Source organism: Sapajus apella, unplaced genomic scaffold (genome assembly GCF_009761245.1).
Source record: "Sapajus apella isolate SASKATOON/1434 unplaced genomic scaffold, GSC_monkey_1.0 scaffold80, whole genome shotgun sequence".
Taxonomy (NCBI): domain Eukaryota; kingdom Metazoa; phylum Chordata; class Mammalia; order Primates; family Cebidae; genus Sapajus; species Sapajus apella.
The window spans coordinates 6,532,224-6,604,312 of NW_022437020.1; the positions used below are offsets into that span (position 1 = coordinate 6,532,224).

Below are 72,089 nucleotides of genomic sequence, written 5' to 3' on the forward strand. Positions count from 1 at the left end.
AAGAGTGACAGAAAATAGATCAGTGGTTGCCTCTGAGGTGCTGATTGCCTGGAAAGGGACACGAGGAACTATCTGGAGGAATGGAAATGTGATCATTCTTAATTTGTGTGGGGGCTGCACTTGTGTCCACATGTAAAAATTCAATGGAGCTGTACCTTTAGATTGGCAAGACTAGTTGAGCTTCTACTGTCCACAAGGGCAAGATTTCAAACCATTCTGACTTTCTGCTCTTATATCCATTTGAAAGATTTCTTTTAGCAAGTTTTTTTCTCTATTGTGAAGAATATGGCCTATTTCTGCATCTGTCTCTCCTGTCCATTGTTGTGTTTTGTTTTATTTGGAAAATGTTGCTAAAGACTTCATTAGCTTTTTTAAATGTTTATGCTTCCAACTAATGAATTGTCCAAATCCTCATCATAAGACTTCAATTTCACTCATTAGAACCTTAATTGTCAAGCAGCGGAAATGATTCTTATTGTTTATCCTAATTACTATTAGGAAGGAGTACCGGAATTATTTGTAATTTATTAGTCACATAAAAACAATGAGGGATAAATAAAGTTATTTTCCCTGAAGTTATTTTCAAGGTACAGATGCAAGGAGGGGTATGTTTAAGCAAGGCCACTCCAGGCTTCTCTGGGAGGGAGGAGAAGTCTGTCTCTGGGAATCTCTACTTGCCGTGCTAATCCTCAGAATCACTCTTTTCTACCTCCTCCAAGTACCTGGGGAGTTGAACAGTGATTCTGAGGATAAGCACGGCAAGTAGAGATTCTCAGATCCCTGGGGTCTTGAGGGGCTGCTTCCTGTTGCCCCCATCAGAACCCCCTCTTGGAAAAGATCTTGTGCTGGTCATTTCACCTCCTTCTCAATGGGACACACACTTGTTACTTGTCCTTCCAGGTGCCAGGGACCCAAGCACTGGAAAGATGGAGTTGCCATATTCCGGGACCAGGAGCCAGGAATTGGAGGACATGATCAATGACTTCTGATCAGCTATGGTGTGCAAGGGGTGCCCTGAACAAGACACCTGGCTGAAGGGACATAGGGGGGCCAACCCCAAAGCCACAGACCCTAGAGTCTAGGCTGGGTGCCATTTCCTTCACCTAGAAGGAGAGCCTTTTCCTTTTGCCTGTCACGTACATCCATCACAAATACACCAACTATTTGTAATTTGCGCAATTCACCACTGAGGTTGACAGCAGCCCTAAATTTATCTTCTAGAAGACCAAATTGCCATTATGATCAATGCACCTATTTTCACACCCAGTTATGAAGAATACAGAGAGGATGTGGACCTCCCACAAAGAATTTACATGCTATCCAAGGGGTGGAAAATGATGCCAGGAAGCTAGATCTCCTCCCCCATCCTACCCTCTTCACTTAGCTCATCCCTGTTTGGTCTTTCCTCCCCTCTTTGATTCTCTTAATTTGAGTTGAGTGTCACAGCAAGGTGCTACAGGGTATCAGCACTTATATCAATCTTCATCATCATTCCAGTGGTGTCAGAGGTGGGGTGCAGTAGCTCACACCTGTAATTCCAGCACTTTGGGAGGCCAAGGTGAGTGGATTGCTTGAACTCAGGAGTTTGAGACCAGCCTGGGCAATGTGGTGAAACCCCATCTCTACAAAAACTACAAAAATCAGCTGGGCATGGTGGTGCATGCCTGTGGTCCCAGCTACTTGGGAAGCTGGGGTAGGAGGATTATCTGAGCCCAAAGAGGTCAACTGCAGTGAGCCATGCTTGTGTCACTCCAGCCTGGGTGACACAGCGAGACCCTGTCTCAAAAAAAAATGGTGCCAGAATTTATACACACGCATTTATATTGCATGTTTAAAAATATATAATGTATGTATGTTATATATCACATACATATAAAATCACAATAACCTACTAAGGTCATAGCCTGTTTCCTTGTCTATATAATGAGGATAACAAAGGTCCCTACTAAAGATTAAACAGAAAAATGCACTCTTCATTTGTTTAATGCCCCTGCAATATCCTACTGATAACTGAGGAACTGAGGCAGGACTTCCACAGGTGCACACTAATAACTGGGAAGCCCTAGAAAGAAAGAGAAGCACCCAGATGTCAGGCCAGTCACCAGCGTATCTTCATTACTATCTTCATTACTATCTTCTTTCCCAACAATAGAACCCATTTTAGTTGGGGTGGTATTGTTTCTAGGACTATTTCCTGGACTAGCTTTTAGCTAGGTACGTCCATGAAACTAAGTTCTGACTAATGAGATATAAGCTGACATTATTGGAGAGGGTTATGAGAAATCTCTTTAAAGCGTAGAAAAATGGCTATGCAAACTCCAGATCACTTCTTAATTTTCCTGTCTGGATCATGGATATAATAGCTTAGGCTCTGGCAGCTCTCTTGGACCATGAGGCAATCTTAAGGATGAAAGCCAAGTGATAAGAATGCAGAGCAGCAAGACAGAGGAAGCCTGGTTTTCCAATGAGCCTGTGGATCCCTCATACCAGCTCTGACATACTTTCCTCTAGACTGTGATATGTGAAAAAAACATCCTTTCACCACATTCTGTTTAGTCTCTGCTCTTAGTAGTCAAACACAATGTCTAACTGACATAGCAAAGAAGACCAAGATACCCTCACCTTTACAGAGTTTAAAATCTCATTGAACTAACACAATATGAGAAATTTGGGATACTGGATTACAGGAGGCATAAATCCAGAAAACCTGGAAGATTCAGGAAAATTTCTCCAGAGAAGTCAAACCTAGGACTGGCATTAAGGACTGGTCAAGTTTAGCCCCATAGAGAAGGGAGAGAAGTGTGCTCCCAGGAAATGGCACTCACAAGGGCCCAGAGGCAGCATAGGAAGCACAGCCTGCCTATGTTAATGAATACGAATTTGGTTACAAGAGTTATAGAGACTACCAAAGGCTCTTATGAAAAAAAAAAAAAAAAAAAAAAAGTCATAATAAAAAAAATCCCAGCGCCGGGCATGGTGGCTCACTCTTGTAATTCTAGCACTGTGTGAAGCTGAGATGGAAGGATTACTTAAGGCCAGGGTTTCAAAAACAGCCTGGGCAACATAATGAGACCCTGTCTTTACCAAAAAAAAAATAAAGTGAATTAGCTGGACATGATGGCACACACCTATAGTCCCAGCTACTGGGGAGGCTGAGGCAGAAGGAGCACTTGAGCCCAGGAGTTCAGGCTGAAGTGAGCTACAATCACACTACTGCACTCCAGCCTGGGAAACAGAACAAGACCCTTCCATTTACCAAAAAAAAAAAAAAAAAAAAATCATTCTCACTTCTATGCAGAAAAGTGACTAAAAAGGCAAGTCTGAAAGCAGGAGACAGGTGGAGGCTCATGAAGAAATCCAGGTGAGATACCAATGCACCTAGAACTGGCAGGGTGCTAGCATGGGAGGAGAGAATGGGATGGATTTGAGTGATACTTGACAAATAGAATTGGCAGTACTTGGAAAGTAAGGGGATATATTAAGAGAGAGTCTCAGTGTGAGTGTGCTGGCTTGAACCATTTCAAAACAAGAGAATCAGCTCAGCCTGCCACATTGCACCCAACACCACTGCTGAAAATTCCTGTTTTGTAGCAAAAGATTGGCTCTCTAACATTCCTTGCGGGTATGTCCATGGGTCAGCCCCAGCCCAGCCATTCATTACTACTGAAAATATGTAAGAAAAACCTTTTCATCTACAAAGTAACATTATATATAAGGTTAAAACTTGATGGGTATCAACTTGCAGACAAATATTTCAAGGTTTCGTGTGAATGTAAAAAGTGGTAGGTAGGTTCTTATAAAGATAAGTGCATGACGATTAGCTTACAGAAAAATGATCCCCACTATTATAAATTCTATGGTTCTTTTACAGCAATGTCATCAGTTTCAACTCTCATACATGATTTGGGGGAGGGCTCTGAGATTTAGTATACAAAAATGTGGGGCATCAAGAAGGAACGTCCTAGGAATAAAGAGAAAGCCACCTCACTTCAAAGAGAGCAGTCTCTCATTGACTTGCCCAGTACAGTTCCCACTACCAACACTAACAGGGTAAAAGTAACCATGCAAGTGCAGTTAAAGTGGCTGCCATCGGAGGGCAGACTAACACGATTCCTGCAGGAATCCAGGCTGCTCAAGGCTGAGAGGTACGGCTTGCCTAGGGCTTCAATACGACCAACACAATCCCACTTAGAGAATTCCCTCGTTTCAGAAATAGCGCAAAAAATGGGGTTGAGGAACACATCCTTAAGAAGAGTGATTTCAATATAAAAGGTAAGAGAGGAAAACTGGAAGCAACCTGAATATCTAACAAGAAAGAAATGGCCAAGGAAATTATGATATATGCAGAATATCATGCTTTTTTCATCAAAAATGATAAGGAATGAAACAATAATGTTGCATTTTCAATGCAAGACACAATGTGCTAGATATGAACATGAAATGTATTTAAATATACAATTTAAAACTAAATTACCATGAGAAATATGGGCAGAAAAAGGTAAATGTTATAATAAACCTTGATAATATTTTAAGAAGACTTAATCATCAAACAAAAAGTGCAATTCAGAAAAGATGCATATATTGGAAAGGAAAAAGTCAGCCATCTAGAAAATTCTAAACTGTCTCTTAATTCTTGTTTTTGTTTTAGTTTTTTTTTTAAGCTGAACAGCAAGAAAAATGTGTTTTTTAGATTCATGGCATTAAAAACCTACATAATTAAATGAGAAAAAATTAATGAGTTAAACATCCACTTCAAAATGTTAAGTAAAACAAATGTAAAATAAACTCACATAATACATGGAAGAGGATAATCAAGGTGAAGACAGAAATGAAAGAAATACAAAACAGAAATTGACCCCAGAAGAGGGAGAAAACATAAATAAAACATAAAACAAGAAAAGTGAAAAAAATAAAAATGATATAGTAAATAACAGTAACATTCATGAATAGAGTTATTTCCATACAGTACAAAACATTGTCATTTATTAAAAGGATAAAGGTGCTTAGAATAAGCTGATATTAAGGTAATTTTTTTCAAAAGGAAAATGCAAGATTTAGCATATAGTGTACTGCGACCTCTTTGTGAAATATTTATTTATTTTTTGAGACAGAGTTTTTGCTCTTTGCCCAGGCTGGAGTGCAATGGCATGATCTCGGCTCACTGCTACTTCCACTTCCCAGGTTCAAGTGATTCTCCTGCCTCAGCCTCCTAAGTAGCTGGGATTACAGGCACCTGCCACCATGCCCAGCTAATTTTTATATTTTTAGTAGAGACAAGGTTTCCCCATGTTGGCAAGGCTGGTCTTAAACTCTTGACCTCTGGTGATCCACCCTCCTCTGCCTCACAAAGTGCTAGGATTACAGAAGTGAGCCACCATGCCCGGCCCCTTGTGTAATATTTCAAGACCCATATAGACTTATGATATTAGATAAGTTTATGATATTAAAGTCCTATTGTCATTGGGCAGCATGGCGCACTAGGTAATACTGAGACTCAGGAGCCAGGTTCTCTGGATTTGAATGCCGGCTTCACCAATTTCTAGCTGTGTGATTATCAGCAGTCTCCTTAGCTTCTCTGTGCCTTAGCTTCTTCATCAGTGAAATGGTAACAACAATAGACCCTAACTCATAGAACTATGGGAATTAAATGAGCTAATTCTTACAAAGTACTTTAGAACAGTATCTGATAGTCATGCAATAAATGCCTAATAAATATTAGTAGTGGTGATTATATAGATATATATATATACACATACATGTGTATACATATATATATATACACACACACGTATATATATATATATAACCTTATATATGTATATATATAAAACCTTATATGTGTGTGTGTACATATATATGTATGTATATATATATATATGTGTGTGTATATATATATATATATATATATACATATATGCACCCTTTTCACTCCTTAAAAGCATTAATAGCAACTGTCCTTGGTAAATTGGGTGGAGGGTGCTTAGAGGCAAAATTAGCAAAGCCTCCATTTTTCTTTATTCCATCCTGAACTGCTTGCATTTCCTAGGCTTCCACATGATTACTTAGGACTGTGTGGACACTGGAATTATGGAACACTTTGGTTTTCTTCTTCATCCTTTTCTGTATTTATTATATGTATACATACATATGCACACACACACATATATATACACTTATCTGTGTTTAAATATATATATATATGTATATATATATATATTGAGACGGAGTCTTGCTCTTGTTGCCCAGGCTGGAGTGCAATGGCGCAATCTCGGCTCACCACAACCTCCACCTCCCAGGTTCAAGCTATTTTCCAGCCTCAGCCTCCCAAGTAGCTGAGATTACAGGCATGTGCCACCACGCCCGGCTAATTTTTGTATTTTTAGGAGAGATGGAGTTTCTCTATGTTGGTCATGCTGATCTCAAACTCTTGACGTCAGGTGATCCGCCCGCCTCAGCCTCCCAAAGTGCTGGGATTAAAGGCATGAGCCACCGCATCCTGCCCTTATAATATTTTTGAATGTTGTGTTCTTACTTAGCACAACTATGTAAAATAGAAACAAATGGAAAAATATTAAAAGGCAAATCTTAAAAATGATAGGACTTTTGCTAGTATAAGGACATTCAGAATCTTATTTCCCCCTTCATTTTAAACAAGTATTTTACATTTATTTTTAAATATATTGGCTTCAGCTATATATTCTTATAAAATATTTCAATGTAAAGCAAGAACACTTCCTGGCCTTTTCCATGCCTAGCCCCTCCAGGCTAAGCATCTTCTCTGTATTAATGTAGACGCATATACAGTTATAGTCATGTGTTCTTGTGGTGTTTTTAGCAATATAAATACTGTCACACTTCATCTATTGTTCTGCAACTTGCTTTTTTCAATTAAAAATATGTCTTGGAAAAAGGAATTTCTATGCCAATACACAAATATCTACCTATTTAACAGCTGCATAGATTTCTATGATGTATTTGTGGCAACAGTTTCTGTTACTGTTTCTCTGTTGATGGGTATTTAGTTTGTTCACAAATTTTACCTCTTGCCATCAGTATTGCAACACACATACTTCTGCACATCTAGTTCTCTATGATTTTTTTTCTATTTTGTTTACTTTTATGACATATTGCTTTTATAATTTTCAAACTAATAAGAGTATGGAATAGAAGAACATTAGCTGGCTTTCCAAACCCAAGAATGTTCAGTGTGATCCCATTTTTTTTTTTTTTTTTTTTTTTTTTTTTTTGAGACAGAGTTTCACTCTGTCATCCAGGCTGGAATGCAATGGCAAGATCTCCGCTCACTGCAACCTCCGCCTCCCAGGTTCAAGAGATTCTCCTGCCTCAGCCTCCTGAGTAGCTGGGACTACAGGCGCCCGCCACCATAAGCAGCTAATTTCTGTATTTTTAGTAGAGACAGGGTTCACCATGTTGGCCAGGCTGGTCTCGAACTCCTGACCTCAGGTGATCTGCCAGCCTTGGCCTCCCAAACTGCTAGGATTACAGATGTGAGTCACCATGTCCGGCCTAAGTGTGATCCATTTCTTAAAGTATAGCATACCAGGGAGAATCAGAACATCTATTAGTGCATAGTAAAGCCAGACAAAACCCCACAAACAATAAAAATGCATCATTTTCCTCAGAAGGTTGTAGAAAGTACAAACATAAATCTGCAGTTTAGTAAATGCATGGACATCACAGCATTAATTGTCCAGTGGGATGTTTAGGGGTAAACTACTTTTAATGGAAATATCATGAAGAAAAATCACGTCCCTTGGTGCAAGTGCCAATGACAGTATACTGGACTAGACGGATCAAGAGCCAGCCAGGTGTGATCAATCTTATGCCCTTATGATCACTATTACCAACCAATGACAAGACTTTGCAAAGATCTTCCCTAATTTATTATCTTGTCTCTTTTCTAATAGGTTTACTGTTTCATGAGAAAAGTCCCACAAATCAATTAAGTAAAGCTGATTATTTTGGATAAGGAAAGTGAAATATCCTTTTTCTACTTCCCATTTTTCTTTCTCTGAATTTGTATGTAAGGCTCACAAGCTTATGTCGTTTATCACAGCCAAGACCCAATGCAGCAAGAGAAATGGCTGGAAATGGAAAAAATGTGACAGACCCTCTGGAGACCTCTCAATGAGGGAAAAGTGCTCCGCGGTAAGCTCTCATGTCGGCAAAGCAGAGAGACAGTGAGGTTGAGATTCGCCCTGTTAAATATCAGAGCAGAACGTGTTCTTTTGTTTAATGGAACCACAGTGTGATCGTCTTCTGAAGAGACAGTTTGATTTAGGAGAAAAAAGAAAGAAAGAAAGCAATTTGGCCAGTCTTGTTCAAATTGACACACTCACTGAAGAAGAAAATAAAATAATGTGTTCTGTTTAACCCCATGGTTGCAGGGTAAAAATCTCAATATGAATATTTGGGAAAGAAAAAAAGTACAAGCACAGATTCAAAAAGAAAAGTTTATGAACTTTTATATAAGACTATTTGGGAGAGTGTTAAGACCAAAAGGAAAGGGTCAACTGAATTTTGAATCATTACTCCATTTGGTCTGAGTTTTCAGGTGGTCTGAAAAAGAAACAATAATATTGCATTGCTCTGGCAGGTTAATTTTAAAATCACATTGTGACCCTTTTATCAAAATCCCATGCGATTCCACTGCTCACATCAGCAGGTTTTAAATTTCTTTCTGCCTTCAAAGTTCTCTCTCCCTGCCTGGTACCTTTCTACATAGTATAAATGAATCGCTCATTAGTGCCTTTCTTTTTTTCATATTCTCATCAGATTTCTGTGCCTTCTCTTGCCACATTCCTTTTGTTGAATTCATTCTGTGTGCCATTAAAAATTAAAGCAAAAGATGATAAGAATGCATGATGATTTAAGAAGCTGTTACTTGAAAAGCAGTTGCCAAATTAAAGCCTAATTTATGGTTTTACATCACACTAAAGCAAGTGTCTTTCTAAAGTGTTAGTCTTTGTTCCTCCTGCACTAGAAGACCTTATAATGAAGAGTTCCTGCTTGAACATAGCAAGCATGGTCAAGTCCTTCCTCAAGCACCCAGCATGGTGTAAGTCTTTGGCAGATGGCAGATTCCAAATCCAATCCAATCTCCTTTACTTTTCCATTTACTACGACAGTGTCTGGAAAAATAAAAATCAACTCCCCTACAGCTGCTACAGATAGGTATTTGCATGTGACTCAGTTCTGACCTATGAGGTGTAAAGGAATGATGCAGGACTCTTCAGAACTCTGTTTCTATCTGCCTGGAATGCAGAGAAAGGCTGGCTGAGCAGCCACCGTCTTGTGACCAAGTAGGCAATACCAAGACAATTTTGGAGAGTTAGCCTAGGCACTGGTGAGCTGCAGAACCAATGACCTCGGCTGCCTTCTTACCAAAGCTTCTTATGTTGTAAGGGAAGCAAACTCCCCAGTAAAGTTACCTTAAGGCAGATTTCTGGCAGTTACTTACAGGCAAGTGCATCCCTAGACTAGATGATATGGGCTGTAAAGAGGACAGTCTAGATACAAAGAGTTGATAACATCTTAAGAGAGACAGGTATCCAGCTAATTAACTAAAACATCAAACAATATGAAAATCAATAAGTTGAAGTAAGCAAAGTTCCATGACATGAAAGCAAGAAGAGAACTTTTTTATTATACTTTAAGTTCTGTGGTACATGTGCAGAATGTGCAGGTTTGTTACATAGGAATACACATGCCATGGTATTCTCCTGCATCCATCACCCGTCATCTACATTAGGTATTTCTTTTAATGCTATCCTTCCCCTAACCCTCACCCCCTGCTATCCCTCCCCACCTCCCAACAGACCCCGGCATGTGATGTTCCCCTCCCTGTGTCCATGTGTTCTCATTGTTCAACACCCACTTTGTTACTATTGGGACATGAGAAGCCCTCAAAGAAAAGATGAAGAAGACATTGGAGCCGAGCTTTGCAAAATGAGATTCTCCTAGCCACATTAAGGATATAGCAAGAAGAAAGGAATGATGGCCAAAGACATCCGTGATTAATGAACTGTGCTTAGTGAGAGTAAAGCTGTTGGTTTCATACCTGATCTTGATGCAGTACAGAACAGCTTTCTCAGCCTTACCTTCTCCGAAACCATCTCCAACTCTCGTCCTTTCTGTGCTCAGTGTCAGTTTCCATCACATGTATTTTTACAACAATAAACTAGGTACAAATGACTGGCTGCTATCCTGCAAAAAAAGAAAAAAAGAGAGAAAAGAAAAGAAAACATTAGTTTCCAACAGTTGATAATAAGAAAATCTAATGATTCCTTTTATACAAGTTGTTCTCAACCAAAAGTGATCTTCCCGGGGGGCATTTGGCAATTTCTAAAGGCACTTTGGATTTTTACAATCGCAGGGGAGGGTTGCCACTGGAATCTGGTAGGTAGAGGCCAGGGATGCTCCTAAACATCCCACAGTGCGTATATGGTACAGCCAGCCCCCCACAACGAAGAAGTATCTGGTCAAAAGTGGCAATAGTGCTGAGCTTGAGAAACCCTGCTTTTTCATTATTTGATGTGGGCCAGTGACTTCGTACGTGTGGCTTCATATCACCAGACAAACTCACCAGTAAATGCCAGCATTGTCTTAAGGAAAGACCAGTGAGTCATCATGCGATGTGCTATTGTGTTTTCTTTTTAATACTGAGCAAAACTACATTGACTGAAGCAACATCATAATGTCATTTAATACTTTTAGATTCTCTTATACGTGGAAATCCCTTAACAGAATGCTTGGTAATAAACATTTGTTTACTAGATGAATGAAGAGACAAAGGCCCAACACATAGGGTTCAATATATACTTCTTTGACAGTGAAGTTTTCTGGGAGGGTGCTAGAACAAGGCTCTAGTTTATTAGTTGTTCAGAATGTTAAGCCTTTGCATTAAATCATTAGAACAGTTGTAATAGCCATATTTACTATTCCATTCAAAAGATACTCCATGCCAAGAATAATAGTGTGTCACAAAAGTAGTCTTCTTAGAAAAACTTTTTTAAAAATCATATTGAACTACAATGGGATTCAGCCTTTGCTAAGAACCGTGTTCAGATCACAGATGGAATATTGAGAACTATGCTAAATCACAGATGGTATATTTTTTCCTATATTTCACAAAATAGGCCATTTCTATCACTTTTTTTTCTTTTACATTTTGCTCTTGGTAATCCTGTAGATTGAAAAAAAAACTAAACTAAAAAGAAACATGGAAATATTTACTTTTAGTGCTGTTTATAATCTTACTCTTTAGTGGGTGGATACATCACTGAATATTCTGTGGCGTAATTTACTCAAAAAAAACTTAGAGTGTAATTCATTTTAGGTGAGCAATTTGTTTTATGAGCCATGTATGTTTATTTGGGGTTGTGTTGTTCTTTTATTGAGTGCAATAAAGATACTTCTTATCAATTGATTTGTTGTATCAGCAATGGGCTTCTTTCCAGATTGAAACATGGCAGCGTTTCTGAGGACATTATCCAGTATATAATTTCACCACAGATAGGAATCTGGGTTCATTAGGGCCCACTTGCACTGCCTGTTATGACCTAATTTCTAGGATTCCTGCTTGATGCTGGCATTATCATTCTCTGCACACAGTGCATAACATGGTTGTCAAATGGGTTCTTCCTCTTTGATGGTTCATCACATACACAACTTTTAATTTTGCCAACTTTTATACCAACTGATAAAATCAGAAGTTCAAAAGTTCACTTCCAATTCCATATGACATAGAAACTTTAAGTATTATAAAGCTTACACCTCTCCTGAATAATTAATTGCAATGCAGCGCAGGAACTAGAGGTATTAGATTACTATTTTGATGGTGCCAATTCACTACCAGGAAGCAATTCTTAATCCAGATGTGGATAAGCACATTTCAGTGGTACATGATGCAAGCCACCACCCTTCTATCAAAGCCTGGCTACGATGAACACTGTCCTTTTGGGTGCCATTGACTTACCATGATACTCAGACGATGGGACACTTTGTAAGACCTGTTACTAGTGCTCTCATGTTGACACACGATCACATTTATTTGCACCTTTCCAAAGTGAGGAAATCATGCCTAGAGAACAAAATTATGCTGATGCAGAACTCACACAAGTACATATCACAATGTCCTGGGGAACACTCCTTTGTACTTCAGTAATGTCACACATGAAGCAGATCATAAGTGATATACACCCATAGAAAGTAGAGCCAAGAGATTTAACAGCTGCGCAAATGGGCTTGAGGACGTAAAATCAGGAAGCTATGTCTTTAGAAAAGCACTTTTTTTAATCCCCAAATATCACATCTGGTTGCATTAAGTTGTCATTATGACATAGTATTTAAGATGATTTAATGGGTTATTGCAGAATAAGAATCTTGGAGTTTATTTAACTACTGTGCATTAACAGAATGTAGCTATTTAAATGATGTTCTGACAAAGCAGATGAAAAGCTGTTCTTGATGTTGAATGGTTTTATTATATACTTTTTTACTGTAGTCAGTATAAATATAGATATTCAAACATAAGCAGAATATATAGAAATACAAGAGTGGAAGTGGGGCTTTGTGACAGAAATTCAAAACAATCAGTGCATACCAAAATGTAGGCAACTATTCACCCTAGATTTATGAGGTGCATTGGCCATGTGCACAAGTATGGGGGTGTCACGATACAAATGTATCACTCCTTGACTGTCCCTTCTTTGCCAATCCCCTGACTGGGCATCTGCTAGTAAACAGGCCAGTCCTCAAATTGATGACTGGGTATCTCGGATATGGAAGCCTCCTGACCTGTTCTCACTCATGTCCTCACTATCTTCCACCTTTCTGTGTTGACTTGAACTTCTTACCACTTCTTGTCAGACATATACATCATTTTTAATAGAAAACTGAGGTTCTATGTAGTTAGAGCAATTTCAAATAACTTATTAGGGTCTAAACTAAAATCTGGCTTCCCAGTTTCCCAATGTGTCACTGTCTGTCATATAATCTCAGCCTTGCTGCCAGTTATGGGACATCAACACTGCATCTTTTTCCAATCTGGCAAAGTACACAAAGTATTTCTCTTGCTTCTCTATCCCTAAAGTGAATGCATTTGGTCTTGGCATTCTACTAATCTGCTAAGAATTTCTAACTAGGAGAATTAAATAAACAAAGCATTATAGTGAACAGCAAACTTCCAGTAGATTGCAATGGCTACATAACGTCATAAACAAACAGAAGTTTAGTCAGGGGCTAGGACAGAGCACTGCTCAATAATATTTTCAAGGACATAAGCTCCTCCAGCCCACTGTTTTATCATTCTCAGGACAGGTTCATGTTCCAGGCAGCAGAATTCAAAACAAGACCAGAGGAAGAGCAGCAAACAGCTTATACCAATTGCCTCCTAAGAATGATTTGCAAAAATTGCCACACAACACTACAATTTACATCCCACTGCCCAAAACTTATACTTTGCAGCCATATCCAGACACACACACACACACACACACACACAAAAAAAAAAAAAAAAAAAAGGACAAAAAAGTTGTTTTACTGTGAGAAACCATGTGCCCAGGCAAAATTTCACCATTATGAAAGAAGAAGAGAACAATATGGTTCCTGATGGTGATATGTGCATTTGCCCATGGACATTAAACCATTTATAGGACTTTTTTTTACACACTGTTTCATTCATCAATCCAAGATTCTAGCGCCATAGTAGCATATAGGTTTTAAAGTCAACACTGATTAATTGGCAATCACTGCTTGAGAAGGCCATGTAAGACAAAATATGGTCTCAGGGGCAATGATCTCAACAATCTATTAGTGATGTCTGTAATGGATACAGGAAAAGAGAGTGGGTTGAAGATGTTTTCTTTTATATTTCTATTCTCACACTCTCATTTGACATTGACTTTCAAATTAAAGTAATGGCTCTACAAGTCCAGCAGCATAATAATAATGAATGCTGCTAACACTTCTATAACACATTACCCAAAACAGTTTATGCGTGCAGGCATTAATTCCATCCTGAAAGCTCTAACATGAGATAATAAAGTATTTTTATAATCCCTAATCTGGAGATGAAGAAGTTAAGTTTTAAGTAGAGCAATGAGTTTCGACTAAGGTTACCTAATCATAAGTGACAGATCCAGAATTTGAATCTAGCTCTTTCAGCAACATCAGATGTTCTTTCCACCCCACGTACAATAATGCTATTTCTAAAAAAAATAAAGAAATAATTAAATTGCTCTCCTGCTAGATTTTCTTGGATCTTTAAACTATTTTGGTGCAATATATTAAAAGTGGGAAGAAGGCAGAGTAATTGTATATTATCTACTGATACTATCCCTTAAAGTTTTCGGTCTTCTCTACTAATGAATTTCCCATGGTACTCAACAAGATCAACTGAAATAGTCATTCAACAAACACAAAATTCAAACAAAAACCTTACTGAAACAAAGCCCATTAGGAACTGGGCAAGAGATACTCATGAGAAATTAGTTTCTAATGGCCTTTAGCCCACAGACGTGCAAACAATTAAATGAACTGCAGCGTGCTAAGAACTGTAATAAAGGTGAGCACAAGGACCCATGGTGGCACAAAAGAGCCAATTGCTGCAATTCCAGGTGTGAACAAGCAAGGGGTATGTCAGGGCCACTTCACAGAAGGAGAGATGGGTGGGTCCCAAAGGATGGGTGAATAATCACCAAGCACACACAGGGAGCAGCCAACCACACAGGGAGGAGCAGATGCCAGGACTGGATGTGCAGAATAGCATGGTCACTTCAGAAAGGCATGGCCAGTTTAGAAAAGCTAAGCACAGTATGTGCATGGCTGGAATACCCAGAATGAAGTGGGGACCAGCAGGGGAGGTGGTCAAGAGGATAGCCTTGAGAGGATAGGGGCAACTGGAGGAGGCTGTGCTTTATGGATTTTAGCATGTAAGCCCAGAAAAGCCACTGAAAGATTTTTAAGCAGGGGAGCAAAACAATCACATTGATCTTGAGAAAGATCACTAGAGAAGTTGGGCTGCCGTTACCAAAGCCACGGGCAGTGAAATCAAGTAAGAAACAAGCAGAGCTGAAACTAAAAGTACTTTCCCTGAAACCCACACTTTTTGAAGGGTTTATGAAAGGCCTGGAATGATATGACCCAAATGTAGGACTACGCGTTTCTCTGAGGAAAAGCTCTGTGCCTTTTCCCAGGTGCTCAATGAAGCCCACAAGAAGAAGGGCAATAAGAACCTAATGGTGAAAAATGTCTGACTTAAGCTCAGGCCACTGCAATGGAATAAAAGAAAAATAGTTATATCAAAGTAGTATATAAAATAAATAGAAATTGAAATGCATGAATTTGCATTTAATTTTTAAAAACAAAAGAGGAAAATTCTTCACAATGGGCCAACTATTTTTGGTTCATATTTCATATACACAAAGTTAAAGAATTCAGGTGTATATACAGCTGAATTCTTTAACTTGCCTTGCTATGGACATCCCAGGAAGAACCATGTTGTCAATATCCCATTTCCTACACCTTGTTGATCTTACAGGTGCTCATTTACCTGTTGGACCATATATCCAAAAGTTTGGTTTGAAAAGTAAATTCTCTATAAAAATCAAGTTCCTGAGAAGGTGATCATACTTTTAATAGCTTTTGCAGGGAGAGGGCAGTGTGGAGAGGCATCAAATCTCAAAGTTCTTGCTACAAAAACTTAAGCAGAAAATGACAAAGGGCTGATATCCAGAATTTACAAAGAACTAAAACAGATCTACAAGAAAAAAACAAACAAGCCAATTCAAAAGTGGGCGAAGGATATGAACAGACACTTTACAAAAGAAGACATACATGAGGCCAACAAACATATGAAAAAATGCTCATCGTCACTGGTCATTAGAGAAACGCAAATCAAAACTACATTGAGATACCATCTCATGCCAGTTTGAATGGCGATCATTAAAAAATCTGGAGACAACAGATGCTGGAGAGGATGTGGAGAAATAGGAACACTTTTACACTGTTGGTGGGAGTGTAAATTAGTTCAACCATTGTGGAAGACAGTGTGGCAATTCCTCAAGGACCTAGAAATAGAAATTCCATTTGATCCAGCAATCCTGTTACTGGGTATATATCCAAAGGATTATAAATCGTTCTACTATAAGAACACATGCACACGAATGTTCATTGCAGCACTGTTTACAATAGCAAATACCTGGAATCAACCCAAATGCCCATCGATGATAGACTGGACAGGGAAAATGTGGTACATATATGCCATGGAATATTATGCAGCCGACAAAAATGAGTTCATGTCCATTGTAAGGACATAGATGAACCTGGAAACCATCATTCTCAGCAAACTGACACAAGAGCAGAAAATCAAACACCACATGTTCTCACTCATAGGTGGGTGTTGAACAATGAGAACACATGGACACAGGGAGGGGAGCACTACACACTGGGGACTGTTGGGGGGAAATGGGGGAGGGACGGGGGGGTGGGGAGGTGTGGAGAGATAGCACGGGGAGAAATGCCAGATATAGGTGAAGGGGAGGAAGGCAGAAAATCACACTGCCATGTGTGTACCTATGCAACAATCTTGCATGTTCTTCACATGTACCCCAAAACCTAAAATAGAATAAAAAAAAAGATAACCAGAAAAAAAAAGGGAAATCTTGCAATATGCAATAATATGGATGAATCTTGAGTAGATTATGCTAAGCTAAATAAGTCAGTCACAGGGGACAAATACTACATGATTCCACTTATATGAAATATCTAAAATAGTCAAACTCATGGAAGCAAAGAACAGAATGGTGACTGTCAGGGGCTGAGAAGAAGGGGAAATGGGGAGTTGCTAATCAATCAACAGGAATAAAATTTCAGATATGCAAAAAAAAAAAAAAAAGAAAAAAGAAAGAAAATGAAGCCATTCCCAGGCAACAAAGTAATTATGGGGGAAAATCTAGATCAGTTGTTCCTAACCATTTTGGGTGTCACAGCACCTTTGAGAAGTTGCTGAGCTATATAAATCTTCTAAAAAAAAAATTCATAAACGTATCTTCTTAGAAAATTGAACGTAAATTTCCAGAGGTTTGCAAAACCCTCAGAGTCCAAAAGCATTGAGATGACACTGGATGTTACCTTAAGAACTTTTAATTTAGAAAACTCTCCTTTCGCTCAACGAAAATTATAGATTTTCATCTAAATTAGCCTCACTAATGTTTTCTTTATCTCATTTTCATTAATCCTATTTGCTCTGCAATTAATTTCACCTTTCTTGCATGCATATAGTGTCTATCAGTGGTAAAATCACAAAGTCTAAAAAAAGGAGAGATTCCAGTTTTCACTAAATTAAACTATTGCCCAAACAACAAACTCCCAAGTGTATTTGTAAATCTGGAATAGAAAACATTGTGCTATGCTTTCACTCCACAAAAATGCCTTCCCCTCTCAGTGCTAGTATCTGGTCTTAAAACCAGATATTTGGATCCTGGTCTACTATCTTACTGCATATATATTCTTTAACATTCAATCTACTACAAATATCAATACATTTATTTGTAAATTATATTAACTTTCTTTCAGAATAAATAGAAACCAAGGAATGGTCTTGTTTTCCAAATGGACTAGAGAGCAGAATCATTTTAAGGGAAAAAATGATCACAAATTCTAAAGTACTCTTCCTGTCTCCCACATTGCAGTTACTGCAAACCTTTGATTAGCCTCCCTAAAAGAGACCACACATTCCATAATTTGAAGCAAAAGGTTAATGGTGTTGTTACAACTATTATCCCTTTTAAAATCATTATCCTTTTGTTTTTTATGGCTATATTACCTTCACCTTTCCATGAACCCACTTTACCAGCTGTTTCCCTCTGTCATAAACTTTGCTGAACATCATCATAGAAATAGGATAAATGCCATGTTTTATCAGTCAAGCCTAAGGGAATTTGAGGCTTCTTATAACTACAACTGTAAAGGGAGTTTATTGCAAGTTTCTGTTTTGATTTGTAAATTGTCTTTAAGTAAAAAATACACCTGATGCCAACGTCTAGCATATTAAAATGCAAGAGAGTATACTACAGAAATCCACATCATAAAATTTGCTAGGTTGACAGATGAGAAAGCTTGAAAACTATTGAGAAACACATGCAGGTGTGTTTCCTGAGTGAGCTGACAACTGCGAGCAACTCCATTCCTACCCATACCTAAGTTCTATCACTCCTCACTCCACCCAGTCCAGGAATACAAGAACCATAGGAATATATGAAACATAGGATAGGTGTTTTTAGCTTACACAGGGCTACTTAGAAAGTCTCAACACATTTCAAAAATTAGCATAATTAAGATAATATTATTTCATAGTAATAGTGCAACAAAATTTAAAATTTACAATAAAAGTCCCAAAATATCATCATACATTGGAGACTAAACAACACACTTCTAAATTATAAGACATCATGAAATATTTGCAATTAAATAACAGAAAATATTAAAACTTTTAAGTTACAGCTAAATTAGTACTTCAGGAAATTTTGCAGCCTCAAGAATTTTTTAAGATGAAAATAAGTGAATGAAATATTTAACTAAAGCAGACATTAAAAAAAAGAGGAAGAAAAATCTAAATTAGGTAGTGGAAAAGAAATAACTAAAACAATAACATTGAATACATAAAAAAATAGAGACAAATTACAAAACCAAACACTAGTTTCTTAAAAAGATGAGTACTATTTATAAATTTCTGACAAAAGTGATCAAGAGAAAAGCAGGAAAGCCACAAATTACCATAATGAGAAATGAAAAAGAAACATAACTGTAGATAAGTTACAACTTAGGTTAATACTATGAATGATCTTTCCAACACGTTTGAAAACCTATGAAATATAAGATCTAAAAAAAAAGTTTAATCACCAAAATGACTAAAAAACATTCTGAATAGATAAGCAGCCATTAAATAATTTAATCAACAGTCAAAAATATCTCCCCACAACCAACTACACAGAATAATTGTATTAAATCCAAAAAAACCCCAAATCTCTGTTTTCAACAAATATTTTTATAACATCATTACAACCATATGCCAAATCAGTCTATGACAGTGCAAAAATAATTTTAAAACCCAACTCATTTATAAGCATAAATGCAAGCATAATAAAATCGTAGTAAATCAAATACTGTATGAAAATAATTCATCATGAATGAGGTGGACTTAGGCAAAGACATTTCAAAGTTATAAAATTGATCAACATTAAGAATAAAAGACAAAATGATGATTCTCTTCATAGATGCAAAACAGTTTTAAATAATATTTTTTATTATAAAATCATTTGGCCAAGTTGTAATAAAGATAAATTTTCTTAACCCAAAGATGACATCATTCTTAGCATTAAAATTTGTAATGAATCCCAATAAATCCTGGATAAAGGCAATAATTTCTACTATTGGCACCACTGTATAATGCTACACTAGAAATCTTAGCCTATGAAATATGATAAGAAAAAGAATCAAGAGGCTTGCTTAATGGATGGCTTTAAAAACAAAAATAATAAAATTATTATCTACATCAAGTCTCTGCCAAAATAAGACTCATGGGCCAAATCAGGCTCTATTGTAGGCCAAATTCAGCTACACCCATTTTTGTTTTACATATTGTCCATGGCTGCTTTTATCTTAAAAGTCAGAGTTGAGCAGTTACGACAGAGGTTGTATGACCCTCAAAGAAAAAAAGCATTTACCATCTAGCCTGCTCCCAAAAAATGTCTGAATATTCCTTTTCTACATAATACATCAAACATAATCCATAAACAAACAGAATGAATAAAAGGACTTCACACAGTTTCTGGGCACAGGACCAATGTAAAAAAAAAAGTCAATAACACCCTTATACAGCAGTGTAATCTACTAGACATCTGTGTTAAAAACACAGCTACAATTGACAATTAATAAACTATAAGGTATGTAAAAATATGCCACATTTTTACAAAAAAATTTGAATGGAATAAAATGGAATATATCATTTACTAGATGTGAAAGTATAATACTAGGAGAGGATGGCTATGATCCATCAACAAAGATACAATGCCACGTAATAACAACAACAACTGTATCTAGTATTTATGGTATGCCAGGCTCTACTCAAAGATAGATGAATGGACAGATGGATATATAATATCCAAAAGAAATTTTAATAAAAAGAATGATATAGAAAAACTTGCCTTGCCAAATATTGATATAGATTAAAAAGTAGTCATTTCAAAAGTCCAATTTGAGAAGCAAAAGACAAATAGGAAGTATTTGAGAAGCGCTATTTGAGAAATACTTGAATTTTCAGAAGTAAAGTGCCACCTAAGCACTAAAAAGGAATAATAAAAAAAAAAAGAAATTTGTGTATGTATATCCTGGTATTTCTAAATCAAAGGTTAATTCTGAAAAATACTGAGAACTTCTAGAAGGATAAAACAAGTTTATTAAAAAGGAAAGAGAAACAAATATATGCTGAATTTGTTGTACAAAATGCTAAGTACTAGAACTTGGTGAAGAAATGCGTACATTGTTCTAAAAAGAATACAGTGAATCTTTAATGCTTTAACAAGCCATATTATCATTTACACATGAAGTAAAACTAAGTATTTTTTTTAATTTCTCAAGGACTCAGAAAATACATTTGCAAATTTATAACTTTTATTTAAAAATATTAATTATATACACCAGCAAAATAAAACAATTATATGTATATATCCAATAAAGAGAAAAACCTTAGACATAAAATACACTGGAGAAAAGCAGCAGATAAATCTAGAACAACATCAAAATAAGAGTGACAGTATACCTCTAGAGTTTAATGCAACTGTTCAGAATATATACTTTTAAAAACAAGAGGCACAAGGAACTTTTAAAATCATATTTTAAAAAATCCATAGCCAAACTGTAAGAATTACAGATATTATCAAAACTTGAGTCTTGGAGCACAGAAGAGGATGAATACAAATGTTCAGAAAAGCTAAACGTTTTATTTTCTTCATGGATTATATACACTGATGTAATAGAAAAGTATAAGCTCAAAAATGCTTAACAAGATTTAGGGCTATCTTTGAGTGAGGAACAGCAACTGAAAGAACAGCAGGAAGCCTCCTAGGGTACTGATTACATAGTGTGCTCACTTTCTAAATATTCCTCATCCTATAGACTTTTGATGTGAGCAATTTTCTATAAGTATGTTATACTTCAATTTAAAACTTCTTAAATATGATCTTAGTAACTGGAAACAAGATTAGAAATTCTAAATTGTTGTAGATAAAAGAGAACAAACAAAATTTTGTCAATCAAAAGTGGAGAAAGAATTTAAAGAAACAATAGAAAGATATAATTAGTGCATTCTCACATTGCTATGAAGAAATACCTGAGAATGGGTAATTTATAAAGGAAAGAGGTTTAGTTGACTCACAGTTTGCATTGCGGAAGAGGCCAGCAATCAAGGCAAAAGGCAAAGGAGAAGTGGGTATCTTCTTGACAGTTCAGCAGGATGGAGTGAGTGCAAGCAGGGGAGATGCCAGACACTTGTAAAACCATCAGATCTTGTGAGACTCACCATGAGAACAGCATGAGGGAAGCCACCCCATGATCCAATCACTTCCCACAGGGTCCTTCCCAGGTGCACGGTGTAAGCTGTCAGTGGGTCTACCATTCTGGGGTCTGGAGGATGATGGCCCTCTTCTCACAGCTCCACAAGGAAGTGCTCCAGTGGGGACTTTGTGTGGGGGTTCTGACCCCACATTTCCCTTCCACACTGCCTCAGCAGAGGTTCTCCATGAGGGTTCCACCCCTACAGCACACCTCTGCCTGGACATCCAGGTATTTCCATACATCTGAAATCTAGGAGGGGCTCTCAAACCTCAATTCTAGACTTCTGTGCACCTGCAGTCCAAACACCACATGTAAGCCCCCAAGTCTAGAAGCTTGCACCCTCTGAAGCAACAGCCTGAGCTGTATGTTGCCCCCTTTTAGCCATAGCTAGGGCACAGGGCACCAAGTCCCTAGACTGCACAAAGAAGTAAGTCCTTGGGCCCAGCCCATGAAACCATTTATTCCTCCTAGGCCTCTTGGCCTGTGGTGGAAGGGGCTTCCTTGAAGACCTCTGACATGGCCTGGAGACATTTTGCCCATTGGCTTGGTGATTAACATTTGGCTCCTTGTTATTTATGCAAATTTCTGCAGTCTGCTTGAATTTCTTCTTAGAAAATGGGTTGTTTTTTTTTTTTTATCAAATTGATAGGCTGCAAATTTTCAAAACTTTTATGCTGTGTCACCTCTTGAACAATTTGCTGCTTAGAATTTTTTTTCTCCCAGATACCCTAAATCAACTCTCTCAAGTTTAAAGTTCTACAGATCTCTAGGACAGAGGCAAAACCCCACTAGTCTCTTTGCTAAAGCATACCAACAATGACCTTTACTCTGGTTCCCAACACGTTCCTCATCTCCATCTGACACCACCTCTGCATGCTTATAGAACCATCAAGTCTTGTGAGACTCACTCACTATCACGAGAAAAGCATGGGGGAAACTGCCCCCATGATCCAATGACTTCCCACTGGGTCACTCCAACAGCACGTGGGGATTATGGGAACTACAATTCAAGATGAGATTTGGGTGGGGGCACAGCCAAACCATATCAATTGTAAAGTTATAAGATTAAAAAGTAATCATGATAAATGCAAAAGGATTAACATGACCTTTTACAAAGTAAAAACTCCTCTCCAATTAAGCAAAATTCTTATGTCTGCAAAAGCAGAAATCTATAACAATATTGAAAAGTATAATAGTTTGTAGTCAAATAAGAAAACATTTTTCAAGTTTAATTCTGAATATTCACCTGTCTATACTCTTGCTTTGTGATGTGGGACTCTACAAATTACATTTGCTTATGCCAGTTGCCTTCATGTTGAACTTCTGCTGATGTGGGGTCCCGAAGGCAGACTGCAGGGCTGATAGAGGGAGATTTCACTGGCTCCTTCATTTCACTCCTGTGGATTTTGTATCTTGTTCTTGTTTCCACTCCAGAAGTAGCAGTTGATTAGTTTGCATGTTTTTTCTGATGTGTATGAAACAAACTTCATGGCATCCTCAAAATCACTGTCTGCCAACTTTTCCTCCTTAATGTCTGGGTCCCAGGTCCATGAGGGCCCATCTCTGAGCTGTTTTCTGCAAATTGCCCCTAATATCTTATAATTCTCTTTTTCCCCCCTCAAGTACCTCGTTAACAACCTTATAGTTAGTTAATAAATTTTCATATTAAATTCTTTAAAATACCTGTTACATGTCTATCATCTAACTGTTCCCTGATATCACACATCAACTTCTACTCCTTCCACAAGGTAACCTCTGTCAGGAGTTTGCTCTGAATCCTTCAACACATTTTTACCTTGTTTTTAGAACCATGTATACATGAAAATGTGTGGACACACACACACTGTGCAATCTACATAGCCTGGAGTGTACCTTTCTATGGCATGTGGAAGCCTCAAACCTTTCCAGGATTCTTTCTAATTCCTTGGATCTGCTCTTTTACGTGTCTTTCTTTTCTAAGTCTCATGATTTCTCTGCATGCCTCTCTGCTCTTCTATATAGACCCAATGTGAAGTTCAATGTTTTTGGGGTTCCCCTCAAAGAGAGGAGTCACACAAAAGCACTGATGAGCATTAGGCTTACAATTCTATACGGACATGGAGGCATAGAAGAGGGGTTTACATTGGAAGTTTGTATTAAATGTGTCTGTCCCTCAATGTTTCTTCCCACTTGTCCCATTACTGGTTCTCACTTTATAATTTTTAGAGCTATACTGTTTAGTGCAAAGAGATTCATGATTATCATATGATATTGGTGGTCATGCCATTTATCAATATTAAATGTATTCCTTTTCAGTTTTCTTTGTCTGTTGTTGGCCTGTTTGTCCCATATTCATTCCTTGTCCACCTGTGTTCTGCACTGTATTATGGTGAGGCTTACATGTACACGTTGCATTTTTCAGAATTCTGGGCTCCCTTGTCAGCTGGCTTTCAGATGGGTCAGTGTGGGGGCTTGCAAAAGGGATTAGTAGTGGGAGAAGTGGAAAAGCCAGGGTACTTACTCCCTCTTCCTTTCATCCTCCTGTCTGGGTTGCATCTCCTCATAACTGCCTTCCAACTACAGGCCTAGAGTGATTCCAGTGACCCTGTCACCCCTAGACACCAGAGATGTACTTTATTCTTTTGTCTCTCTAGCTTAGCATCACCTCACCCTTGACTGTTTTTGTCAAGTCAGTTTCTCCATGACTATAAATAGTTCTCTGCATTAAATTTCCTCTACTAAAAATACTTGCAGTAATTTCTGTTTTCCTACTTAGACCCTAGATAAAACACCATCCCTTGCTTTCTGACATAGTCTGATATTGATTTTGCCTTTTTGGGATCAGAATCTGGCATATCTTCATCTATTCTTTATTTTCAAATGTTAAGCCTCTTTTGTTTTAGTGCTTTTCTTTTGAATACCATACCATTTGGATTTAAATTTTGCTTAATTGGAGAGGAGTTTTTGCTTTGTAAAAGGTCATGTTAATCCTTTTGCATTTATCATGTGGATTATGGGAACTACAATTCAAGATGAGATTTGGGTGGGGGAAGGCCTGGTGGTTCACACTTGTAATCCTAGCACTTTGGGAGAGACCAAGGTGAGTGGATCACTTGAGTCCACGAGTTGGAGACCAGCCTGGGCAACATGGTAAAACTTTTTCTCTACAAAAAATACAAAAATTAGCCAGACCTAGTGGTGTGCACTTGTAGTCCCAGCTACTTGGAAGGCTGAAGTGGGAAGATACCTGAGCCTGGGAGGTAGAGGCTGCAGTGAGCACTGCACTCCAGCCTGTGCTGGAGACCCTGTCTCCAAAAATAAAAAGAAGAAATTTTGAGACCCTGTCTCAAAAATAAAAAGAAGAAAAACCATAAAGTTTCTTTCATTACTAGTCTCTGCAGTGAGAGAAGAAAAAAAGTATAGTTAACTCATACCAACTTTTTCAAATAAGGACAGTGTAATTAAACTTCCTAATTTGTGTCTTTAGCAAAACAAATTCCTGTTTGTATTAAAAATTAAGTTTGCATTTCTAACAGAGGGACATGGGAAAAATTAAAATGTAATCTGTGGAAAACTGGCAGAGACATTTGTAAAATTCTTGCCTTGCCAATCATCCATGAAAATTAATTTCCATGATTCTTATTTCCTTCCAATTTATTCTCAACTCAGAAACAGCTGCATTTTTTCATTTTTCAGTATATAGCAAAAAAAATCCAGTTGTTGACAAACTGGATATTGGTTCTACTCATCATAGGCACAGGATTAAACCTACATATGGTTTATTTAATTTATTGTCCAAGCCAAGACTTTCTGATTGTAAAAAAGAACCCTATTAATAATAGTCTGCACTTTTCCTTAGTCAAGTTTTCCACTAGTCTTTCCTTAGACCTCAGGTTCTAAGAATTCCAAATTATTGCCAGTCTCTAATATACGCCATGCTGCTCACACCTTCAAGGCTTTGCACATTCAAAGACTTTCTAATAGAATGCCACTGAGTACACTTCAGAAACTTTTCATGTGCTTTTCAAATCCACCTTAGGGGGTTAGGCAGCTCTTAGGAGAATCCAATGCTAATGCCCTTCTCATGTTGACCATTTTCTTCATTTTTAAAGGATTCAGCCACCGACCATACGTACAGTGCCCTATGACACAGAGCTACTCAAGATAAACATGACCTTTATGCTCTGGTAGCTTAACATCTGTGAAAATTCTGAACCTTGAAAATGCTTCTATTGTAATTATTTCACTGTGTTACAACTACCTGTCCCATCCCCTTACACAGATGCTAGTCCCTTGAAGACAGGCATTTTAGTTGACCTCTGTATCTGACAGTGTCTGATTCTGTTCTGGAGAATTAGCTATCCATCATTGTACAATCTTAGTAGATGTATAAATTAATTATTGCTGCATAACAAACCATACTAAAACCTTGTGGCTTAAAACATTCATTTCGCTCATGGATCTGCAGGCATACTGGGAAGTTTTGCTGCTGTGGACTGGCCTGGTTGATCTGGGGGTTCATCTATACACCTATAGTCACCTGGAGGGTCGACTGGAGGCTGGTTCACCGTAGTGGGTTAAAAATGTGTCTGAAAATTTTTTCACATTCCTCCCTTCAGAAAGTAGAGCTTATGGTGAGGGAAGTTTTAAAAAGAGAGACAAATAGTACAGCCTAATTCTCCTGCCCTTGATTGTAGGCTAAATTTGGTGACTCATTTCTAATAAATAGAACATGACAGGCTGGGAACAGTAGATCACACCTGTAATCTCAGCACTTTGAGAGGCCATGGTGGATAGATCACTTGAGGTCAGGAGTTTGAGACCAGCCTGGCCAAATGGAGAAACCCAGTCTCTACTAAAAATATAATAATTACACGAGAGTGGGGGGTCACATGTTTGTAGTCCCAGCTACTTGGGAGGCTGAGGCAGGAGAATCACTTTAAACCGGGAGGCAGAGGTTGCAGTGAGCTGAGATCGTGCCACTGCACTCAAGCCTGGACAACAGAGCAAGACTCTGTTTCAAAATAAAAAATAGAACATGGCACAGAGGCATTTCCATTTTCAACTTGCTCTCTCAAATTGCTTGCTTTGTGGGAGTGAGCATCGTGCTGTCACCTATACCATTTGTTAAAGTGAGCATCAGGCCAGCCCAAGTTCAAGGATAGAGAAATAAATACCTCCCCTTGAGGGGAAAGGCTGCAAAGTCACATGATAAGAAGCAAGGATTATAAGAGGAAGATATCTGGGGCCACTTTTTAATCCAACTACCACAATTGAGTTTGTCAATCAAGGTGTTTCCTCGCCTTTGTCCCAAGGGTGGGCTTTCCATCTAAGCAAGGACAGTCAAGTGCTCTCCACCTCAGGAGTCCTGGCTGGAGGACTTCAAGGGGGTAAATGAATGGTTTCATCCTGATGATGAGCAGTTTGAGGAGGTGGGCATTCGTTCTTGCTGCTACATTTCTGTAGTTGTCCTACTCTCTGTTCTGACTGGTTCTTTAGCTAGCCCTTTCTCTAAACTGCTTTCCAACAAACATCCTTCTTTTCTAGTCAAGTAAGCCAGAGACTGTTTCTGTGGCTTGCCACCAAAGAAGACTGCATTCTCAATCACTATCCCTGTGCCTAAGACCTTGGCAGCACAGAGCATGTGTCTGCATAGTTTCCTTAGAAAGTGCTTCTAATAAGCCCCGGTGTCCTTTACAAGAGGTATGAGCCAGAGAATCCCATAAATAAAGCTCTGAGAGATCTTTCAGAACATTACTGGCATTTAAAAAATAGCTTTTAAAACTCTTTAAACTTCCTTAAGGACAAACTTAATACAAATGCAAAGCAATAGCAATGAATGCAGCAACAACTACCCCAAAATGCTATTTTCTACAAAGGCTGAATTGTCTAGCAGCATTTCCATGTGGCAGTGCTGCTGGTTGCCACGATTATCATATGCCAGAAGAGGCCAAAGATTTTGGCAGTTGCACCAAATATTCATATTTAGGCTACAAACGCAACTGTCTCCTGCCTCCTGCTTTCCACTGACATATGGCAGCTTCAGGCTGCTGTTCTATTTGCTCGTCTATAGCAATTGACTTTTACAATTTCTCTAGGCATGAAATACTTAATGAATTCTGCTTTCCGCTGGTCATGTTCCCTTACTATACTACATGGTCATGTTTTCTGCTGCACCGATTGGGGATGACAGAAGGTATCAACTCCGTTTTTGAGTATTTAAACTTTCAGCAGTCATCTATATTCCGAAAGAGTGCCCATGAACTTCTGAGAGCTTTGCTTATGCAGACCTGAGTATGTGAATGATGCACAATCAGATTCTCCCAAAGATATTTCCCAGTCTACTTCCCAGCTTCTAAAATAAATTCAACCTGGGTCTCTCCACTGGGGTTCTAGCAGTTGTCAATCAGGGATGGGCCTGGGCACATAGCAGTAGAGACAGTGTACCCTAGTGATTAAGGGCACAGTCTTTTAGCCCTCAAACCATGAATTCCTATCTTGGCTCTACTTCTTAGTGAGTAATCTTGGACAAATTACTTAACCCTTTTCTCGGCCTCAGTTGCCTCATGGGGAAAACTGTCAAAATAGAAGCTGCCTCATAAGGTTCTTCTGATAATTAATGTCACAATACATGTAATCCATTTAGCACAGAGCTTGGAACATAGGAACACATGAATGGAATTACTACTGCTTTTATTATTATAATTACTAACACTGCTACCACTAATAACAATTTAACATCCAGCAGCTTCCAGACTGGAATAGCAAGACCAGGTAAGTTGACTAACCATGTCTTAGCAGCAGATGAATGCTGGTCCACCTGGGATTAGCATCAGTCCCCAAGGGCAGCCACGTGAGAAGGTAGGGCTGGAGCACAGAGTCTAAGGTCAACACCAGACACTGTCAGCATTTCACCTCCATACTCTATCCAGTTTGCACTGAGAGTGTCAGAAGCAGAGCCAGAGCTCAGAAGAAAGTTGAGAACCCATCTAAGTTTCAGATCTGGGCTCCAATCTCAGTAGAAAACGGAAATAGATGTCTGGGCTGTGGCTGAGGATGGATGTCCACTGAACACCCAGAGCTCTATTCGCACTGTGGTGGCTTAGGCAGTGGAAACTCTCCAGACCCATTCCATCGGCAGAAAGGAGTAAGCTTCTGCAGTGCTGCCAAGACTGGCTCTCCATCAGACTGAAGGCAATGCCTTAATATGACCTGATACTTGTATGTAGGGATAATACCATCTCACTCTCTGAGCTGAAGGAAGAAATATACTTGACAAGAAAAGGGAAGAACATAGAGCCCACAGTGATGGCACATTTGACACAATCACTGAGTGCTCCAGGAAAGAGCAGGGCTGATTACCTAAAACAGGAGGCAACAATTGGCATGGCAGATACCTGAGGCTTCAGGGTTAACCTGTCCCCTCTCTAAAAGACCCCAGCACTATTGCAGGCTGGCAGCTGCAGAGACATTCTCAATAGATCCTCTAGGACCTTGCTGCTCACAGTGGTTCTCAGAGGGTGTCAGAACTTGCATATTTAACAAGCTGCCATGGGGTTCCAAGGCACCCTTCAGTTTAAGAAGTTCTGTTAGGATGCCCTTTCCATTGAAGGAATTTAACCAGTTCACCAGCCCTGGTTTGAAAATAGACTGAAGTTGAGGGATGCTGAAGGCAGGAAGCATATCCCTCATTTCAGAAGCAAGGACAGACTCTATTAGTGATGTCTTTTGGTTCATGAGAACATTAGGAAGTAGCCAGTATTAAGACTGTCACAGCTAAGCAGAGATGAGGAATTGGAAGGAGTGTAAACCAGTGCAGAAATCTGGAATGAGGCAGAAATTTGGAGCATGAACACTACTTGACCTTGACTCTTGCAATCTATTTGTCATTATTTCCTTCATTGTTTGCTCATCATCATTGTTAGTTTCACTGCATCATTAACTGTGCTAAATACCAAGGAAAGGTGACTTTCTCTAGGTCAGAATTATAGGCGGTAGCTGCTGGAGTTCCCTGGGAACCAAGAACAGTTGGCCAGAGTAGATACAGAATCAAGAAACAAGAGGAGAAAAGTGAAGGTCTGGGGAAGCACTCAGGACCATCTCTCTCTAACCTGTAGATTTTCTTTCTTAAAAACTGTCTGTGTGCTTTTGTGTGGGCATTAATTTCATGAAGGTGATGTTCACTAAGTGGTTCCTGAAAGATTTGGTGTCTGTGGATTCGTCTGGTAACCCTCTGAAAGGGATGAGCCTTCTCCCTTCTTGCCTCATCCCCCAAATATAAAGACCCAAACAGCCTCAAAGCTTGGCATGAAATTTCAAGAGTTTATGGAACCCCTGTGATTTCATGGTCCTCAGGTTAAGAAGTCACACTTGGTACATTTCACTTTCATTTCTTCTTTGGAACTATAGCTTTAAACCTTGACCCCATCATTGTAAATAAACAAAGGTTACCAGCTTGCTTTCCATTGGTTGAGAGTAATGAAAACTAACTCACCTTTCAGACAATAAGTGTTGGGAGCCTTGGTCCTCATTCTGGATGTGTGCTAGAATGACCTGGAAAGCCCAGGCATCTGTATTTTTAAAGCTCCTCTGGTTATCTAAAGTCTAGCCCTGGTAAAGAACCACTGTTCCCAGGTGCTTTTGCCCTGAGCTGGATCTGGGCTAAGCAATCAGCATCTTCCCCTGTTCATGCCTCTCAGAGCCTCCTCTGCATGAGAAGCTGGTGTGGGAAATGTGAGATGCTGAAGAAGCAGCACTTCATTTTTCATTCAGGCACAATCCTGCTTATATCCTAACCATGAAACCCATAAAATACTAATAAAAGCCAAGTTTAACCAACACCTGTCAATAAGTTATGACTATTTGCCTCTGCCACTCCCCACCATGTACAAAGGTCATTCACAAGCAGTGCGAGGAAAGCCTCTGAACTCTCCTACAATGCCTTTTTCCTGCTTGTGCTTGTGAAGCTGCAGGTGAGTCACTTGGTGTTTAGTAATCAGATGCCCACCCATAAGTCCACTTCTGATCTTTATGTGCACATCACTTCCACAGGCATTTCAAGAGGAAATGGGTTTTTACGGTCAACCTTGAAGTATAAGTTACTTCTTTGAAAATCACCAAGAAATACATTTAAAGCTCATGGATATTGGATATTGGCAACAAAGGTGATAAACCATTTAATTGGCAGTCTTAAAGCTCAACTTGGAAAACAATTCGTGACTTCTCATGGCTTCTTTACCAAAAACTCTCCTAGCTTTTTTTCAAGGACAGAATGAATGCTTGCCACATCTTGGTGAGTGGTTAATATCTGGCTTCTCTTCTAGAATATTCAAATCAGCCACTGCTTGGGTACAGAACCTATCAGGATATGATGCTTTGGGAAAAAAACAAACAAAAAAAAAAACAGTGTTTCAGCAATGAGGTTTTCCTTCAATAAAATGTTAGTTCTTACACTACAACCCACTGTGTCCAATTTTAAACAACTTCTGGTTCAGATTCAAAGTTATGATAATCAATTAATCTTCTTTATTAACAATAATTTAAATGACTCTCCTACCCCAGCCTAAATTCAATGACTAAATGAGAAGGATTATTTCTATCTTGCTAGTAAGAGCAAAGGAATATTGGACCTAATATAACTGATATGTCTTCATTTTTTCCCTAAGTAATCCATAACTGTGTGGCTTGAGGCAAGAAATCAAGCCTTGTTTTTTAACTTTAAGTTCAGGGGTACATGCACGTTTTGAAGGTAGATCTTATACCTCAGCGCCTGGTGGACTACATCTGTTAGAAGACAGGGCTTAGACATAAAGTTTCCTAAGGTTCTAGTAGATCACAGGTTAATGGGGGGAAAAAGGCATTAAAATAATATGGTATTAAAATGATAAATCCATTCTTAACTTCTAAATTTTAGCTTCCTTTATCCTCTGAACTGTTTGCCTTTACAAGTGAACAGTATCAGACTCAACAGATGCAAGTTGTTATACAGGCAAATTTGTGTCATGGGGGTTTGTTGTACAGACTGTTTTTGCCACCTAGGTATTAAGCCTACTCACTAGTTGTTTTTCCTGATCCTCTCCCTCCTCTCATTTTCCGCCCTTCCATAAGCCCTGGTGTATGTTGTTCTCCTCCATGTGTCCATGTGTTCTTATCATTTTACTCCCACTTATAAGGAACAATATGCAGTATTTGGTTTTGGTTCCTGCCTTAGTTTGCTAAGAATAATGGCCTCCAGCTCCATCCAATGTCCTGCAAAGGACAAGATTTTGTTCTTTTTATGGCTACACAGCATTACATGATATATATACACCACATTTCTTTATCAAGAGTACCACTGATGGGCATGTAGATTGATTCCATGTGTCTGCTATTATGAGTAGTGCTGCAATGAACGTACATGTGCATGTCTTTATAATACAATGATCTAAATTCCTTTGGGTATGTACCCAGTAATGGGATTGCTGGGTTAAACGGTATTTCCATTTTTAGGTCTTTGAATAGTCACACTGTCTTCCACTATGGGTGGACCAATTTACGCTCCCACCAACAGTGTATAAGTGTTCCTTTTTCTATGCAACCTTACCAGCATCTGTTACATTTTGGCTTTTTAGTACTAGCCATTCTAATTGCTGTGAGATGGTATCTCCTTGTGGCTTTCATTGCACTTCTCCAGTGATGAGTAATGTTGAGCTTTTTTTACATGCTTGTTGGCCGCATGTATGTGTTCTTTTGAAAAACGTCTGTTCACATCCTTTGTTCATTTTTTAAATGGGGTTATTTGTTTCAGACTTGTAAATTTGTTTATGTTCCCTACAGATACTAGATATTAGACCTTTGTCAGATGCATAGTTTGCAAAAATTTCTTCCTATTCTGTACATGTCTGTTCACTCTGTTGATAGTTTTTTGCCATGCAGAAGTTCTTCAGTTTAATTAGATCCCATTTGTCAATATGCTTTTGTTCCAATTGCTTTTGAAACCAAGGTTTTCAGTCAGAGTCTCATATGTCTTTGAAAAGCAGTGTCCTGGCATGTTCAGTTTCATGAGAGAAATGAGACACCTGGTTTGAGTGAATGCCTGGTTGATTACCTGGTATCCTTATTACATATCTTTATGGAAGATAGCCTAGCTGAGAACATCCTTAAAATTCACACAGACTCAGTAACTCAAAATGCTGAAATTCTTCACAGGATGCAAATGATATCTGAAGATCCCTTTAAATGTTGTGATTACAAAATGTGCTTTTAATGCAAGCTAATAAAAGACATTTCTTCTTTCCATCTCAATGAGAACATTTTTTCTTATGCACAGAAAGAAGGAAGGCAGCCAGAAATGACAACAGAAATATACATGAACTATACATCCAAGGACATATATGTTTTTACTTAATACTTAATTTATGACCAGCCCAGCTTTGAGAAAAACTGAGGCTTAAAGAATTCAAGTGGCTTGTCCCAAGTCACACCATCAGAAGTGGTAGGGCCATTGGGCTGGGCGCGGTGACTCACGCCTATAATCCTAGCACTTTGGGAGGCCGAAGTGGGTGGATCACAAGGTCAAGAGATCGAGACCATATTGGTCAACATGGTAAAACCTTGTCTCTACTAAAAATACAAAAAAATTAGCTGGGCATGGTGGCGCACGCCTGTAGTCCCAACTACTCAGGAGACTGAGGCAGGAGAATTGCTTGAACCCAGGAGGCAGAGGTTGCGGCGAGCCGAGATCGCGCCATTGCACTCCAGCCTGGGTAACAAGAGTGAAACTCCGTCTCAAAAAAAAAAAAAAAAAAAAAGAAGTGGTAGAGCCACCACTCCAAATCAGACATACCAGACTCAAAGTCCACCTCAGCCACCATCACCTTATCATCAACAACAAAGGCCTCAATTTATTGAGCACTTTCTGTTGACCAGGCATCTTCCATGTAATATTCCACTTACAACAGGCCCACAATAAAGAAATCATTAACATCTGAAGTCTAGAGAGTTAGTCCCTTCCTCAATTTTATCCATTAAGCACTAGAAATAAGGTTTGTATGTAGGAACAAAAGCCCGTGCTCTTTTTACTGTCCCTGGGACTTTCATATGCAGCAGAGACCTACCTGCCTTCCACATACCCCCAAACCTCACACAACACACGACGCTCAACAACATGTAGTCCTGTAGCTGATGCTAAAGGCTAACGGTGCCTTCGGACTAGCAAGGGACAGAGGAAGTTGGAAGGTTCTCTGTCAAGCCGGAAACTGTTCACTTATAAAGCCAAACAGTTCAGAGGACACAGGAAAGTTAAAGTTTAGGAGTCGATTTATCATTTTAATATCATATCATTTTATTTGATTTTTATTTTTTATTTTTATTTTTTGAGAAGGAGTTTCACTCTTGTTGCCCAGACTGGAGTGTAATGGCACAATCTCCACTCACTGCAATCTCCACCTCCCTGGTTCAAGTGATTCTCCTGCCTCAGCCTCCCAAGTAGCTGGGATTATAGGCATGAGCCACCACGCCCAGCTAATTTTGTATTTTTAGTAGAGACGGGGTTTCTCCATGTTGGTCAGGCTAGTCTTGAACTCCCGACCTCAGGTGATCTGCCCAACTTGGCCTCCGAAAGTGCTGGGATTACAGGTGTGAGCAACAGTGCCTGGCTTTACCATATCATTTTAATGCCTTGTTTTTCCATTAGCCTGAGATCTACTAGAACCTTAGGAAACTTTTATGTCCAAGCCCTGCCTTCTAATAGATGTACTGTAGTCCACAAAGTGCTGAGGTATAAGATCCATATCCAAAAAGCAACAGTTTTCCTCTATGCTAGCAATCACCAATTCAAAAATGTCAAGGCGAAGAAAAGGTCCCATTCATCTAAAATAATGGGGATTTAATATTTTAAATCAATAATAGTGTCAGTTATCACAGGGCAATTTCAATTGGAACCGACTTTCTTGAGGGAAAAGAAATATTAAAGAGCAATCATGTAGAACAAATAATGTTTGGTCACAGATGAGCTTTTCCCATTGATTCTGCATTCAATATAAATCTAATTATATTTATTGCAGACCCGTAATTATTACTCATCTTATGTGTCTTGATTTCGTGTTTACTTGCTCAGTTTTAGTAATGGCAATGCAATCTACTATGATTTAACTCATGGAAACTCTTTCCTCATTCTGTCCATTCTGTTGTAATTGCAATATAACTATAGTACGTATGTGTAAATCATGATATAAGAAAGCAGGACCTTTTCTGCTATTCAGAAAAGACACCTCGAGCAAAAGGATCCTGAGCTCTTATAGTAACCTGTCTCTCCTTCAAAATAAGAGCTCAAACAAAAACTATCTCGTTTTTTCTTTTTTGTTTTGTTTAATGTCCTATTCCTGTTCTTAGTTGTCTTCTTCCCCATACCCTTTTTTTCCTTCAAATGTTCCTTCAAGTAAAAAAGCTCTGTTACTTCTTCCTCAGCTACCAGAATGATTTTGGGGAGAAAGTGGAGAGTAAATTTAGTCATGAGGAAACATGGGGTGCTGTAGTACAGGGATAACCATTTCCAGTAAATTATAGTAACCCAGAGGGCAGTACCCCAGTGTCAACAGTGCATATGACCATGATGGTACATAACCCACACAGGAACTCGTAAACATCTGTCCTGTCTACTTATTAAAATAAGTGCATCTTCTTCCCTTCCTCCCTTTCCTTCTACCCTTCTTCCCTTCCTTCTGTTTTCTTTTCCCTTTAACCTTGAAGGCAGTATAGTGAGAACAGGACAGGTAGCCTTGGTTTGATACTGGCCTACCACTTATTGTCTGTGGAACATGAAGCAAGACACATAACCCATCATTTTGAACCTTGGAAGCCTTGTCTTTCAATTAAGACCTCTATCCCAAGATGCACTTTCAAAGGTTTTTATGAGTTTGAATGGGATTGTTTATGTTGAACATATGAACTGGAGTTCAGTGGGTGTTTAATAAAGATTAGGACTTGTCTTTCTTTCTAAAGCTATTTTCTTTGCAAACTATTTCCAATAGTGAACTTGTGAAAGAGGAATTTGGGCCATAAATGAATTTCTGACATCAAAAAGCACACAGGTATAGTCTCCCAATTAAAACTGAAGTATGTGTGAACACAAATTTACAAGATAAAAAAATCTAAGCAATAACAAGATTAATGCATGCACTATGCAAAAAGATAATGGATGAGCATTTGTATAATACTTACGCAGTGATTCAATTACCTTTGTAAAATCTGAAGGGTCGGAAAAGATAAATTAAGACTTCTGGTAGTGGAAAACATAGAGTTTAAATGTTATAGCCTATCTCTGCTAGTGATAATAACCAGAATCCTGAAAATAATAATCATAAAAAGCAATTATCTCAGCACCAACGACATTAGCAGGTGGTTTAGGGAGGGAGGTCAAAATCTGAAGGGCAAACTGTAACAAGAGGAAACGTTGTGTAGGGTTTTCTCTTTTATTACCTCCCAACTTTGAACCATGGGTGGTCCCAGTGGGGAACTAGTAGGGGACACAAACAGCAAAACCTTTGAGACAAATCTATTTTTCAGCCAGAGAAACAGGAAAAGGAGAGTTTGGGGGAGTAGGTCCAATTGTTGTTTAATAAATTTCACTTTGGAAAAATTTATATTTTCAGAAAAGTTGCAAAGATAGTACAGAGAGACCTTGTACACCATTCACTCAGCTTCCCCCATTATTTACACCTTACATTACCATAGTTCATGTGTTGAAACTAAGAGACCTATATGGGGACATTACTGAAATGGATTGGCTGTGTCCCCAACCAAATCTCATCTTGAATTGTAGTTCTCATAATTTTCCCATGTTGTGGAAGGGTCATACTTGGAGATAACTGAATCATGGGGGCAGTTTCCCCCATACTGCTCTTGTAGCAGTAAGTCTCATGAGATCTGAGGCTCTTATAAGGGGATTCCCATTTTGCTCAGCTCTCATTCTCTCTTGCCTGCTGCCATGTAAGATGTGTCTTTCCCCTTCCACCATGCTTTTGAGGCCTCCCCAGCCATGTGGAACCATGAGTCCATTAAACCTCTTTTTCTTTATAAATTACCCAGTCTGGGGTATATCTTCATCAGCAATGTGAAAATAGACTAACACCAATTACTGTTAACTAGACTTTATTTGAATTCAGTGGTTTTTCCACTAAAGTTCTTGACCTGCTCCAGGATCCAATCCAGGATACCGTATTGCAGTTAGTCAGCACGTCGCCTTAGTCTTTTCTGCTTTGGGGTAATTTCTGTCTTTCCTTATTTTTCATGGCCTTGGGAATTTTAAGGAGTATGCATTGAATATTTTGTAGTATGTCCTCTAAACTGGGCTTTCCTGACGTTTTTCTCATGCTTAGGCTGGACTTACGGGTTTGAGGGGAAAATATAAAAGTGGTGTCCTTTACTTAACATCACACGAGAGGTACACACTATCAACATAACTTATCACTGGTGATGCTAATCTTCATCACCTGGTCAAAAGAGTGTTTGCTGGGTTGAAAGCAAGTCATGAAGTCTAGCACACACTCAAAGTGAGTGGGAGGAGAATCTACACTTAGGATTTTTCTATAAGGAAGATTTGTCTCTTTTCCTACATTTTTATGTTTATGCCTTGAGAGTGGTATAAACATAAAATGTAAAATTGGTGGGTTTTCTGAGGTTTGTACAAATGTAAATTTATTTCAATGTATGTGGATGTAATACACATGACAAATACAGAATAACAGGGGAAGGGCAGTAATTTCTAGAGCAACTGCTAAAACTATGTATAGATTAAAAAAAAGTAAATTTAAATGGATTACTAAAAGATGTTCAAGTCATAAAAATGAAGGCAGGAAGAAAAGAATAAAGCAACAAAGACATTCTGATGAAGGCGCAGCCAAAGCAAATAACAAAATGACACATATAAAACCAACTGTCTTAGTCTGTTCAGGCTGTCATAACAAAATGCCATAAAATGATGTGGCTTATAAACACCACACATTTATTTCTCATAATTTAGAAACTACAGAGTCTAAGATCAAGTCACCAGAAGATCTGATGTCCCATAAGGATCTCTGTCTTCATCTGGTGGTGACTGTTTTGTTTTGTTTAGAGACAGGGTCTCACTCTGTGACCAAGGCTGGAGGGCAGTGTCACAATCTTGGCTCACCGCAGCATGGACCTCCTGGGCTAAAGCAATAACCCTGCCTCAGCTTCCTAAGCGGCTGGAGCTACAGGCACTTGCCACCACACCCTGCTAATTTTTGTATCTTTTGTAGAGACAGGGTTTCGTCATATTGCCCATGCTGGTCTTGAACTCCTGAGCTCAAGTGATCTGCCCAACTTGGCCTCCCAATGTGGTGAGATTACAGGTGTTGGCCACCACACCCAGCCTCATTAGTCTCTTTAGTGTTGCTGTAACAGAATACCTGAGGCTAGGGTAATATATATATATAAAAAAAAAAAAAAAGTGGTTGATTTAACTCATGATTCTGGTGGTCAAAAAGTTTAAGATTGGGCAGCTGCATCCAGTAAGAAACTCAGGCAGCTTCCTTTCTTTTGCTTCCAGAAAGCAGAAGAGGAGCAGGCAGCCACAAAGAGATCACATGGGGAGAGAAGAAGCAAGAGAGAGAAATGGACAATACTCTTTTCATCAACCTGCTCCATGAGAACCAATCCTGTCCCTTGAGAGCAAGAACTCACTCACTTGTGCCAGAGGGTGTTACACTATTCATGACGGATCCACCCCAAGGACCCAAACACCTTCCACTAGGTCGCACCTCCCAACACCACCACATCGGGCATCAAATCTCAGTATGAGTTTTGGTGGGAACAAACCATATCTAACCCACAGCAACCTGCATCTTCATAGATAGTACCTTCTATGGCCTCAAGTGGGGGAAAGAGTGAGAATTCTCTCTTGGGCTTCTTTTGTAAGGGCACTAATCCCACTCATGAGGGCTCTGCATTCATGGCCTAATCACCTCCCAAAGGCCCTACCTCCTAACACCATCATCTTGGGTGTTAGAATTTCAACTTATGAATTTTGGGCACTCAAGTTACAGCACCAATATTATTGAAGATCACATTACATGTAAATGGTAAATACGCCAATTAAAAGAGATTGTCAGATTGGATTTTTTTAAACTGTCCTATGCTGCTCTATTAATATTAGCTGAACTTGAATATTCATTGTAATGTATACACAACAAAAATGGAATTTTATCTGTGAATGAGGTGAGTTGCCATATAAATTACCTTCTCTCTAGTCATAGAATATTTTTTATTTACATATTCTCTTAATGTATGGCTGGGGCAGCTCTGCTCTATAGCAAATTTGGCCAGACCCACTCAAGCCACTCAAATGGTTCTATAATGTTGACTGCTCAACAGCCATCTGCCCCTCTGCCTTCTTAACAGAGCTCTGATTGTGTTCAGCACCCAGAGAAGAATCACTGGTCTAAGTGAATTGTAAAAATCCTACTTATTTTTGCCAGTCAATAATCTACAGGTGGACATATTACTCAGTTTTGGCCAGTGACATGTAAGAAGTCTCTTGGGGGCATCTAGGATATAAACACATCTTCCTTCTGAGAGAAGAGAGAATCTTTATTTGTTCGTTTGCAGATCCTCCCTTGCCTTATGTCCTGAACTTCGTTGTATAAGGAAGAGAAAGAGATGCTCAAAGCAGCTGTAATCCCTACTACCCTGAAGGGAGTGGTGTTAGTCAAGGAAAAAGGTAAGGAGTCTGATGAACCAACCTGAGTCCATACTTTACTACTGATCTTTTCCTCTCGTAAACAAGAAATATTCTTAAAGGCAGAATGTGTGTTGGTCACACATTCTGTTGTTACCTGTAGCCAAAACTATTCTTAAATGAGACCAGAGAGTCTGGTCTTGCCATTACTGTATGCAGTATCTGCCATTCTGCCCTTTCATCACTATTAGGACAATTGTCCTTTCCCCCTCTACCAGCCACTTAATTTGGTGGGAACCACTGCCTCCAGACAGTGAAAGTTTAGTAGAATAAGAGGCAGAATACTATTCATTTATTGCCGAGCCAATAATACTACATGGTTGGAATACATCATTCAGTCAGTCAACATTTACCGTGTGCTTACTGTATGCTAAGATCTGTGTTAGGACCTGGGGGTCAAAAAGTGTATGAGAACAAGTTCTGTGTTTCAAGCGAGTGGGATGGATAATACACAAATAAACACGTAAGGTCAGGGTGTGTTATTAAAAAACAAAGTAGGCAGAGCAAGAGCATATTGGGGTATGATATACTAGACGAAATGGTCAGAGAATAGCAACTATTTCAGAACTTTATGCAGAGCCTAATTTGTGATTTTCCACTTTCTCTGAGAGGTAATAGGAAAATTTTGAACTTATAAAACTTTATAAAATTTCCACATTAATAATCTAAACTCAATGAGGGTAGTAGAGCAAACTTTGAGTTTTTTTTTTTTCTTAAGGAAAATTGTTAAATTTCATCGTGAGATTAATCAATACGTGATAACAGCTCAAAAACATGGAATGGATAAGGGGACAACTTAAAGTGATGGCCAGCAAATGACAGCTATGCTAGATGGTAAAAAACAGAACCTAGAAAGAATGGAAGGTTAAAAATGAAAATGAAACAGGACAAGCCGGAGGAACCGTGGGCGTAGGGAACAAGTCATCAAGGCAGTTGGGAATTTTTGTGGATACAATACCGAGGTCACGAAATACTTTCAGGTGGGGCAGAAACTTGAGTAATAGATGTTGTTCAAAAACCATATGATTCATGATCTTATTTAGAGCAGGAAGAATCACAGCTCCAGCTATTCCAAACAGCGATACTGCGGAGCGTAAGAGAACTCCTCAGGGGATGTATCAGGTTTAGAAACACAGCCCTCATTTTTCTTATCTGTGGCTCTTACACAGGCTGGGAATTCTGAAACCTGGGAGAGGTGGGGCTCGAAAACCTGGAGGAGGTTAGAAGATTCCAAGTCATCCATTAAAGTCTCGATGAGGCAGTCCCACAAGGTCTCAAAAAGAAACATTGCGGAGTTCCATTTCCCAGAGCATCTACTTCCTCTCGAGTATTGCAGATATAATCATAAACACAAGCTTGTTACAGCCACAACTACTTCCCCTAGGGAGAACCCAGTGACTCCTGCAAAGTCCTTACCCTGCTAGAAACCCCGCCCCCGTTCGTAACTATGGGAACCGCTGACACACTGAGAGCCGGAGGCACCCGGTTCCGCCCCCTCCCTGACAGATATTGTTTCCCACTGTCTGTCCACATGGGCGCACCGCTTTACTATTGGCCCGAGCCCCAGGACTGCGCCTGACCTCAGCCAGTAAACGGCCTGTGCACGTGCACTCCGGAGCCTCCCAATTGGCCAACACTTCCTGATCACGCACGGCCATCCTGCGCCAACCCACGCGTGGGAGCGCCAATGAAATGACTCAGTGGCCATGTACAACGAATCAGCAAGAAGCAGGGCTCGCAGGGGACCTATGGCCGCCCGCCGGGGGTGGGGTATCCCGGCCCCTTTCCAGCCCCAACTGGGTTTGTTAAAGCGACAGGCCCCTTGGCAAGGCGGCGCTCCACCGGGTACCGCACGGCTGCAGCGGCGGCTTCAGCTTGCTGCAGGCGCCTGTGACAGCGGCGCCGCTGTGCTCGGGACTCCGGCTCCGAGCCTCTGCCGACCTCAGGGTTGGGGACGCGTCGCCGGGCGGGATGGGCGGCGAGGCGGGGTGTGCGGCGGCCGTGGGCGCCGAGGGCCGCGTGAAGAGCCTGGGTCTGGTGTTCGAGGACGAGCGCAAGGGCTGCTACTCGAGCGGCGAGACGGTGGCCGGGCACGTGCTGCTGGAGGTGACTGAGCCGGTGGCCTTGCGCGCGCTGCGCCTGGAGGCCCAGGGCCGCGCCACCGCCGCCTGGGGCCCTAGTACCTGTCCCCGCGCCTCGGCCAGTGCCGCGGCCCTGGCCGTCTCTTCGGAGGTGGAGTACCTGAATGTGCGCCTCAGCCTGCGGGAGCCCCCGGCCGGTAAGCGCAGGCAAGCGCTTGGGGTTCCCTCGCAGGCTGCGGGGCCGGGGAGGGGCCGGGAGGCCGCGCGCCTGCGGGATGCCCACCTGGCAGGTGAGATCATGGAGGGCTTCCAGAGGTGGGGTCCGGCCCACCCTCGCGGACACGGGGAGACAGCGAGCCCTGGGTGCGCAGCTCTGCCTAGCGCCCTGCCCCTGGCCCGCCGGGCCTGACTGGGACCAGTGGCCCCGGATTTTGTAGGACCGCGAGGGGAGGGGGCCATTGGGTTCCGTGGGAACCTGTGATTGGACAGTGGGGAATCCGTGGAGCTTGGTTCTGTTCCTGATGGCCCGAGGAAGGGAGGGTGGAACCGGCGGCTGTGGGGTCCCTTCTGCGGTGCCTGTGTCTTATGGCCTCCCTTCCTATCCTGAGCACGATAAATGGTTCATGATGAATTAGCAGAAATTTGGTTTTGGGAAGAGGGAAGTAATCCTGAGGGGTAGGAATCCAAAGGAAGTGTTTCTAGACCTGACCATCATGCTTGGTTTCCCTCTTCTGGGGAGCAGGACAATTTAAGAGTTGTGCCCCTACCTGATACCGCTCCTGTTTCCTCCGCATCCTCTTCCTCCCCATCCTCCTCCTCCCCCCCTCCTCCTCCCCCCCTCCTCCTCCCTTCCTCTTCCTCTCTCCTCCACTTCTCTCCACTCAAAAGGCCTTTAGAAACAAGGGCATCTGGACATGTCTGGATTTCCCTTCCTGCTCTCTTTGGTGGAGTCCAGTTCAAGGTGTCAACTTTTCCAGAAGTACCCATGGGGGAACACACTACATGAGTCTTTCATTAATATTGGATGCCAAAATTGGATCCCTTTAATCAAGAGAATACTAAGAACCATGAGTCTTACCCTTACTGCATGGATGGAAACTATTTTAAACTTTTACCTTTTTGCCGCGAGCTTTTATCTTATCAAATAAAATGGTACGTACCTCCTGTCCTTGAAGAGTAAACGCATTATATCTAAGCCCATGCTACGTCTTTATACAATATATAACAGAATGTATGGTTTTGCCTTATCCTGCTGTGGACACTGAAGTCCTCAAGGTATGTGATTATCTGAGTGATCCCAAAATTGTAGTAAGGAAAACCATATTTGGAAACCAAACTGCGTTTTTGGATCAATGGGAACTGTGCGTTAGTGATAGTTCTTACTCCTTCATGCACAATTCTCGGTATGGCTTTCAGGATCAGTCCAGGCATGCCTCCGCCAGTGGAAGCAAACAACACGATTTTCAAGATGGCTGAATGAAGTGAAGTCCCTTGGGGGAGAGAGACATACATTGATTTTTGTCCAGGACTTTGGACTCCATCTCTGGGCCTATAGCTACCAAGTAAATACGTGTAAAATTAAAAGCTGTTGAGCCTGGGATTAGCAATTAAAAAACTGCTTTGGTAAAATCTGAACTAACAAGTAGTTTTTTAATTCACATGTCATGTTTCTTCCTTCTGATGGAACAGAATGTAAAAACCTAGACAATCTGAAAATCTTCAGCTTGTTTTAGAATGTATCATAGCACATATTGGCAGCAATTATATTTTGCTTAAAACCACAGTCTCTTTTAGTTGAGGAAAAAAAAATAAATCGCCTCTAATATCTATAGCTTGGAAGAAGTTAGCAACTAGACACAGTCTAGATTCTGGGGGTCATTTAATTACAAAACCTGGCTGTGTTTCAAACACCTGAGATTTTTAGAAATCCGTATCAGGTAGCACTGTGATCTATTTTCACAAATGCTCCCCAGATAATTCTTTGACATCCTTAATCTAATCCAACTACTTGCTATCACTGATTGATTTTCTTCATATTTTTATTGAGAAATTGTAGTAGAAAGACAAGACAGAGTCAGAGAGTTGGTTTCAGTTCTTGGTCACCCACCAGCAGTGAGACCTTATGTAAGTCCCTCACCCCTCCTGAGCCCCAGTCTCTGCCTCTGTAATGGCCTTCTGCATCCCATGGCTCATCAAAACCTGTAATTATGAGCTTTGGCTGTAAGACCATTAGCGATGGAAACATCTTTCTGTGACTTCGTAGTGCTCAGTATACAAGACAGAAGTAAGGAGCAGTTGGGGCAGAAGCAGAAATGGGCACATGGTTCAGCTTGTGAACCTTTGACATTAAAAACAATAGAAACAAAGATTGAATTCCAAATATTGTAACCCATCTGCATTAGTTTTTCCATTTCTTTTTCCTGTTTATATTTTGAGATGGTTAAAAGTCTCATTTTAAATGATACCGTTCCTATGTCAATTTGTTTCCTTTTTTTTTTTTTTTTTTTTTGTTTCTCTTTGAGACAATCTTGGCACTGTCACCCACCCAGGCTGGAGTGCAGTGGCAGTGATGTTGGCTCAGTGCAACCTCCGCCTCCCAGGTTCATGTGATTCTCCTGCCTCAGCCTCCCAAGTAGCTAAGATTACAGGTGCACACCACCACACCTGGCTAATTTTTTGTATTTTTAGTAGAGACAGTGCTTCACTATGTTGGCCAGACTGGTCTTGAACTCCTGACCTCCTGATCCGCCCACCTCAGCCTCCCAAAGTTCTGGGATTACAGTCAATTTGTTTCTCAATGAAAGGGGAACTTCATCTCTCTCTTTCCTCTTTAATATCCTGGGCAACTCTGTTCCCCAAACATGCCTGCCATGCTCTTCCTCATGCTAGTCCCTTCTCTACATTTTCCTTCCTACCTGTCTCCATTCCAGCCCTCAGGTCCTGAAGATGTCAGGGCCACTCATGTTCCTTTGTGGATGCCCTAGGTTCTAGCACTCTGTGGTCATTACTTGTGTACAAGCATGTAATCTTTCCTCCTCTGGTCTATTTGATGATTATCCACAGTGCCTGAAATCTAAGCACTATAAATTTTGAACTCAAATGAAATCTGCATTTTTAAACGTGTGTAAATACTTGGTAATGTTCTGTAATCTATTCAAATCAGAACTTTAGCCCAGCTCTTTAAGGAGCACTGGGATTGCCCTGAGCCTTTCACTCCACAGCTGTCAGATCCAGATGCCTCCCTGGGCCCTGGTACTGTAGCTGCGCTGTAACCTTCCTGAGCACACCTCAGCCACTGGGGCTTACCCTGCCACTGTCATTTAACATGATCTCATGCCCTTGTAACTTGTTTTTCACTTTGCCTCCAGTCACCCACCTGTGGAGTATTTGAATGAACTTAGTGGCAGGTGTGTTACTTTTTTAATCCCCCCTAATGTTAGCACATTAAAAATCAGGGATAGATTCAAAAGACTTAATGGGTCAATAATATGTTCCTATTTTCTAAAAGTACAAGGTTGAAATGTCAGCTGACTTATGATAAAACTCCATTTTTTATTTAAGGGACAAAACATTCCCATTTCACTAGTGATTGCTTTTCTTTAAACATTTTTTTTGGTGAATGGATACAGTAGAAATCTTCATTTTAATGTCAGATGACCAGGCAAATCTCAGAGTTCTATCTCTGTGCTCCCATTTCTTCCTCTTATTTATCCTATCCACAGTAAGGGAATTTAATATTAAATCTGAGCATGAAATGAAAGGAGTGTTTAAGTCTCTCAGGAGAGTCCCCTGACCAACCGTGAAAGCTATGGAGTCTACTCTGAATCTGAATTAAACGTCTTGGTGCCTTCATCAGAGGTTTCAGTGGTGCCTCTGGCCTTACACAGTCTCTCTACACCCTGCATTTTGGCCTTCTCACAATCCAATGATGATAAGCTTTTGCGTGAAATAAAATGGAGCTGGCAACCCATAGCTGCAAAAAGGTCACTGGCCATGCTTGGTAAAGCCCTCTCTGTATGCCATGTTAGCCTCCAAGAAACTCTGTTACTCTGGAGAGCTCAAGGATACATACATTTACTTAATAACTTGTCTTGTTGGTTTGGCTGTTTTGTATTATACCCAGTATGAATAATATTCATAAAGTTTTCACTTCCTTTTCCATCTCTGCTCATAAATACTCAGTGTGATGTTTCTGGTATACCCAAAATAAATCTGTCTTTTGCTAAATTAGTTTTTGGTCCAATTTAATGCTGGTATTTCCTATTAGTGTAATAGAATGGAGGTAAACAGTTGTGATTTTTACATAAACACACACACATATACATATGTATATATACACATATATATGTATGTTGGCATTCTGAGCCTCCACACTTTAATAATTGGTCTATTTGAGAATGGAATATATGTGTATATGTATGTGTGTTGTGGTACTTGGCAAAAACTGGCCAGATGCAGTAGCTCACGACTATAAGCTTAGTGTTTTGGAAGTCCACAGTGGGAGAATCGTTTGAGGCCAGGAGTTAGAGACAGCTTGGGCAATACAGCAAGACCCCATCTCTGCAAAGAATTACTAAAAATTAGTCAATAATCATGGCACATGCCTGTAGTCCCAGCTCCTTGGGAGTTTGAGGCAGGAAGACTGTTTGAGCCCAGGTAGCACTGGCCTGGGCAACAGAACAAGACTCCATCTCTAAAACACACACGCATACACACACACACTCAAATTTAATTCTCTAAATTTGTTTAATGAACTTTTGGAGTATGCTGCTATGCTGCATTTTGTAGCCAGAAAAAATTCCTTAAAAAAATATTTACATTTTGAAAACTATTGATCTAATTCCAACCATTTTTCATTAAAATAAAATATAATCTCTTGTAGGTGAAGGCATCATTTTATTACAGTCTGGAAAACATGAATTTCCATTTCGCTTTCAACTTCCATCTGAGTAAGTGAAACTATATCATTTTGTGGTTGTCCTTCTCTGCAATATGTCCATCCATATGTGTCAGCACCAAGTATCTTCTTATTCTCAAGTATGCATGTTTATACTGTATAGTCCCTAAATAGACTTACTCTTTTTTTTCCCCAACTTAAAACATTTTAAACCATGCTTTCTTTGGAACTCATAATTAATGTCTTTGGTTTGTTTCAGACCTCTGGTCACCTCATTTACTGGGAAATACGGAAGCATTCAGTACTGTGTGCGGGCAGTGTTGGAACGACCCAAGGTACCTGATCAGAGTGTAAAGCGGGACCTCCAGGTTGTAAGTCATGTTGATGTCAACACACCAGCATTATTAGTAAGTTCTTCCTTTTTCTCTTCCTCTTCCTCCTTCCCTCCCTTCCTCTCTTCTTTTAATAGTGGGATCTATATTTAGCCAGTTTACTGATAGTCTGTCCTGTCACTTTCTGATGGCTTGGAAAACACAATCTTGTAACCCAAAGGCATTCACCATAAATATATGATTCTAGGTTGGACAAATTACAAATTGTATGTGTTAATACTATTGATTATGTTGTCCCTGCTGTTCAGGGCTTCTTTTGCCAAAAAGTTACACAGGCTTGAAATGCATTAATAAGGCTTAATAACAATAATGCACACACAGAGAGTAGTTACTTTTACCAGAGCGGCCACATTTACAGGACTGGGGTATTCTAAACTCCTCAATAATAGCAGGTTGAGGAACAGTAATTATGGAAGAGTATTAATCATGCTCAGCCTGTTATTGAAGCTCAGGCCATTATGCTATGTATCCTTCCATTTTGCATGTCATTTTCTAACATTAAGTAAGTGCATGCAGCTGCTGCCGAGATCCTTTCACTTATCATTTCCTTATGACAGATTTGGCCACATTAAAGCATTGAACTTCTAATAATCACCAGAAATACTGTAGACTGATAAGAAAGATCAGGCTATAAGTAACAACAGAATAGGCAAGATGGGAGCTAATGAGCTAGATTCTTTTATCTAAACCCATATTATCAAAATAATATAAAATTATACCTTGTACTTTCATGATAGCTACTAGGACCTAATGGTTCTTCATTTAAATATGAATGAATGATTTTTTTTTTTTTACTTCATAGAAAATACTGAGATAATTTAAACTTTCCATCATGATACTGATGTGACAAAGATGTATTTTTCGTGTTGGAGGTTTCTTTTTCTAGCCTGTGTTTTTAAAGACGAGGAAAAAGCTAGCAGTTAAAAGTTGGTGTTTAAGTCTTATTTTCGCATGAAAAAGAAATAGAATTTACTTTAATGTTCACCTTTAGATTATGAAAAGATAGCAGATAATATGGTTATATGGCCTCTTGTGGTCAGAATCATAAAATGGCTAGCACCCAGCTGGCCTGGATTATAGCTGTGACTTTAACAGCTGCTTTAAAACCAGTTTTGAAAATCGGTGATGCTAAGCAGCTTGTATTTTTAAAAACTATTTAGAATTGGGAGATTAAATATTCTTAACATTTTTATGACCATTGTGGGAATTGATTTAAAGGGATTTGTCTTTGCCAAAAACAGACACTGTTGATCCTTTACTGCTCTTTATATAAGAAAAAAAATATTGCTAGTAACTGGGTCTTACAGGAAGCACTGGTGTGTGTAACTTGTAAACTGAATATTGTAAATCTTGTAGTAATTCTTTTGACACTATAGAATACTATAGTGAGATAATATGTTTAATAAGCGCTTTTCAGAACTGTTAATACTACACGTTATTGCACTATTATACAAAGCTCCAAAACCATTCCAAATTAAGGACACCTGAATTTCTGCTTGATAATGCATTTTGAAGTAAGTTGGGGAAAAGGCTCTTTGCTGATTGCATTTATTAAATGCCAAAATAAATATAGTGTTCTGATTATTGATTTTTCTCATTTATCCTTCCACCTGACTTTTATATATATATAGTCTTAAAAAAAAGTTCTGTCATGTTTCTAAGTGTTAATACATACAGCTTTGCCTTTTTTTAAAAAAAAGATGGTATATTATTTCCTGGAAATATAATGACTTCAGGGTAAAATAAGATGGTGTCATGCTAATTTTTGAATCTGAAAATTCACTAAGTTTTCCTAAAAAGAGAGTCTTAACACTCTGTGTTTTTGTACACATATTGCCTAATACGTTATGTGAGGATAAGAAAGTTTCATTCATTTTTTGGTATTTCTTTATAACCTTTCTATGAAGAAAGATATAATTTTAAGCTCTGTGAGTACTCTGGAATGGTTTAATTTAGGTTGTTTTATTGTTTGAAATTTTCAAGACCCCTGTATTGAAAACTCAAGAGAAAATGGTTGGCTGTTGGTTTTTCACTTCTGGTCCAGTCTCGCTGAGTGCCAAAATTGAAAGAAAGGGATACTGTAATGGTAAGCAAAATGCTTGAAAGTCCAAATGAAAGATTTCATTCATTTTCTTAGCTAATTTTAAGTGATTTTAAATAGTGTTTTTTCTAATTGTATGAAGTATATAGTATTTTAAAACATGAATAGTGATATATTTTTGATATAAATAATTGATATTTAAATATTTTTAAATGGATGAATAGTTTCCAGTAAAACTCCTGTCTTTTTCTGACTTTGATCCTGTTACTTTAGTAACAGAGTATAACTAGAGGAATGAGAAAATGCCAGCATCTGATTTTAATGTTGCAAAAGAATCTCCAGGATTGTATTGCTCAGAAGAGAGCTATTGGAGTATGAAATGCTATTAGACATTCTGATTCCATGCTAGCTTGATATATGCAAATACATGGGACTAGAATGTAGAATATTAACAAACGTAACAGTCGGATTGTTACTGGAACTGCCGTTACTGAAGGGCCCATTTCCAGCAGTGGATTTGGCTCCTGCTCCAGGATTCTGACTTGTCAGAAAGGAATTCGGTATGGAATGGTATGGTGTGGAGCCATAACGTTATAAAACTTGCCTAATCCATCCGTTGATTCTTTTTGTGCCTTAACATTATTAATTCCTTAAAAGCAAAGGCTTTGTTCTCTTGTTGGGCAGATTTTAATTTGATAAGCACTAATGAGTTTGTTAGTGATCTTTTATACTTAACATAGTCCTGAATCATTTATTTGTATGTCTTATTCTAATTTATATAGACACTGGTCATTTACATATCTTTAGAATTGCTAATGTAATATTGCTACATTAAAAAGTCAATAATGCAATAATTAGAAAATAAGATCTACACAACCTGCAGTGAATTTTTATTTCTCTGGCTTGACTTTACAATATGTTTTCCATCAAAGCTTCTGAATTTGTTAAAGTGATGTTGGAACATTTCGGCTATATTGTCCTAATCCATTGTGATGAGAACTTTTTGAACAGTCTCTGAATTCTCCCTGGTTTTTGTTTTTGTTTTTGTTTTTGTTTTTTAGGAGAAGCTATTCCAATCTATGCAGAAATAGAGAATTGTTCCTCTCGTCTGATTGTTCCAAAGGCTGCTATTTTCCAAACCCAGACATACTTGGCTAGTGGAAAAACAAAGACCATTAGACACATGGTCGCCAATGTGCGGGGAAACCACATCGCTTCTGGGAGCACGGACACGTGGAATGGGAAGACTCTAAAAATTCCACCTGTTACTCCATCCATCCTGGATTGCTGCATTATCAGAGTGGACTATTCCTTAGCTGTAAGCAAAGCTCTTTAAAAAAAAAAAATTTGTATGTTGGACCCTAACTGGTATCGTGTTACTGTGCATATGTAGAGTTGCCTATAAAAATTTCATTTTATTTCAGCATTAACACCAGTTGGGGACTGTATGAAGATTGGTCCCTGTTTTTAGTAAAAAAAAAAAAAAAAAAACTGTTCCCCACAGGGGAGTTAATAAAATACCATAAGAGAATTGAGGTGCATTAAGGGATGTTTGCTATACTGAAAACATATCCTTAATTTTCTATAATTATTACGTAAGCCATGCGAACCTACAATGATGCATATTAAGGACACAGTGCTCTGTCTCAGAGCATTCACTATGTTTTGTGTACTCTTCATTTGGTTTAATCAAGGTAATTGAAAATTGTGATGGGAGTGGTGGCAGGTAACAAAAGCATTTGTTTTTATGATAAAAGAAATAAATTGGGCTATCTACTGGAGGTGTAACTTATATTTGTTCCTTTCTTTTATTTTTGGCATATTAGGTGTACATTCATATTCCTGGTGCTAAAAAATTGATGCTGGAACTGCCATTAGTGATTGGTACAATTCCATATAATGGTTTTGGCAGCAGAAACTCCAGCGTTGCCAGCCAGTTCAGTATGGATATGAGCTGGTTGACACTGACCCTGCCAGAACAGCCTGAAGGTAAAATATTTTGGCGTTCTTTCATAATGAAGTTTTACCTAGAAAATACCTAAGAACAGGATATAGAAAGCTATTAAGTGCTCAGATGTTAATTAGTACTGCTACTGCAGCTATCTTTATTGCTACTACTAAAAAATCATAAAACAGTATTTCTGGGAGGGACTTTACAAGTTTAACTTTATGTAGGATGCAGAGCTGCTGATGGCAGATTCAGGAATAAGATGTACATTTCCTAATTCCTATTTGTAATAGGAAAACAATGAAAAATAGTCAAAAGTATGATGTGTTACATATTTTCTGTAGTCATTTTCGGTGATATTTGGTTACCTAGACTCAAGAGACATCTCTCTCAAGAGACTCTAATATAGTCAATATTAGTAGTGGTTTAATAAAAGCAGAATCTTTTTTTATTGTAAAATGCATAAAACCTTGCTGATAGGGAAAGAATGCCATATTTTTATCTTACAATTTAGCTGTTTCTTGTTTTTATAAGAGCTAAAAATTGAGATTAATTTTTGCATGGATTTCTTAACTTCAACTTCATTTCTTTTTCAGCACCACCAAATTATGCAGATGTGGTATCAGAGGAAGAATTCTCTAGACACATTCCTCCTTACCCTCAACCCCCTAACTGTGAGGGAGAAGTGTGCTGTCCTATGTTTGCCTGTATACAAGAATTCCGATTTCAACCCCCACCTCTTTATTCGGAGGTAAGCAAAGCAAAAGAAAATTCGACTTTTATTGTATTACTTTTAAATAATTATTTTTTTGTTATCCATTTATCAGAGTGTCTTGATGACTCATAATTAGTAGGGGATATATATAAATTTCTTTTTACAGTGGTAATAGATTATTAGTGATGTATTTGTCATTTTTTTTTTACTATTTTCCTTGTGATCCATGGCATCATATACAGTATTGTGGATTGCCTTTAAGGTATGTTATTTGGCCTGGAATATAGAAAACTTTGCCTATTGGGACTTACTAATAATAGGCTTTGACCAACGTGGCATATAACTGTCATATAATTAGATACTAGAATCATTTTAAAGAATGCTACAACACTGATCTCTTTTTTGCAGGTTGATCCACATCCTAGCGATGTAGAAGAGGCCCAGCCTGTTTCCTTCATTCTCTGAACATATTTCAGAAATCACTGTGTTCATCATCAAATTAGAATGTTGATTCTTTTCCTTCTGCCTTTTTGGGAAAGAGAGAGGAAAGATGAACTTAACATAAATGAACATCAAGACTGAAGGCAATAGAAATTAAAGAATGTGAGAAATTTCTAGTGGGCCAACAGGATTGCTGCACAAGTTTATATGATGGTTATATATATATATATCCCTGTTAAAAAAACAGGATGAAGATGTGCAGTCTGAGAATGTAATGCAAGTCCTGATGGTTATACAGTAAGTGAAAGGGTACCTGTGCTGACCTGAGAGAAGGGAATCTGTAAACAGTGGAAACACTGTGGGAATTCCCATGGAGTTTTAAAGAGTGGAATGAAGGCGATATGAACTGAAGGAGTAAAGACTTGATTTTGGAGAGGGTAACAAAACAAGGGTGTGCATGAATAGGAAAATGGCCCACTCCAAATACGAAGTGAGACCCTGAGGTTTTCAGATCTTTCTTCATGATTTCCTACCATGTTCAGGCCTAAAGTTATTGAAAATATCTTTTCCTGAGATCATGGTCATATGAGGTCCTAATGAAGAACTACAATTTTCATCTTTCAATGGTAGACTAAAATGCAGTTTATAAATTGGCAGCACAGTATTATGAAACCAAGGAAAGGTTTCTTGAAAAGCCTGTCAGTTCAGAGGGGAAAGATGAATTTCAGTGTGAAGACACGTTTTGTGGAAGGCTGTAGTTTTTACGCCCTTTAAGTACTTTAATAGGATATATGTTTGATTTTTCTCCTATCTTATTTATCTAGGAGCATGTCAGAGAAAGAAGGGGGAGGAAAAAGTTGCATCTGCAGGATGCCTTCATAACTACACAGTCCAAAGTAAAAGGCCTTTTTCTAACCTACCTCTAATGGGGTTATCAGACATGTTTTTAAATCTCTTGGCCTGAGTACTCTTCTTTGGAGTTGCTGCTGTTTACAGCAGCAGTGTCATCTCATCTATCAATAAATCTGAACCTGGTCCAAGGGGAAAATTCAGAAAGTTAGCATTAAATGGAAGTAAACATATGTATACCTAAGGGAATGTCAAATACCAAACCAAAAGAAGGTAGGAGTCCATTTTTTAAAAAGATGCAACTTTCATTCCTATCCAGAGACTTAGGTTTACTGATGGCAGTCGCTGCATTTGTACATTATTCCAGTTCTTTAGTAATTCTGTTTAAACTGTGATTTTCTTTATTATGTTGGTGCAATATTTTATTATCATTTAACCTCAGGATATTCAGACCAACAGGATTGTGTTGCTGCTAAAAGTCTGAGCAGTGTTTTACTGTCCCCAACTCCCTTCCTACATGGTCACATGTTCACTTGCTTTTCCTTCCATCTGTTGGTTTTGTGAGCTGAGAGCGTCTCGACACGTGGAAGGGAGCCAGGGATTCCTGTGATAAAGATTTTGGACCAGCAGAGGACTTCGGTTTTCTTCATGTCCTACGGGTTTGATCTAGAAACCCTGGTGCTTCCCCTGCAGAATACTGTACTTCATTCAACAGAATGATTGATTTGTCTTTCAATCAACATGTTCACCAAAAATAGAGAAGTTTTTCTAAGGCTAAATTTTATATTTAAGTTTGGCCATTGGATCAGGGGATTTTCTACAAATATTAGGTAAATGTATGCTTTTCACCCTCTGGGAATACCTATCTTCTCTGTAATCGTGGAAGCATCATCATGAATAGTTCTTTCATTGTAAGCCACTGTTTAAAATCATAGTGCAAAACTGTTAGAACAGTAATTGTGCTACTGAAATTATAACAAAATGTTATTCCTTGATTTGGTTTTTAAATTTTGCTTTGTCTTATGTGTGTCTTTAAGTAGATATGTGTATTTAAGTGTTATCTAAACAGTTTTATTTTTACTTTAGAAAAGATCATCTTCAACTGTTTATTGACTTCTAAATTGTAGTTCATGCCTTGTCAAGGCATTGTTCGACTCCATGATACTAAAACATAGTGAAAGAAACAAACCCAGTATGGAGAGAGAGAAAGTTTAATTATTTGGCTCCATATAGAAAAGCAGCTACTTAACGGAATCCTTCACTAGGATTGTTCTGTCACCTTTTTTAGTTAAATCATGAAATGTCCCTGTAAACTGAAGTTAAACTAACTTTGTAGGACTTATGAGAATAGCTAAATGGTGTGACTTGCCTTATTGAACTGATACTGGCATACCTGACCTTAAGCATTAAGTTGAAGATACCATTTTATGAATATGAAAAATTCTACATGGAAACAGAAAATATCTGGGAAGGAAGATTACAAATTTAGCTGCTGTTATTTGCCTGTTTATTCCCTTCTTGCTCTTGTTTAGTTTGAAAAAACAAAAATGTGGCCTTGGAATTTTCATTTTAATGCAGAAATTTTGAAATATAAAATGTGCATTTTTTGGTGCACAAAATCCTTCTGTGGGCAAAACTTTTTATGTTTTTGTTTTGCACAATAGGAAAAATAGGCAGGAGTTATGTTTTTGATTAACTAATGAAAGCTTTTTTATTTTTATTATTAAAAATGTAACAATTTAACCCACAGGAAAAAAAATAAAGATTGTATTTTGTACACTTGTTTGAACCCCATGGGTTCCTTTTATTAATAAAATTATTACACTAATGCTATGCATTGCTAGTTTTTTTTTTTTTCCACTACAGACCTGAGGTAACTCAATACCAAAAAAGGCAAATGTTGCTAGTTAAAATCCTTTTCTCTAGGCATGTTACCATGAGGGAGGAACAGCCCTAGAACCTGAGTTTCTTTATAGTAGGCCCAGTTTCCCAAGGTAGTCTGAATTTAGCCTTCCATGATGAAAAGTCGTTGGGATGAATAAGGAAACTAAAGCTATATTGGTTAAAAAAGCATATCACTATGTATTCCCAAATGGTAAGAGTTCCTCTTTAAAGCCTCCTGAGTTTGAGTGTTCAATTGTCCAGAATCTCCACAGGATCAGTTTAGCAGTGTTATATGTAAATTTTCAGTGCCGCAAAAGAAGTAGCCCTTGAATATAAATTTTCTCAGCAAGGCAATTTACTTCTATAGAAGGGTACGTCTCACAGATGGAACAATGGTGAGCACACACCTATATAAGGGAGGGGAAGGAGTTCTTATTCCTGACACCAGTAGCCCCTACTGATGTGTCATTCTCCTATTGGCTAGGCTTAGACCACACAGTTTAATTCCGATTGGCTATTTTAAAAAGAGCAGGGGTATGAACCACAGTGACGAGCTGCGTAGTTTTGTGGGAAGGATGGTTACAGAACAGGTCAAAGCAGATGACTATGAGTGACTCAGGTAACTACTGATTAGAACTGGCAGGAAAGTTGTTTACTGAAATGACACAAGGGCATGCAGAGAACCAGGAAGTTAAACTTTTAAATGGAGAATTAAATAAGAGCTGAACAAAACTGACATTCTTTGAAGAGAAACTTGGAGTTCACTATATCTAACATCAGGTCTCATGGGCACTCAGGGGATCCTTACTAGGACACACTGACCCAGGTAGGCCACCCCTTTCTACACAAACACTCCAGTAGATATGAGCACTATATTTTATACAAGGAGGATGTAATGGTGTGTCATTTTAAGAAAACTGCCCAGACCCTCTGTCTTGGAAAATTACCACCTGAACTAAGGATTAAGAATGAACCCAGTTGGTTTGCTCTCCAGTTATTTTAATAGATGGTGTTACATAATAAACAGGTTCTTTCTGTATCCACATTTATAATCAACATAAGTTGAAATATTTGTCTCATGAAATAGGCAAAATTTATGATTACCATTACAATTTCTGTAGTTTATGTGTATTATGAAATTTAGAACTAGGCAAGACACTGCAAAGAAACTAGAAAAAAAGCCCTCACATTACAAATGAGGATACCAAAACCGAGAGAGTTGTAACCCAAGAGCTTGGTCGCTGCTTGCTCTCAAATTTCCTGATTCTGCAACCTTTATAAAAGTAATAGGAACAATTATTGCTTTCAGTTACACAGCCTAGGATACCTGGATGCTAAGCATATGCTAAATCAAGAGTCTTCAGTGTTTACACTTAAGAGCTCTGCCTCCTAAAAGGACATCAGTTTTTAACTAAATTGCTTCCAAGTGTGTTTAGTTGCCAGAATCTTTTCTTCAACATAGATTTATGTTTCTACCTTTATATTATAAAATAATTACAGACTCACAAGAAGTTGCAATAAGAGTTCAAGGAAGTCCCATGTATACCCATCACCCAGTCTCCCACAATGATAACTATAGCACATTAGCAAAACCAGGATATTGGGAATACAATTAACTAGAGATTAGACCTTAGTTGGATTTTGCCAGCCTTTGCATGGAATTCTTCTGTATGTCTTTGTGTATAACTCTATGACATTCTACCTCCTGTAGAAATGCATATCATCACCACCACCATCAAGACACAGAACTGCTCCATCACCACAAAGAAACTCCCTTGGTTCATCCCTTTGTACTCAACCCCTCCCTCTCTCCATTTCCTTCCCTTACCCTGGCCTTCCCATCCTTTTTTCATCTTGGTAATTTTGTCATTTTGAGAATGCTGGATAAATGGAATCATTCAGTATGTACCTCTTGAGGCTGGCAGTTTTTTACTCAGCAGAACACCTCTGAAGACACATGTAAATTGCCCCTGTGCATCAATAGTTTGTTTCTTTATATTTTAATGCAGACATTTTAAAAGAAACAGAATTGACGACTTCTGAAATTTTCATTTTGCACTTTGCAAAGAAAATGTGTAATATTGATAAGCACATGATACCCTTGTAAATATTTTGAGTTTGAGAACTTTTTATGTAGAAAATATGTAAATGCAGATTTATACAAATTTTTAGGGCTAATGTTTAACTTGTCAAATACTCGAAGTATTTTGCCTTTAAATAGAAAGATTACATTATAAATGAGCCAGATAGACTTGTGATGAAATTATACAACAATGAGAAACTATAGTGGGCTATTTACCATATCTGCTTCTGAGTCTGATAAATTTTAACATAAGTTATCCAGGAAAGAGACTACATTTGCCTTGTGTGTTTGTGTATTAAATTTTATGGATTTTTTTTCTTTTTTCTTTTCTGTTTCTTCTTTAATTCCTTCTTTCATACTCCCACTTCTTAATATCTGATGAAATGGAAAGACCACTCAGAAGCTGAGAAAAGTTTTTAACTACAATATATGTGCTTATTCCTAATAAAATAATATAAAACATGGGCTTATTTGCTAAGACTATTATTTTTTTCTAGAAAGGAGAACTCCCACTTTGTAGAAGCCATTACACACTAATGTTTCCCAAAAATCAGACTTGAGTCTGTTGGTGAAGAGACACAGCAGCAAAATAGAAAGACTGTGACCAGGTGGAAGTGGATAGAAAGGGTTAACTAGTGTCAACTCCCAGAATGTCACTATAACTGAATTCACCATGAACTGTCTCTTTGGTAGAACTTTCTGTGTTCACTGAAGATTGCATAATCCGTGACAAATATTCACAGAACCAAGATGTCTTCCTTTACAGGACGAGATATGCTTTAGGCAGTTTCTCCCACTGGAAACAAGGCAAGCATAGGTGCTTTCCTCATATGTGCAAACACCTGCCACATACATGCACACACACGCATGTGCATGCACAAATATTGCTATTCCTTCCTCTCTACTCCCTTCCAGAGCTGGGTCTATTTCAGGTAAGAATTTAAGCTCTGTTACAAAAGGAAGAAACAGATAATAGGTTTTGACCTCCACAGGAATTTGCTGAAAGAGAAGCCTTTTGCCCCAGCTTCTCACTAGTTTGCCCCCAAACAGTATGAGATTAGTAGAAAGGTATCAGGGAATTGTCATTAAATGAGAAAACGGGGGGCAATAGATGCCCTAAATTTATTTTTTTCTTTTTTAAAAAAGTCACCGCATGGTATAATAGTCATTTCTCCATGTTGCCCCAACCCCATGGATCCTTATTTTAATGACTAAAGGACATAAACTGTTCCAGACCAAAATAATAATGATTACATTATTTACAGCTCACACATCTAGTATTTACTATGTTCTTTACAAGTATGCAGTCACTTTCCCATAACATGAAGTTTTCTGTGGTATTTTTTTTTTATTTTGCTTTTTAAATTTTAGATGACAGAATCCATCTGATTGTCCACATGGTAGGTGTTCTATATGTGATCGCTTATTCGTGTTTGCCACCACTGCAAATATTTGGACTTGCCTGAGCTGGCTGATTGAGTTGATTCAGTAACATCTAAAGATTTATTGTCTACAGTTAATTGGCTTCTTTCAAAACTCAGCACACGAATGCACACACAGACACGCTAGGCATGCACACATGTGCACATGAACATGCACACACACACACAGATGCTCTGTTTATTGGCTGGAGATTTCACCCCGTGGGCAAGAAAAGTCATTAAAAATTTCATTGTTTATACACCTGGGAATCAAGAGAGGGCACATTATCAACATTGATTCATCTCACTACTAGAAGGACACAGAGCACTAGCCTTATTTTTAATAGTTGCTGTATTGATGGGCGGTAAACACATAAGGAATAAGGAAGAGTCCAGCAAAACAATTCCATATTTCATACACCTTCTAAATCACTACAGTACAGGAAGCCTGATTCAAAACCCTACTATTAAACTAGAATAGTCCAAGGTATAAGATGGATCTAGGATCACATGTGAGCACATCTGAGAAACTGCACTGAGGGTTCACTATGTCTGAGTTTTGCTACAGATCTGTTCTAATACTTCCAAGAAAGCTGAGGTTACGGAAAAACAACTTAGGAACCTAAACACTTTCCTAACTTCTTTCTCTTGCTTAAATTAAAACGAAGAAGTATGTGTAAGTATGCATACAGATGGGAGGAGTGTGATACTGAGCTTAGTCTCTAGTTTCCTTTATCTTCCTTATTGAAGTGGCATCGTTCATCTGGGATAATACCTGAGGTTCGTCACCTCACAGCAAGGAAATCAAGTATGCAGACACACAAGGAGTAAGGTTAAGAGGAGAGGTTTAATAGGTGAAAGAAAGAGAAAAGCTTTCTCTCCTGCAGAGACAGAGAAGCTCCAGACTAGGTCTTCTGGTTCCGTGGTGAAATGCACAGGATTTTATACATGAACTTGAGGAGTTGGTGTCTGATTTACATAGGGAACAAGAGATTGGTCAGACCAGGTGTGCCATTTGCATAAGAAGCTGGCCTGCTCACCATAATCTTTTATTATGCAGATGGGCTCTCTACCTAGACAGCACCATGTTGCCAGCTTTACTGTACACATGGTTGACAAAGAAAAGGGAAGATGGAGCCACCATGTTGAACATGCCTGGCCTCCAGGTAGCCTTTTCCTATTGGCACAGCTGCCACCATTTACCTATACAAACTTCCAGCTTGCTTTTCTGTCAGTAGCTTGATTTTTCAGGCTGCTCTTTGTTAGAAAAGAAATGATTTGGGGGCTGCTTTTTATTAAAAGGGGAACCTTGTCGAGGGCTCTCTTAACTTTACTAACCGCCTAAATAATTTCTTTCTAGCTCCTGTATCATTAGGAGAAGACAAAGCCAAAGATTCCTGGTAAACCTCTTAAGAGAACCTCCATGTACAGAGGTGGATTTAAAAGCAAATTTCAATATGTGTTATTTCATCCTTAATTCAACCATCTGGCCCTCTTATATAAATGAGGAATGCTGATTATCATGGAAAACTGTAGCAGCAAATACTTTTATCTCATCTGACATAACAAAAAAGCTTGGTCATGATGTCAAAAGATAACTTATCTCAAACATGTATGGCTGCAAACACCAACAGCTGTTCCTCTAAGAGAGTGGCAGGATTGCATCAGATAAATGCAGTGTTTTTAAGAAAATTTATCTCATTTTACATAAAGCCTTTTTAAGACAACCAGAATTACTCTCCCAGAACAAAATAAAAATAATTCCCTCTGCTAATGGGAATATGTTTAAAACAGTGTCTACATTGAATAGGGATACTTCTAATGGTCTCAAACTTGCTACTGAACACAACAGGGAAGTCCCCTGGGGAGAACTAAGTTGGTGGAAGCCAGGAAACCCACGTTAACCTTCTTTGTCCAGCCTTGGCCAGCCAGAGACACTGGGTCTTTGAACTTCAGCATTGCCTGACTGATTCCAAGATAAACAGTACCTTCACAGACTCCATGGAGCTGCTGGACAGAGCTGGAATGTGTCATCTTGCCCCAAGTCTGGTCTAAGCCTGGACACCTGAGCACTTGCCTTGCTTACCCATTGCCTCCCCTGGGCTGGGTGACCCACACAGAGGACTGAGCCTGTACTGGGAGAAAACCCTTTCCAGACCAATGGAAACCCAAAGCCTCAATTCCAACACCAGGAACCCCAAGGGAAGGAAGGTACAAGAATTTCTTATAGAAAGGAATAAATCAGAAACGGGTGCCATCAGCAGAAATGAGGACTGCATATATTAGATAAGTTCACCAAGAGGAAATTGTCCTTTTTGTAGGTTTGTGTGCCCGTGTGTGTGCATGTGTATGAAGGGAGGGAGGATTGGGGTTTTCTTTGCATCTTATTTTTGTGAAGGAGCTTTATGCTTTAAGACCTAAACAATCCTGAAGCTTGCTCCTCTCTTCTTGCCCAGCCAGGGACCTGATGCCCTGTGCAGCAATTCCCTGGCCTCTACCAGGGGACCAGCTTGTCCTGGTTTGCCCAGGGTTTCCCCAGGTGTAGCACCGAAACTCCCCATCCCAGGACCCCCCAGTTCCAGGTAAAAGGGTGTGGTTGACCACATTCCCCTCATGCCTTCCACTGGGGCAACCATGCTCCCTGCATCCACAGACACCAGCTGTTGTCCTCCAAAAAGCTTCTGTGGCACTCAACAGTCCCCATGCAGAGTGTCTTCCCAGAAATGAACAAAGACACAGGGATGGGGCCAGAAACCTCAGGCCCCTTCGGCCACTGGCACTTAGATGGCAACCCCCATGGAGACTAGCAGTTCAGGTAGTTCAGTCCACATTTCCCCCAGTTCAAGTGTTCTCTTTTTCCCCATTCTGCGTGGAGTCCTAGTCTACCCTGGATCTGCCCACAGGGTCTTCTGGAGACCGAGGCCTGGCTCTGGATTAGAGGTGAGCAGACCACAGACACTTTCGCACACCATTTCCTTTCAGGACTTGTGGTTTGTGCACAAGCGTCCATGGTCAGAGGCCGCAGACATGCTTTCTCAGGCTGTCTTTGATTTTCTGCTCTCTCTCTCTCTCTCTCTCTCTCTGGCCTACAGATAAATGAGGACATGATTTCCCAAGACATCTGGGTCTCGTTCTTCTTCCTGCAGCTCTGTCAACAGTGGCCTGGAGCCAGTTAAAGTGGGCCCTTCTCACTGTCTAATCCCAGGACCAGGACCAGGTGGTATGCTCGTCATATGAGTAACTGCAGAGAAGGGTGATGGGAATATGCTCAAAGGATGCTCAGAGCAGTCTCGAAATGGCCCTCAGAGCCTGAGGCTTCGTGTTCTTATATCTTCACTGGTGAAGAGTCTTTATCCTTTGAGATTGGATTTGATGCTTTGATAATACCTAAAGCTCATTCAGAAACAAGCCTGGAGAGTACAGCTGAAGGCCAGGCTAGGTGTAGCACTGATGAAACCAGGCAGGGCAGGGTGAAGGACAGCAGCAGAGGTGAGAAACACATCCAACAGGTAATACTGAACTCATGTTTCACCTTGCCTGGGTGTTCCCCAGCATCGTCAGCCTGTGGAGGTGAACTGAGTTTATTAACAATAAGATCTCCATATTGCTGACTCTTACCCAACTTTATCTTGAAAAATCTCAGCTTCTCACCAAGTCTCTCTTCTACTCCCAAGAATTTCCTGGAAGTCCCATGAATAAGTCAATCCCCACTACCCACTAGCATCACCTCTAATGCCCTGAAGTCACAAACCCAGGCTGGGATTGATTTGGGGGAAGTGAAGAAGAATGATTTGTCTTATTTTATATTTCATTTTATTTTATTATTATTTTTTAAGACAGATTCTCTCTCTGTCGCCCAGGCTATAGTGCATGGTGTGATCTTGACTCACTGCAACCTCTGCCTCCCAGGTTCAAGAAATTCTCATGCTTCAGCCCTCCTGAGTAGCTAGGATTCAGTCATGCACCACCACACCCAGCTGATTTTTTTTTCAGTAGAGACAGGGTTACACCATGTTGGCCAGGCTGGTTTCAAACTCCTGGCCTCAAGCAATCCACCAGCCTCAGCCTCTCAAAGTTCTGGGATTACAGACGTGAGCCACTGCACCCTGCCGATTTTATATTTTCTGTTGTAGAGGCTCCCCACAAAAGAAACAGCTTCTTATGCTCCACCCTATTGTCTTGTTTTTAAAGAAACTGCTGTTTTCACTTTTTCATTTGCAAATTTTCCTCTGGGTAACACTCAGAGGTACAATCTTGGGACTGGACTGCTGACAAAAATCAGGTGAACCAGAGTCTCACCTCCCTCTGAACACTAACGCTCTGGGATTGAGCCAAGTTTAGCTTCCCTGGCATCCTCTTACCTTAGGATGGGTCTTCCCAGAACAGGAAGGTCCCCAACTGTTTTCCAGACATCAACATACATCACTGCGCCCTGGCTCAGAGTCAAGCTGGGGCCCTCTTCATCTACACCCTGATGGTCAGACAGTCTTGGAAAAGTGACTATGGGAGGGGCCTAACACCAGCCCTCAGAGAGGCCCCAAGCCCAGACAGCCGATAGCCCCTGCTGAGTGAGAAGCTGCGTAGAGGGGCACCCCAAGCCATCCTTATGTTTTTATCTGAAACACCCAGGGCCTGTGGGCCAGGAAACAGGAGGCTGACATATCTGGCTGAGGAGGAAGAGCATCTTAGCTGTGGATCACTGCATGGTGAAGGCAGGTCCAGGGGAAGTCATAATGGGGTCCCCAGGGCACTAAGGAAAGCACAGGGTCACCTGCCCAGGTGTCAACAGGGAGAAAACTGGGCACTCAATGTGCCCCTGGGCTTACTTTGAACTTTGTCTCACTTCTCACTGTCAATTCTGTAGCCGTCTGGGCTTCGGACCCCTACTTGGACAGAACAGTGTTAGGAACACAGTATGCTTGCAGTAAATCTGGCCAATACCATTTTCCTGTTTCCTTATCACCTATTTGCTTGGGGTTGCGGGGCTCAATATCTAAATGAGCTTTTCCTATAAAAAGCCTCCATGTGTGCTTAGTATGGAGACTCGGAAGCCCAGGGAATTTTTATATTTATTACAGAGAGAGGCAGGCATCCATTCTGTGTGTTTCCATTAACACAGACTGGCAATTAATGTGTTTGGTTCAAAAGCCTTCAAACATTTGTACATCCATTTGCACGTTTAAATGGCTCTGTATAACAGTCAAGCAGGTGGTTAACTATATGTATATTAAATTCATAGAGAAACTGGTAATTTTCAATTATAATTGTCAGTTCACAGTTTACATGATAAGAATTTTTTGAATAGACCCATTAGCTGATTTTAGTTAGCCAGGGTTTTTATAAATCATGGTTTATTTGCTTATTCTACTTATAAAAGAGAAATTTTCAGTATTCTCACATGAATCAATAAATATTTACTTTGGTCTTTATTCTGCTCAAATGCCAAGTTTGACAATGGATGAAATATCATTGGGTTTTCTTAAACAGCTGTTTGAATGCGGCTGTTTTATTAGTTGTTTTGTTTAGTATTATTACCAGGATAATGGTTTAAAAGTTTTATTCATTTGCTATTAATTTGCTTTTTTATAAATAAAGTTAAAATAGGACTGAATCGCAGTTCCTTATAATTTTACAATGTATTGTACTTTCCTGGTAATATGTTTTGACAATAGAAACTTCCAAGCCAGGGAAAAGCTGTCCCATTTTTCTAAATGATATCCTCTAAAGCAAAACTCTGAAATATATAGCACTAACTTGTACGTAATAAAATTTGATGATTTTGTTACTGTGGATAATATTTCTCTTTCCTAGGCAACAGAAATAATTTAAATGCCTCTCATTTGGCTTTTACAGCACAAAAGGCAGTCTGAGACACCAGATCTCTGGAGGCGAATGCTGAACTGGTATTGAGAAGAGGAAGGCCATTCTGAGAAATACCTTCAACATTTCCCACCTTGTGACTCGCTCAGGTCTATTACTGGATTTCTCCTTTTCAAAAATGATCAAGCAGGGCTGGGCATGGTGGCTCAGGCCTATAATCCAGGCACTTTGGGAGGCTGAGGCTGGTAGATCATTTGAGGTCAGGAGTTCAAGATCAGCCTGGCCAACATGATGAAACTCAGTTTCTACTAAAAATACAAAAGAAATTAGCCAGGTGTGGTGGCAGGTGCCTGTAATCTCAGCTACTCGGAAGGTTGAGGCATGAGAATCGCTTGAATCTAGGTTGAGGCTGGTGAGTCACTTGAGGTCAGGAGTTCAAGAGCAGCCTGGTCAACATGATGAAACTCAGGCTCTACTAAAAATACAAAAGAAATTAGCCCATTGTGGTGGTGGGTGCCTGTAATCTCAGCTGCTCGGGAAGCTGAGGCATGAGAATCGCTTGAATCTGGGAGGCAGAGGTTGCAGTGAGCCGAGATCATGCCACTGCACTCCAACCTGGACGACAGAGTGAGACTCCATCATTAAAAAAAAAAAAAAAAAAAAAAAGATCAAGCAGGAACTTGCTATCACCAAGGCATGTAAAGAGAACTAGTGGAAGATTTTCAAGTAGTTTTCAAAAGCTCAGAACTCTGCCTGATCTCCATGGAAGCTGCCCTGTCTGTAACTGGAAGTTGCAACATCCTCAACACCCTTCTTCAGTCCCTTCTGTCTCAGCCATCTGGGCATGGACTCTTTAAACAATGTAAGAAACAGAAGCCATTTGCTTGAGTCCCTCAATCCATTTCCTGTGGGTCCAGCCAGATTTTTTCACACTGAAGGGAAGGACTAAGTGACTGAACATGGCTGGCCCCCACTACCACAACTGATATGTTTAAGATGGTCACTCAGAGGCACGACCTGGAGAAGAATCTCTCTGCATTACTCAGCTACAGATGAACAGATAATGAAAGAAAACACTAGAAAGAAATATTTTCTCTCAGATCTTAGGAAAATATTACAAACCACTTCACAAACATAAATTTGTTAACATTCTCATTTAAAGATAATCCTATCATGATTCTCTCCTGTTAGTCCCTCAATAAAACGTATATGGTGAGTGTCAGAAAGCTCTGACTCTGACTTAGCATTGATTGCCTACTCTACTCTACTTATGAAGGTTTAAGTGATTAAAAAGGGTTCTCTCTTCATTTGAATCTATTGATGTTATCAAATGGGACACTGCAGGAAAAAGTGCAGTGCTATTCTCAACATAAATGTTTACAGGCAACTGAAGAACATTTCTTGGAAAGAAAGATAGGGATTTGTTACTTAACAGAGAAAAGCAGATTAAGTTGGAGAATTTAAGAGGCAACACCAAACAGAATGAGAGACTTGGCTGCAACTCTTGGCCACTCATGTTATACAACCTCAGACATGTCATTCGACTTCTCTAAGCCTTAGTTTCCTTGTCTGAAAAATGGAAATAACAATGCAATCTCTGGCTGGGCATGGTGGCTTACCCCGGCAATCCCAGCACTTTGGGAGCTGTGGTGGATGAATCACTTGAGGTCAGGAGTTCAAGGCCAGCCTGCCCAACATAGTGAGACCCTGTCTCTACTAAAAATACAAAAATTGGCCAAATATGGTGGTGCATGCCTGTAGTCCCAGCTACTCAAAAAGTTGAATCAGGAGAATTACTTGAACCTGGGAGGCGGAGATTGCAGTGAGCTGAGATAGCACTATTATACTCCAGCCTGGGTAACAGAGCAAGACTCCATTTTGGGAAAAAAAATAATAATAATCTCAACGGTTGTTTAGAGAAATCATGGAGTAACATCCACAAAGCCTAGATCCCCTAAATTATGAAGCTATAATGTGTGTTGGTTAAATGTTAAAGGAAAACCTGGAAATGTTACGTTATTCATCACTTCAACAATGAGATGAGTTAAATTTCATCTCAGAGAGATTAAACATCTACACCCCTTCTCTGTCGATCCCTGATCTGCCCCACTACTAAACAATTTCCAAAACTAACCTTCTCTCCTTCCCCCACAGCAGTTCTGAAGGCCCTGTGGGTCTACTCCATAGACCCTAGTGGCAGACTTCTACCAACCAGCCGTGACAGTACTGTTCAGGAGAGAAGGTAAGAAAGGAAATGCTGGGGAAAGCTACTTTTCTATATTTTTATGAAAGGCTTCAGCACCCATCATTGAAGGTCAAGGCACTGACAGCAAGTGATACGCTATTAGTGCTGGATAGAAAAGAAAAAAAAGGCACAATGGTCACGCTACAGAAAGAAGCATTTCTGAAGGCAAAATCTGAGCTTTTTAAATAGCATTTTTCATAATTATATCACTTTAAATATGATTCTTTCCAGGTCAACAAAGTCTCTACCCCATTCCTTTTGAGCTTATTGTTAGAATGTTCTGGGAATAAACATCTAGGCATAAGTCAATTCTTTGCATTTCTGAGTCATAGAAATTTTACATTTCTTTTCATTTTTAAAACTACAAAGTTATTGCTAATTTTTAAAATAAGAATAAAATAAATACACTCATATTCACCACCATCCATATTTTTTCACCATCCATATTTTGCTTAATCCAATTTAGATGTTTCTAAATATAAAAATAAAACCTTGGCCGGACACAGTGGCTCACACCTGTAATCCCAGCACTTAGGGAGGCCGAGGCAGGTGGATCACTTGAGGTCAGAAGTTCGAGACTGGCCTGCCAACATGGTGAAACCTTGTTTTGACACATTTACCGACCTAATGAAAAGTCAGATAGTGCAAGTCTACCTGACGTTGAGCTGCTCATAAACAGAATGGCTGGCATCATGTCCACTGTTGGCACCACCAAGAACAAAGTCAGCCCTTGGGGAGGCCATTCAGAGCTTGTCAGGAAACCTACACTCCTCTGTGGCTCTCTCACAAACCTATTCCTTTTGTGGCCACTGTGAGGAAAACTGATCAGAAGGTATTTACAAAGGCTTTTGTCAATAATCCCAAGGCTCCCTTGCCTGCTTCTTGCATGAATAAAGATATCAGAAATCCCCACTGTCTCAGCCCTGAAACAGCCTTTTTGGTTAAAGGAACCCTCCATACTTTAGTCTGATACTATCCAATAGTTACAGCTGACTTAGGAATTCCAGAGCATTGCAACCTTGAGAAATCTATAAAAATGCAGTACATCTCATTTTAAAAACAAAAGCAAGGGATAATTTCAATTAATCAACTTAAAAAAAATGCAAGGGCATACCTCTAAGACTACAAAGTAAGATCGCAGAATAAGAAAGAAGGAAGTAAATCTCTTCACAGAGTCCCAAAATGCTCCCAATGTATTCATATCCCTTTGCATTAAATCATCTGAAAATTACTTTCACTTTAAGAACCTCACTTAAAACTTAGGTAGCACTGATTATTCCCAATTTATGGAAGACAAAACTGTGGTTCAGAGTCATTATGTAACCAGAGTGCAAGACAGGGCGATTTAAGCTCAAAGAAAGAGAAACTCCATGCCACATAACTTGCAGGATTTCCCAGAAATACTGAGAGTGTCCTCCTACTTGATCATTAAAGTAAGCAACTTCTCTTATGTATCTCTGCCTACCTAGAGCCTAATAGTTAGCTCAGAAAATGTTTGGTGATTTAATGAATTATTTTAGTGACTGTATCCTTAGCCAGGCTCTAGAAGTCATTCCTTTGTTTTAAGGCTTTTGGTTGATGCTCCCAGACAGTCTCTTCTCAGGGTTTGACTCCCAGCAAATCATTTGCTACTGGACAGGAATTCAATGAGCCCTCTTCTCTCTTTCCTGTATGTGACTCAATTCAGCAATATCTAATCTTTCAAAATATCTCACATTGCATCTCAGAGACATGTCCTTTGAGATATGAATAGTCAACTAAGTCAAGCCATCAGAATGTTGTAATACTATGGCATTAACAGGTAGGCAATTAGATGAGTCACTGGGCTATTATTGGCTGACATCTGAGCTCCTTTGCCTGATCAGTGGGTCCTGGATGGGTGGTAGTTATACATAACTGAAAGTCAGCTGCAAGATAACTTCTTGGCTTGCCTGTAAGAAATCCCTTCCTGTTGGATGGGTCCATGAAGCTGCTTCTGTACGTGAAACCTGGCGCAGGAGACAGATATGATCTCAGTTCCTTCCTCCAGGGGCTGGAGGATACAATTCATAGAGTCAGGCAAACTGCTCCTGAAGAGCCTCCCTTATTAGGGACTCTGCAGCTGCAGTCCAACACCTGGGCTTATTTCTGTCAATTTCCAGCTTTGTCACTTTTGGTGAGTCATAGCAATTTTCTGAGCCTCAGTTTCCACATATACTTAAGGAAAAAAAAGAGAGATTATAAGGCCACTTTTGCTCATTGGATTGCCATGAAATTTCAAGGAAAGAGTTTGTATGGAAAGGCTGATAACCCAGTGCTTGACATATTATATGCTTTTGACAAATGTCTGTTATTTATTATGGAATTTTTCAAATTTAATGGATTGCCCAGCAAAGATATGCTACTTAGGCCAGGCACAGTGGCTCACACCTGTAATCCCAGTACTTTGGAAGGCTGAGGCTGGCAGATCACTTGAGGCTAGGAGTTTTAACGCAGCCTGGCCAACATGGCAAAATCCCATATCTCCTAAAAATACAAAATTTATTTGGGTGTGGTGGTGCACACTTGTAGTCCCAGCTACTTGAGAAGCTGAGACAGGAGAATCACTTGACCCACAGGAGGTGGAGGTTGCAGTGAGCCAAGATGGCACCACAGCACTCCAGCACTCCAGCCTGGGCAACAGAGCAAGACTCTGTCTAAAAAAAAAAAAAAAAAAAAAAAAAAAAAATCTGTTATTTATCACTTAGACAACATGAAGTGGCACGTGTGAGACATTTTTGTTCTTTCCAGGCTCATAGAATCTCAGCTCTAGGAGTGACCTCAGAGAACCGCCAGAGAGCACTTCTCCCTTAAGATAAGAGGAAGCAGAGGTCCAGAGGGGTGGCAGTGTCCACGTCACATCAGTGACATGCCAGGATTAGCATTTGGCTCACCCTAAGAATAATTTCTTATATGTTTTCACTCTTATAAATCTAAGTCCTAAACTCTTGAAGAGTTTTAGCATAAATTTCTGATAGACAAACCATAAGAAATTTAAAGGAGGGGGGGCATTCCAGGAATGTTTGAGGATAGAGAATGTACACATGTCTTAGCTTCCTTTTGAGACATATTGTTTAATCATATTTTAATCCAGTATTTCAAACCAAGCAGCTTTATGACTTGATGACATTGCTGGAGGTTGGGGGGGATGGTGATTCCTCTGTAAAAATGCTTCACTGAGACAGGTGTGAGCATTAAAACCTTTAGATGTCATGCTGCCTTCTCTCATACCACAGTGTGACCTGAATTGTAACTGTCCTGCAGAGAGGAGCCTCAGCTGGAGACCTCAGGGTTTGCAGGTCCCTTGCCCTCATATGGAGATACGACCTCCATGGGGACAGGGATTATGCCTGGCTTCTCTACTACTGCATTTCCACAGCCTCAAGCAGTGATGTCCAACAGTGAGTGGTCAAAAATAATTGCCGCTGTTGTTGCTGAGAGGCAGGTTGTAGAATAGAAGACACTTATGAAACGTTTAATCTCATCGTAGAACTTAATAGGTCAACAAGAACAAAAACAGCAACAGCAAAACAAACAGAAGAAAACTTGGCTCACCAAGTCTGGACTCTGCCCTCTGTTCTACAGGCTGCTGAGTTTGTCCATCTGCCTTGGCAGATCTAGGTAGCATAATTGTTTGGGTGTGTCACGCCAGCCTGTTTCTGGGTGTCACGCTATCTTCTAGGAATTCACATAATGAATGAACAGGTTTTGGAAGAACACCAGCTTGTTCTCAGACTTCCTTTTCTCTTGTTGTCTTCAGAATTCAGGTCAGTTTCTATCTCTACATCTTCCTATCACCTGTTACTGGATTTCAGCTTTGGTTTTCTCCATGGGACATAGCACAGACATTGTCATTGGATCACCATCTGATTTAAATCACTTCTTGTCTTATTGTGAAAGGAGATCAGTTTGCCTTACACAACAAAAGGGATTGGTGTGGTGTCAAGGAACCTGGGCAATCGTCCCTTTGGGAACAGGGTTAAGTCTTTAAAAAGGAAAACAAAGGAAGAGAACTGGAGAGCAAAGGAGGTAGCACATTGTTTATGTGAGACATGGATTCCAATTTTTAAAAAATCTGCCTGTTGGTGTCACAGCAATTTTGTCTTTATGTTAATGGAGAAAACGTATCCTGTGGTCAAGATAGGCTTCAGATGGGAGGGGAAGAAGGTGTGGAAGAAATTAGTGGGAATTTCTAGATACTTAAAAGGTGACCTTGTTCTCAAGCTTCCTGACGATGGAGTTTTGGTTTCATTATTTCCCAGCTCATTGCTTCAGGCTCACCCTTTCTGGCTGCAGGCTGAATGTGTTGGAACAAAGTTATTCTCATGGCTCCTGGAGCCAAGTTCCTCATGCAAAAATATTTATAGAGTGTCTTGTGTATGGCAGGTACTGTTCTAATTGCTGCAGGGACCAGAACAATCAAGGAGTTTTCAGCCTCTTGGGGAAAGGACAGACAATAAATAGATGAACAAACAAATAAATATTTCAAGTAGTGCATGACATGATGAAGAAAATACACAAGGGAAGAGGAAGGGAGTGGAGGCTGAGGGTGGTCTGCTTTGAAGAGGACCAGGGAAGTCCTCATCAAAGCACAGCATGTGATCTGAGATAGGGATGATTATGAGAAGCCAGCCACCAGAGGGCCAGAGGGTCAGTCTTCTCGGCAGAAAGCAGGTGCAAAGATTCAAAATGCAAAAGAGCTTGGCAGAGTGCACTGGACAATAAGAAATGAGGAGGGGTGCTACTCTTTATTTGCAAAGGGGAAAAGAATTAAAGCTAATTTTTAAAAAATGAATACCATGGTTGGGTGGGTTGGCTCACGTCTGCAATCCCAGCCCTTTGGAAGACCAAGGCAGGCGGATCACAAGGTCAGGTATTCAAGACTCACCTGGCCAATATAGTGAAACCTCGTCTCTACTAAAAATACAATTAGCCAGGCATGGTGGCGGGCACTGTAGTCCCATCTACTCAGGAGGCTGGAGGCTGAGGTGAGAGAATCACTTGAACCTAGGAGGCAGATGTTGCAATGAGCTGAGATCATGCCACTGCTCTCCAGCCTGGGCAAGAGACCGGGACTCTGTCTCCAAAAAAACACAAAAAATGAACACTGTAAAAAAAGTGAGCGCTATGGCTTTCAGAGGTTACACAATTCCTGCAGGCCCATTGATTGACATTGTTCACAGTTTTTTCCAAACCATCTTTTGGAATTATCTTCAGAGGCAGACTCTAAACTGTACATGAAAACAAATGTGATGACTCTCTCAATGGAATCTCCTTTTTGACGATTGCAGAATAACTCAGTCTGATCCCTCATTCTTCACTTGATTTGGTTCTGCACAATGACCGGTACTGTGTAGAAGCTAAAGTTTAAGAATTTTCTGGATGTAAGTTATTCTGCTTCAGGGCTTTCAGGGAATTCCCAAAGCATTTGGAGCACTAGCAGCAGGGCTGGGTTAACGGGAAATTTCCCATCCAATCTGCTGGGAAGGAGTCCAGGTCCATACGCCTGGAACAGGCTGGGAGGCTTGGTGATCATGTCAGACCCATAAGACACACAATTTGCCTGTAACTTAAAAACCACTTTCTACCATTCCACAAATAATCCACCATCAACTTCCACCTAACCTATTCATTCTATGAAGTATAATAAAATTTAATGGGCAACTGCTCTTTGTTGAGCTAAATAAGACAGCACAATTACACTCAGTCCAGGGCCACACCGTGAAAGGTAGACACACAGACTTGCTGCTCTTAATTAAGTCCAAGGGAGGTGTCTGGGAAACTCCTTTGGGAAATAATGACTTTGGCAGGAAGTGGCTTCTTGGTATTTTATGGCAGAGGATGCCTCTTTGTCTAATTTAAAGCTTCTTTTCTTTTGATAAAAAAAGGGTCTTTAACAAAA

The 72,089-nt window shown here is 39.6% G+C and overlaps 1 protein-coding gene across 1 annotated transcript; it reads left to right on the plus strand.

Annotated features, from left to right (window-relative positions):
- The first annotated feature begins 41,169 nt into the window (after positions 1–41,169).
- On the plus strand, positions 41,170–54,549 carry ARRDC4 (arrestin domain containing 4). The gene is made up of 8 exons (XM_032252811.1): positions 41,170–41,630; positions 46,316–46,382; positions 46,590–46,737; positions 48,706–48,808; positions 49,825–50,081; positions 50,590–50,752; positions 51,308–51,462; positions 51,835–54,549. Exons 1-8 carry the CDS (start codon positions 41,324–41,326, stop codon positions 51,889–51,891), a joined length of 1,257 nt encoding a protein of 418 aa, XP_032108702.1. The 5' UTR covers positions 41,170–41,323; the 3' UTR covers positions 51,892–54,549.
- Positions 54,550–72,089: the final 17,540 nt, after the last annotated feature.

Bases quoted from the DNA above. Each gene is read 5' to 3' on its own strand.
- ARRDC4 (XM_032252811.1), top strand. From the start codon at position 41,324: ATGGGCGGCGAGGCGGGGTGTGCGGCGGCCGTGGGCGCCGAGGGCCGC. The intron at 46,383-46,589 runs GTAAGTGAAACT...GGTTTGTTTCAG, and splicing joins CGCTTTCAACTTCCATCTGA to ACCTCTGGTCACCTCATTTA. The intron at 50,082-50,589 runs GTAAGCAAAGCT...TTGGCATATTAG, and splicing joins GAGTGGACTATTCCTTAGCT to GTGTACATTCATATTCCTGG.